Source organism: Microcebus murinus, chromosome 8 (assembly GCF_040939455.1).
Source record: "Microcebus murinus isolate Inina chromosome 8, M.murinus_Inina_mat1.0, whole genome shotgun sequence".
In the NCBI taxonomy this organism is placed as follows: domain Eukaryota; kingdom Metazoa; phylum Chordata; class Mammalia; order Primates; family Cheirogaleidae; genus Microcebus; species Microcebus murinus.
Genome location: NC_134111.1, coordinates 5,727,497 through 5,799,585, shown reverse-complemented (window position 1 = coordinate 5,799,585; position 72,089 = coordinate 5,727,497). Strand labels below are relative to the sequence as shown.

Here is a 72,089-nt window from a genome sequence, read left to right as displayed (position 1 = left end):
ATTTATGCATAGGTTAAGATGAATTCACTTCCACTATAGTTTTTAGTTAATCATTATCCACCTTGTTCTGAGGTCATCCACATGGCTCATTTTTAAGATTAAAATGACCAGAATGTAACTATTTAAACCATTGGCATACCGTGTTTTCATTAGCCATCTCCTTCCCAAACACTTTGTTGATATTTTGAGCTATGTTGTATTGTTTTTACATGACTGAACTCATATTTTAAAGTAATACAGATTTGTGCCTTATTTATAGTTGTACAAAATTTGTTTTAAAAAATTTTGAAAGATAATCACATGTCAAAACATGCCTTTGAAAGAATGAGGATGTACCTTTACAATTAAAACAAAGGAAGAAGTGTCAAAGTGAAATGTCACAGATACTAACTGTCAAACTTAGTACTTAAGGAAGTCAAACATTAAATACTGAATAACCCAATAATTAAGAAACATCGTATGTGTTCTGACTGCTCACCAACCAGCTGTTACCCCCCCCCCATAAACCTCCCCCTACTCCCTGAGGAACAACAATATTAAAATTAGGCCAATTAATAACTCTACAATGACCAGTAAGTGTCAATTGAAAGGAGGAGTTGCAAGTCTCTCAATTTAAGTCAAAAGCTAGAAATAATTAAGCTTAATGAGGAAGGCATGTCAAAAACAGACATAAACTGAAATCTCAGCTTCTTGTGCCAGTTAGTCAAGTTATGAATACAAAGAAAAATTTCTTGAAGCAATTAAAAGCACAACTCTAGTGAACACATAAATGATACGGAAGCAAAACAGCCTTTCTTCTGATGTAAAGAAAGTTTGTATGGTCTACATTGAAAAGCAAACCAACCATAATATTCTCCCAAGCCAAAGCCTAATCCAGAGCAAAGTCCTAACTCTTAGATTCTTTGAAGCCTGACAAAAGTGAGGAAACTTCAGAAAAAAGTTTGAAGCCAGCAGAGATTGGCTTATGAAATTTAAGGAAAGAAGCCATCACCATAACATAAAAGTGTGAAGTCGAGGAGCACGTGTTGATGTAGAAGCTGTAGCAAGTTATTCAGAAGATTTAGTTAAGATAACTTATGAGGGTTGCTACACTAAACAACAGATTTTCACCATCAATCAAATTAGCCTTATAGCAGAAGAAGTTGTCATCTAGGACATTCATAGCTAGAGAGGAGAAGTCAATGTCTGGCTTCAAAGTTTCAAAGAGCAGACTCTTTCTATGGACTAATGCAGCTAGTGACTTTAACCTGAAGGCAATGCTCATTTACCATGCCAAAAATCTTAGGTTCCTTAAGACTTTTACTGAATCTACTCCATCTATGCGTTAGAAATGGAACAATAAAATATGAATGAGAACACATAATTTATAGCAAGACTTACTGAATATTTTAAGCCAACTCATGAGACCTGTTGCTCTGACAAAAGGATTCCTTTAAAAATATTACTACTCATTGACAATTCATGTGGACACCCAAGAGCTCTGATGAAGATGTGGAAGAGATTAATGTTGTTTTCATGCCTTCTAATACAATATCCATTCTGCAGCTTATGGATTTAAAAATTGACTTTTAAGTTATATTATTTATGAAATAAATTGCTTAAGGCTGTAGGTACCATAGAGAGTGATTCCTCTGATGGATTTGGGCAAGGTAATTTGAAAATCTTTTGGAAAACATTCACTATTCTGAATCTCATTAAAAATATTCATTATGTATGGGAGGAAGTCAAAATATCAACATTATCAGGAATTTGGACAAAGATGATTTCAACCTTCATGGATAACTTTGAAGGGTTTAAGAAATTCAATAGAGGAAGTTCCAAAGATATGGTAGAAATAATAAGAAAACTAGAATTAGAGGTAGACCTTGTTGATGTGACTGAATTGCTACAATTTCATGGTAAAAGCTCATAGGATGAAGAAAGTAGTTTCTTTGGATGCAATTCACTTCCAGGGAATATGCTGTGAATATTTTTGAAATGACAACAAAGGATTTAGACTATTACATAAACCTAGTTGATAAATCAGCAGCAGAATTTGAGAAGATTGCCTGCAGTTTTGAAAAAAGTTCTACTGTGGATTAAATGCTATCAGACGGCATGCTATGGTACAGAGAAATCATTCATGAAAGGAAGAGTCAGTCAATGAGATAAACTTCATTGTCTCATTTTTAAAAATTGCCATATACAATGTTGATAATATAGGTCAGCAGACATTTACAAGTGATATTAAGTGTCTTAATATCTGATGTAATAAATATCTGATGCTACCTGATGCAAGAAAATAAATTTCCATACTGTCTCAACCTTCATTAACCATGACCCTGATCAGTCAGCAGCCATCAAAATTGAGGCAAGACCCTCTAGCAGTGAAAAGATTATGACTCATTGAATACTCAGATGATCATTAGAATTTTTAGCAAGAAAGTATTTTTAATTAAAATACATATATATGTAATGTTACTACACACTTAATTGATTACAGTATAGTATAAAAATAACTGTGTATGTACTTAGAAACCAAATTGTGTGACTTTATTGTGATATTTGCTTCATTGTAGTGGTCTGGAAACAAAACCCCAATATATCTGAGATATGCCTGTAAATAAGTTGGAATTTCATTAAAAAGAACAGTAATTGCTCATAGAACTTATAAGATAAAATATGCGTGTTTTCACAGAAACAAAAATGAGGGATGTATATATGTACATATGAGTGTATTTACATATATACATATGTAATTTTATTAATGTACTGATAGACTTATGAGAATTTGAAGTGATGGCCACACATATATGTTACTTTTGAATATAATAGATATTGAAAGAAATTTGGCAAAATATACAAAAAAATTAAAATTATGACATTCTTTAATTAACACTTTGAGATACTTTAACAGTAATTCAACATATGGGGGGTAATAATTTGCCATAAACCAGGGGATGGCCAACTACTACTGATCATGGGCCAAATCTGTCCTGCAGTATTTTTAAAATAAAATTTTATAGGAAGACTGGTTTTTTATGTATTGTTTATTGCAATTTTTGTGTTATAACTAAGGAGTTGAATGAGACAGAGGCAATATGACAAACAAAGTTGCTATCTGGCCTTTGGCCAAAACAGTTTTCAGACTTCCTCTTATGCCATTATTTGTTAGAGAAAAAGTGAGAACAACTACCTATTTAACAGCAATGCTATGGTATACTAGTTAAATATACTATACAATATTTTTGAGATATATAATGATGTTAAGGAAGAAAACCCCAAGAGTTCTAGAAGAAATGTTGGAAAAACTTTTATAGACATCAGCCTAGGGAAAGAATTGATGAAAACGACCCCCAAAACAATCAGAGCAACAGTAAAAATAAGTAAATGGGACTTGATCAAATTAAAAACCTTCTGCACAGCCAAAGAAAGTATCACTAGAGTGAATAGATAACATACAGAATGGAAGAAAATGTTTACATGTTATACATCCTACAAAGGGCTAATAACTAGAATCTATATAGAACTCAAGAAAATCAGTAAGAAAAAAATCAAATAATCCTATTAAAAAGTGGACAAAAGATATGAACAGAACCTTTTCAAAAGATAGACTAATGTCCAACAAACATGAAAAAATACTCAATATCTCTAATCAACAGGGAAATGCAAATCAAAACCACAATAAGATATTACTTAATTTCAATGAGAATGGCTTTAAAAAACAAGTCCCTATGATTAGAGATGTTGAGTATACTTTTATATGTAATCATTAGAGAAATGGAAATCAAAACCACAATGAGATACCACCTAACCCCAGTAAGAATGGCCTGTATCAAGAAATTCCAAAACAACAAATGCTGACAAGGATGTGGAGAGACAGGACCATTCTTACACTGCTGGTGGGACTGCACATTAGTGCAACCTTTGTGGAAAAGAATTTGGGGATACCTCAAACAGCTAGAAATAGAAATACCATTCAACTCAACAATGGCATTGTTGGGCATCTACCCAAAAGGGCTTAAGACATTCTATTACAAAGACATTTGCCCCTGAATGTTTATGGCAGCACAATTCACGATTGCACAGTCATGGAAACAACCCAAGTGCCCATCAATTCATGAGTGGATAATTAAAATTTGGTATATGTTCACAATGGAATATTACTCAATTCTAAGAAATGACAGCGTGCTAGCACCGCTTATACTATTCTGGATTAAACTTAAGCCCATTATCCAAAGTAAGGCGACACAAGATCAGGAAAATGTGCTCCAAAAGTATTCGTCATCAAATTGGTACTGACTGATTAAAACTATGGTGCTCAAATGGTGGTAGTGTTCACCAGGGATTGGGAGGGGGTAGACCCACATCTTAGGGATGTGGTGAACATTGTGAAGGGGAAGGGCATATCTCTAACCCTTCTTAGGGAGAGGCAAAGATATAAAATGTAACCAAAATGTCAAAAAAAAAAAAAAAAAAAGAAACATTTAGTGGGTGTCGGACAGGTGGGAGGGGGGAGGAGGAGATGAGTGTATACTTACCATAATGAGTGTGATGCGCACCACTAGGAGGATGGAAGCGCAAGAAGCTCTGACTTGGGGGGGGAGGGGAGGCAAGGGCAATATATGTAACCTTAACAATATTTGTACCCACATAGTATGATGAAATAAAAAAAAAAGCAAGTCCCAAAACAATAGATGTTGGTGTGCATGTGGAAAGATAGGAACACTCATACACTGCTGGTAGGACTGCAAAATAGGACTGCAACCACTATGGAAAGTAATACAGAAATATCTCAAAGAACTAAAGGTAGAACTACCATTTGATCCAGCAATCCCACTACTAGATATCTAGGCAATGGAAAAAAGTCACTGTATATTAAAGACATTTACACTTGAATGTTTACAACAGCACAATTCACAATTGTAAAGATGTGGAAGCAACCAAAGTGGCCATCAATACATGAGTGTATTAATAAAATGTGGTATATTTATACAATGGAGTACTATTCAGCCAATAAAAGCAATGCTGAACCTCTTGTATTATCTCAGATGGAGCTGGAGCCCATTCTTTGAAGTGAAGTATTACAAGAAGGGAGAAACAAGCACCTTAGGTACTCACTATGAAATTGGTACTAATTAATCAACAATATGTACACATATGGAAGTAAAATTCATCAGGTATTGGGCAGATGGGGGAGGAGAGGATGGGTTAAAGCACACCTAATGGGTGTGGGGTGTACTGTCTGGGGTGGCATGCTTGCAGCTATGACTCAGGTGATGCAAAAGCAATATATGTAACCTAAACATTTGTATCCCCATAAAATTTTGAAATTAAAAAGAAAAGAAAGAGAGATAGTGATGTTAAAATGAAATTTAGGTTAAAATAAAGGTTTTAGTATGAGAAATTGATGAGAATTTAATGGGAAATTATACTTGGTGTGTTAGTGTTTTCTTTGTTACTTTACATTCCTGCTACTTGTGTATATTAAAGTCATAAAATTCTTAAATGCCTGCTCAATGCTAGTCATGGGAAAAGATTCTGCAGTTCCAAAGGTAAAGGCAGACTTCTATATTTACAATAAGTGAAAAGTCAGGGAAATTTAGAAATAAATGCACAGTGACAATGGCAAAGAGATACTCCAAAAGAAGTTAAAACACTTATATTGAAATAAATTTTATTGACAGCCAATTTTGACAGTGTGTTGACTCAGGGAAGTTTAGATGGTCCTAAAATTTCCTTTGCGTTTCAACAGGATAACTTTTTTGTTTGTTTGTTTTTTAATTTTTTAATTAAAATATATTATGGGGGCACAAGTGTTTAGGTTACATATATTACCTTTGTTCCACCTGAGTCAGAACTTTAAGCATGTCCATCCCTAAGATGGTGCCCACCACACTATTAGGTATATATGCACTCATCCCCTCCTCCCCCTCCCATCTGCCCAACAACCAATGAATGTTATTGCTATATATGCACTTAAATGTTGATCAGTTAACACAAATTTGATGATGAATACAAGTGGTGCTTGTTTTTCCATTTTTGTCACACTTCATTTAGTAGAATGGGTTCCAGCTCTATCCAGGATAATACATGATGTGCTAGATCACCTTGGTTTCTGTGACTGAGTAGAACTCCATGATATATATATATATATATATATATATATATATATATATATATATATATATATATATCACATTTTATTAATCCATTCATGTACTGATGGGCACTTGGGTTGTTTCCACATCATTGCAATTATTAATTGTGCTGCTATAAACATTGTAGTCCAGATGCCTTTTTTATACAACATCTTTTGTTCTTTTGGGTAGATGCCCAGAAATGGGATTGCTGGATTAAATGGTAGTTCTACTTTTAGCTCCTTGAGGTATCTCCATGTTACTTTCCAGAGGTTATACTGGTTTGCAGTCCAACAAGCAGTGTAGGAGTGTTCCTATCCCTCCGCATACACACCAACATTTATTGTTTTGGGACTTTTGGACAAAAGCCATTCTCACTGAAGTTAAGTGATATCACATTGTGGTTTTGATTTGCATTTCCCTGATGATTAGAGATATTGAGCATTTTTTCATATGTTTATTGGCCATTAGTCTATCTTCCTTTGAAAAATTTCTGTTCATGTCCTTTGCCCACTCTTTGAAGGGATTGTTTGATGTTTTTCTTGCTGATTTTCCTGAATTCTATATAGATTCTAGTTATCAGCCCTTTATTGAATGTGTAGCATGTGAAAATTTTCTCCCATTCTATAGTTTGTCTACTTGCACTCTTGATAGTTTCCTTGATTGCGCAGAAGCTTTTTAATTTGATCAGGTCCCATTTACTTATTTTTGTTGTAGCCTTGATAGTCTTTGGGCTCTTCTTCATAAATTCTTTGCCTAAACTTAAGCCTATACAAGTTTTTTCAACATTTTCTTCTAGAATTCTTATAGTTTCATGCCTTAACTTTAAGTCTGTTATCCATTGTGAGTTGATATTGGTGAGTGGTGAAAGTGTGGATCCTATTTCAGTTTTCTTCATGTGGCTATCCAATTTTCCAAGCATTGTTTATTGAACAAGAATCCTATTCTCCAGTGTATGTCTTTGTCTGCTTTGTCAAAGATTAGATGGCTATATGAGGATGGTTTAATATCTTGGTTCTCAGTTCTGTTTCATTGGTCTATACCTCTGTTCATGTGCAATTACCATCTTGTTTTAATTATTATAACCTTGTAGTATAGCTGGAAGTTTGGTAAAGTGATGCCTTCCAATTTGTTCTTTTTGCTCAAGGTTGCTTTTCTATATAGGCGCTTCTCTGGTTCCATACGAAGCATAAAATTATTTTTCCTAGATCTGTGAAAAACGTTGTTGGTATTTTAATAGGTATTGCATTGAATCTGTAGATCACTTTGGGTAGTATAGACATTTTAACAGCGTTGATTCTGTCAACCCATGAGCATAGTATGATTTACCACCTATTTAGGTCCTCTTCTACTTCCTTTATTAGTATTTTGTAGTTCTCCCTGTAAAGGACTCTTACCTCTTTTGTTAAATATATCCCTAGGTATTTTATTTTCTTTGCTGCTATTGTGAAGGTTATTGAATCTTTGATTTGGTTCTCAGTTTGACTGTTGTTGGTGTATAGTAATGCTACTGATTTCTCTACATTGATTATGTAATCTAAGGTTTTGCTGAATATTTTTATCAATTCTGGTAGTCTCATGGTAGAATCTTAGTGGTTTTGTAGATATAAGATTTTATCATCAGCAATGAGGAATGTTTTAACCTCTTCTGCTCCCAATTGGATGCCCTTGATTTCGTTCTCTTGTCTGATTCGTTCTCTTGTCTGATTGTCTTGACCTGGGTAGGACTTTCAGCACTATGTAGAATAGAAGTGTTGATAGAGGGCAACCTTTTCTGGTTCCAGTTCTAAGTGGGAATGCTTTCAAATTTTCCCCATTCAGTATATTGTTGGCTGTGGGTCTGTCATATGGCTTTTATACTTTTAGGAAAGACCCATCTATGCCTATTTTGTTAAGCATTCTTATCTTAAAAGGGTGTTGAATTTTGTCAAATGCTTTTTCTGCATCTACTGAGAGGATCATATGGTCTTTGTTTTTACTTCTATTAATGTGGTATATTACATTATAGATTTGCATATGTTGAAGCATACCTGCATCTCTGGGATAAAGCCCACTTGGTCATGATGAATTATTTTTTTGATAAGTACATGAATTTGGTTTGCTAAGATTTTGTTCAGAATTTTTGCATCTATAATCATAAGGGATATTGGTCTGATTGGTCTGTAGTTTTCTTTTTTGTTGTGTCCCTTACTGGTTTTGGTGTCAGGGAGATGTTAGCTTCATGCAATGTGTTGAGGAGGATTCCTTCCTTCTTAATGTTGTGGAGTATTTTTTGCAGGATAGACTCCAGTTCTTCTTTATAGGTCTGGTAAAATTTGGTTGTAAAACCATCTAGTCTAGGACTTTTGTTTTTAGGATATTTTTTTTTTATTTTTGCTTCAATTTCAGTACTTGATATTCATTTGTTTAGGAATTCTATTTCTTTCTGATTGAGCCTAGGAAGGCTCAGTGTTTCTAAGAATTTGTCCACTTACTCCACATTTTGAAGTTTATATGCATAGAGGGTTTAATAGTATTCATAGATGATATTTTGTATTTCAGTGGCATCAGTTGTAGTTTCTCCTCTTTCATTCCTGATGAGCTTATTAGAGTTCTTTCTTTTCTGCTTCCTGTTAACTTAGCAAGAGGCATATCAATTTTGTTTATTTTTTCAAAGAACCATTTTTTTGTTTGATTAATGATCTGTATAATTTTTTGTCATCACTTTCACTTACTTAGTTACTCTCTGATCTTTGTTATTTCTTTTCTTCTGCTGGGTTTGGGCTCAGTTTGCTCATCCATTTCCAGTTCTTTGAGACAATTCATTAGATTGTTATTTGTGATCTTTATGCCTTTTGGACGTAGACATTTATGGTTATGAAGTTTCCTCTCATGCCTGCTTTAGCTATGTCCCACAGATTTTGATAACTTGTGTCTCTTTTATTATTTAGTTCAAAGAATCTTTTGATTTTTATCTTGATTTCCTCCTTAACACACTGATCATTCAACAGAAGGTTGTTTAGTTTCCATGACTTTGTGTCAAGATCAGAATTTCTGCTGGAGTTGATTTCTAATTTTATTCTACTGTAGTATGAGAAGGATTCATAGTAGAGTTTCTATTTTTAAAAATTTTTGAGACATATTTTGTGGCCTAGGATGTGGTGAATCTTAGAGAATGTCTCATGAGCTGATATATATATATATATATATATATATATATATATATATATATATATAGTCATTTTCAGGTAGAATGTTCTGTAAATGTCAATCAGGCCCATTGATTCCACAGTTCTGTTTAAATCCATTGTTTCTTTGTTCATTTTCTTTTTGGATCTGTCCTGTTCTTCAGAGGAGTGTTGATGTTTCTGGCTATTATGGTGTTGCTGTTTATAATTTTGTTTTGATCAAGTAGGGTTTGCTATATGAATCTGGGTGCATCTGAGTTAGGTGCATAAATATTTAAAATTGTCTTCTTGTTGAATTGTATCCTTCACCATTATATAATGACCCACTTTGTCTTTCATTACTTTTGTTGATTTGAAGACTAAGTTATCTGAAATCAGAACTGCCATACCAGCTTTCTTTTGGCTTCTGTGTGCTTGAAATATTAATTTCCACCCCTTTACCTCGAGTCCAGATGCATCTTTGTGGATTATATGTGTTTCCTAAAGACAGCAGATACTTGGTTTGTGTGTATTTATCCATTAGGTCAGTCTATGTTTCTTTAGTGGGCAGTTGAAGCCAGCCATTCATATTTATTGAGAGAATTGATAAGTGGGGAAGATTTCTGTTCATCCTGTTGAGTTGAACTTTGTTGCTTGTTTTCTCTCTTGAGCTATTGTAGTATGGCCTTTAACCTTTAGCTTTTGGATAATTTTACACTGGTGAGTGTTTATTTTCCTGATCCATGTGTAACACTGTTTTAAGTACTTCCTGGAGAACAGATCTTGTCTTGATGGATTCCCTCAATCTTTGCTTTTCTGGGAAGGATTTTTTTTTTCTCTTTTATATGGGAAACTTAGTTTTGCAGGTTATGATATTCAAGCCTGGTCATTATTCTATTTGATAAGAGTAAGAATAGGGCTCCAGTCTCTTATTGCTTGTAAGATCTCTGTTGAGTAGTCTGCCATTCTGATGGGTTTTCCTTTGCAGGTTATCTGCTTCTTTCAGCTTAGAACTTGTTGGAGGGCCTCTTTAGTGGTTATTTTGATTAGTTTGATCACTGTGTGTGCAGTGTCTCCCTATGTGTGATGAATCTTCCAGGAGTCTTTTGAGCTTCTTGTACCTGGATATCTAGATTTTTAGCAAGGCCTGGGAAATTTTTCTCTATTATATCCTTAAATAGCTTATCCAACCCTTGTGTATTTTCTTCATCCTCAGGGATGACTATGATTCTCATGTTAGACTTCTTCACATAATACCACATTTCTTGTAGGCTTTGCTCTTTTTTATTATTTCTCTGTTCTATTTCTTTGGCTGACTTATTTAATTGAAAGGTGTTATCTTCAATCCCTGAGATTCTTCTGATCTTTGATCTATCCTGTTCTTGAGGCCTTCTACTGTATTTTATAATTCCTTGATTAAATTCTTCGTTTTCAGAAGTTATGTTTGATTTTTCTTTAATATTTCAATTTCTTTAGTGAATTCATCTTCCACATCCTGGGTTTTTTTGGGGTGTGTGTGTGTATGTGTGTATGTGTTTGTGGTTTCTTTTTGTTGCTTATCGATATTTTCTGGCTTATCATTGAGTTTTCTTACTATCCATGTTTGAAATTCTTTTGTCACTCTACTGTTCTGAATTCAGTTGATGTACATTACTAGAGAGCTGATATTGTCCATTGGGTGTGTTTCTATTTGATTCTTCATACTTCCAGAGTTCTTTCGCTGATTCCTTCCCATCTGAATCAGCTGTCGCTTCTTACCTTTACATTTTTGTTTGCATGATGATATGCCCTATTTAGTCTCTCAGCCTGTAAATGGTGTTAATTGGTGAGATTTTACCACACCCTGTATGATGAGTCAGTAAACACAGTAAAAGGGTATGCAGAATGACCTCCCTGTCAATAGGTGGTGCTTGCAGGGAGGAGCAGGCTATAGTGTTTTTTTTGTTGTTGTTGTTGTTCTGTAACCAGCCTTTGTTCCTCTGGAGAGGCATTTTAGTGCCTCTGGTGTGGGTGGGGCCCTAGGACTTCCTTATTCTCCACCTCAGTGGGGGTAGGTGGGAGAGTGAAACTGGGTGGAGCTTATTTGGGTAAGCCTGCCATCATGTGCCACACATACTGTTAGCAGGGGTCAAAGGTCTGTTCTCATCTTCTAGGCAAACTTGCAATGGTGGTGCTGAAATGGGCTCACTCAGCCAAAAGTCTGCATGTGGGGGTAGGCTGTCTGAGACCTGCATCCTGGAGGAGGCCTCACTCCTTTCCACCCCCCCTCTTCTGGGGTTTCTCCCTGGCCTCTGCCAGCAGGCGGGACCGCAAACCAGTGTATTTCTCCTAGCTGTGATGCGGGTCAGGAGGTTTCTTGCTCAGGATCACAGCTTGAGCTGAGAGCACGACCCTCATATGGGAGGAGCATTACCACTCAAGCGTGCTGACTTTCCCTAGAAGGCACACACGCCTCAGTAGTCTCCTTCACACATATCCCTTCTCTATGCCTGGGCAATGTGATCTAGACCTGGGTCTACAGGATCTGGTCTGCAATCCTGTCCCCTGGGTCCCAGAGCTCAATCCCTGACCCTACTAGGGAGAAGAGTGCTGGTCTCAAGTCACTCATGGGGTGCCCAAGCTGGGTTGATGTCTCTCTGTCTCAGGATTTGCCCTGCTCTCCTTGAGTCACCAGGCCAGCAGAACCTGGGAGGGCTGGTGGATACAGAGCTCACAGTCAGAGTACCACTCAGTCCACTCTAGGGCCCCAAAAGGAAAGGTCCCATTCCCTGCAGATGCCTATGGTTGGTGGCTCAATTGTTTTTCTTGGCAGCTGTAGGTAGGGAAGGGGAAGGGGAATGGGAGAATGAAGCAATATGGTGCCTTTCCATTGGCTGGGGTCTATGGGTTGGGAGGAATCCCAAGGGAGCTGGGAGCCTGGTGTCCTGTCTGTGGGAGGCTCACCACTCACTGGCCACAGCCATCTCTGAGCTGGTGTTAGCAGCTCTCTCCAACTGCTCAGTAGCCCACCAACAGTCCAAGATGCAAGGTAAGGGAAATTTTTCCACTCCACCTACACTTGTCACTGGTCTCCAAGCCTCTAAGAGGCCTTTCTCCTTCTAGTTCTCCTCCATAACTTCTTCCTGTGGAGTATCCTATAGTTTCAGGCACCTTTCCTCTGACCCTCATCCATTCTATGTTTGCCTATTTTTTTTCTTTTCACTTTCTTCTAAAGTCTGTCTTTCTTGCAAAGATACTCTGGCTGGCAGTCTTTCTCATTCACCATCTTGCCCATTTCTCCTGAACAAGATGACTTTTGACCTTTATGTTTTGGCTCACCTCTTTGAAATCAGTCAATTTTTATATAAAGGCCATAACAAGATTCTGCTTATCTGCTTGCATCATCAAATGATTATCTGTGTTTAAGTGTCAGGAAGCGAAATGGAAAAAGTTGTGACAGAAAGAGCTCCAGACCACACTTTGAGAGTGATGGTTATGATTTGTATTCTAGAATCAGCTTGGGTTAAGTTTTGCTTTTTGGTACATAATATCTCTATTAATCACAACTCTAATCCAACCTGGTGGTTGGATGGCAGAAGCAGTCCAGCTGATGTCGCTATTGGAGTTTTTTTTTTTATTATTTTAGTAACTAAATTAATTTTGTTTTTACCTTCTGCACCTGTGTACACAAACAACCATGGGCAGGAAATTGAGTAGAAAAAAAATATCAAGAGTAAATAAAGCCATTAAAAACAATTTCACTCCCTTGTGAGATATATCTTTTGGCTGAAGTTACTAACTGTGGGCATTACATTTGTTCAATTTGAGCAATATTGTGTAGGCTGGTGCCCTAGGAAGCTTGGGGTGTAGTGTTTGTATAAGATTTCTCTCTTCAGAACACCTAAAATCTTAGAGACTTCCACTCTCGCTTCTCTCTGTTCTCACCATTAACCTGTTTTTCTCCTAGTCTGGAGCTGACATGCTCTGCTCCAGCCACCATGACATTCTCTATTTCTGAAACATGCAATCCTTGTCTCTTGGAAACTTTGCACTTTCTGACCTTTGGGCAGGTGACAACCCATCCCTAGATAATTATCTAGTTTATTCTTTTTCATTATTTGTGTTCTTTGGTCAAATATTCCTTTTTCAGTGAGGGAATGCTGATACCTGTATCTGAGCAATCTACCTTCACCTTCCACCTTACTGGCAGCATTTCTTATTGCATCATCTTTAATTTTAGCAGTTATGGCTATATAAAATTATCTTATTTTCTTTGTATTTATTCACATATTTTACTGACTCTTCATTCCTTCCAACTGTACTCTAAGTGCCTGGCATTTAATAAATTCCCAATTTCAATTTGTTCATTGAGGGAGGATCAAATAGATTATATATGCCAAGTTCCTTTTCTATAGGTGGTTTTTATTTTTTCTTTACTAAATGAAGAATCTATACATTTGGGGCATTTTGTCATCTCTTCTGGTTTTCAGAGTCATTTCTACAATGATAATTTCCACTTCTCTCTCTCTAACGCCAATCTTCTTATTTAGATCAAACTCAGCAACTTTTCCTTGTGATCCACTGCCAACATTACTGTATTATAACACTACCTGTAATCAGTGAATCTCCATGGCTTACTTGCATTTGCTGAGAAGGCAAAGGGGTCACCACCCTGCTTTCCCTTACATTCCCCATGCCATTGTTTTCACTTATGCTTCCTTTTCTTTTCCTACTTTTACTCTGGATGTATGTCCACTTAATACTTTGCTTGCCATTAAGCCACATCATCTTTATTATATTCCTCACATTGCAACCAGAGTTACTTTTCTACAGCATACCAATAACCATATAATGGCAGTACTTATTTTATAAAAGAGGCACTCTATGGTCTCTTTAAATAAAGATAATAAAAGTCAAGCACCTCTGTGGCATGTAAAGTCATTTTCAGAAGTTCCCCAACCTCAATTTCTAGTTCATTTCCTGTGCTGCCTTCTTTGCACAGTGCGTGCAGTGTGTCGTGCACAGCCCTCACTGCTAGCCAGACAGTGCTCTGGTCCCCTTGCATACTTGTTTGATGACAGCATAGTTTCTGGGGCTGACTCAGTTCAAATATAATACACTCTGATAAAACTTCCCTTATTTCTCATTTAATTTTGCCATTTCATCCTTTTCCACTAGTAAAGGTTTCTTTTGAGAAATAAATATCTTCTCATGTCAGTCAGAGACAATTCATTTTATACAGTAAATAAATCAAAGGGAAGATACCTCTCTCTAAACTGAGGGCTCCCAAGGCCAGAATATCCTAATAATTCTTGATTCTCTCTCATCATTGGACATTACACATCCTTCTGTTGAACATACAGAGCATTTTACATACCTCAGATATAGCTACCTTCATATTGTCTTACCTAAAAAATTTCCTTCTCATCTTGAAAGTTATAGGGAGGACATAGTACAATTTCTCATTTTGGTTTTATCTTGTGATATATATATATATATGTATATATATATATATATACATATATATATATATATAAACATTGACCACACAGTATGTGTCAGCCACTAAATGAAAATGTAATAAAATGATAAATATCTTGAACACAATAATACAAAACAATATTAATAAGCATTTATTTATAGCTTCTAAGAAGTATTTCACACATTATTATTTATTCTTCCTCCTCCAGTCTTTACCCTTCAAATCTTTGGACACTCTTCTTTTTTTCTTTAATTTGGGCCAGTTGGTAAATATTTTGACATAATAGGGTGCAGTATATGTTATGCTCAGACATTTCCAGACAGCCATAAAAGACCAGTGGCTTCTGTGCTGATCTGTTAGAACCCTGAACCACCAAGGAAGAAAGCTGCTCTTATCTGGAGAGACAAGTTTGGAAATGCCCACCTGAGCCTGCCTTTCCACCTGCAACCAATGAAGTAATAATAGATGGGATAGAAAAGCTGTCTTGGATGCTCCAACCTGGTCCAGCTGCCAGCTAAAAACCACCAGGTTTGTTCAGTTGATGTTGAAGAATCTTCAATCTGAGTCATACTCAAATTATCGCCCAATAGAATCATGAGCTATAACACTCATCAATTGTTTTTTAAGTCACTTAGATGTTAGGTAGTTTGTTTTGATCAGTTACCCAGAACCATTCTTATAGTAAACAGAGTAAATATTAAATTGAATAATTTTATAAGGTTATCAATCTGGCTGGTGGTCATTAGACTTGAAGCCTTGTCTTCTGTCTCCAAATTCTGTGCACTCTCTATACCTTTCAGCATCTACAATAAATATTTGTTCAAATTTGCCTAAATTATATAATAATTCATAGAAATAGAGGTATATTCTAGTCAAAATTTCTGGTAAAAATATACATACATTTGCCAGACATAGCAAATATAAGTGCAGGTAGTCCAGTTAACTTTCAATTTCAGATATATTTTTTTGTTTTTTTCATAATAAACATGTCTCATGCAATATTTTTCACTTATACTAAAACATGTTGTTTGTCTGATTCAAACTTGAATGAGTACCCTTCATTTTATGTGGCAAACCTAAATATAGAGAAAATACTTAGTATGGCTTTGGAAAGGTTTTTGAGCTCTGAAATTCAAAGATCTAATCTATAAAATGAGGACATTATTTGCCACATAAAAGTATTGAGAAGAAAAAGTGAGATGGTACTTGGAAGAATTCCTACCTTTATGTCTGCCGTAACTTAAATGCACAGGAAATGTTGGCTCAAGTTTAAATAGTCTCATTCCAATTGTTTATCTTGACTTCTTCTCTACATGTGAGAGCCTCAGCATCTTCTTTATTTTCTTTATTTTAATTTTATGACTATCACACTCAGAAATAAATAAGTACATTTTAGTAAGTGCTTGTTAGGGTCTGTACTGTGTTTGGGAAAATATATTTAATAATGTATATACACACATGAATATTCAATTTAATATGATATTATTTTAATGTTACATAATTTGAAACTTTTGAGCTAGTCTTGGTATTACCAATATCTTGACATGAGGAAACAGAGGTTAGGAGACCTGATAAGACCACACAGGCAGTCAATGCACTTTGGGCAAAGCACTGAAAGAGGAAGGGAGCCTTTTGAAATCTCTGTAGTACCCAAATAGATAATAAATGCCCATCTTCACACTGCTGCCTTCTATAAGGAAAAATCACTTTATTTTCTTTAAAGAACTCCTTTGAGTGCACAACCTTCACATTTCTAAAAGCAAAATAAATATTTTCAATTATTAATATATTTTATTCTCTGAGATGAGACATAGTGGTGAAAAGTCACATATTTATAAAATTCACCTAAAAGAATTTGTCTCATATATATAAAATGGGATGAAACATATAGTGCTATTTTTCAATAAAAAAAAAAAAAAAAAACAACCACTTAAACCAAATATGTTTCCTGGCCACATAGACTTTTGAACAATAAAACTACTTTGGGGATATAAATCAGGTCCTTCTTTGCTCATCTAGAATGACAACTAGCATATTTTACTTAATCAGGGGCTTTTGAAGGCCCATCTGCAAACATTTAATAAAAACAACAACAAAAATGTACAGTTCAAGTCAACAGTATATGAAATCAGAGCTTTAGGCTTGATAGGAACTGGAAACAGTGTTTAGCTGAGGCTATCATTTTATAGTTGATAACATTGGAGACCATAGATGTTGGACAAACCGAGTCATAATAGCTAATTACTTTTAAAGGAAGTCAACTTAACAAGTACTTATTGATAATGCTATGTACTTAACTCAGTGTGGTAGACATGTGGTTTATCAGATCTGTTGTTAAGAAGCTTGTAATCTACTCAGGTAGTCAGACCATACATGTAGTAATCTATTTTGCAAAATGAACATGGTAACATTTCATTATAAGCCTAACAGAAGAGTTTCACGTATTATTTATATACCAGTGCCTTCCAAATTCATAACTCCACAGCTGCATCTATGAGTTCTAGACCCATAAACCCTAAACTGAAATCTAAAATATCGATTTTAATGTGTTTCAGGTATTTCAATTTAAGTATGCTCAAAATTCATCTCATAATGTCATGTTTGCATTTAGTTTTTCCACTACAAGCACTTGTGAGATTTCTTTACCTTCATTTTTCATGGCCACTTAGGCACAAACGTAAGAAATTGGGTTTACATAAAATAGAATTTCCAGCCTGAGTTGTAGACTAATATTTTTTGTTAGTTTCTTAGCTTGAAGCCTGGGCTTACCTTGTAACTGAGCATTTTTAGAGCGGAAAACTCTGCCTTGCTCTTAGCATTTTAACATACTTTTCCCTCTTTTCAGTTCATACTAATGTCTTTTAGTATGAACCTCATAAGACCCATTAGAAGCAGATCAGCGACCCCAGAGAAGAGAGAAGTAGAGAAGAAAAGGGAAAGGATAATGAAAAAAGAATAAGGGCATTCTTACTCCATAGTATGCTAATTGTTTGCCTTTATGCAATTTGTTGAGTTTCATTTGTTTACTTTAACATTTGCTTCATTCCAATTTCTTCTTCCCAAACACTGTAAGCATAAACAGAGGCTTTTCATTGGAAAAATTAATCCTTTCAAATATGATACTTCCCTGTGCTGTCAATGTGATTGCAGTTTCTATGTATAGATGAAAATAATCACCCTGGTTTATCCCATGACTAAAAAAATTAAGCCTCCTGGCTGTTATTTCTTCAACAAAGTTATTATGTTTTAAAACTTCTGGGACAAACAGGTTTGAGATTCAGATACTTTCTCTGGAAACTCCCGATGGAGCTTCTTAGAGTCCTTCCTTTTCTCTTCTCATAAATTTAGTAAGAGGCCTGTCCATATTGTATATTTTTTCAAAGAACCAACTTTTTGTTTTATTAATCTTCCGTATATAATTTTGTTATTGATTTAACCTAGTTCTGGTCTGATGTTTGTTATTTTTTTCTTCTGCTGGGTTTGGGGTTGGATAGCTCCTCCTTCACCAGTTCTTTGAGATGATTCATTAGATTGTTTATTTGTGATTTTTTTGTCTTTTGGATATAGGCATATATGGATATAAATTTTCCTCTCAAAACTGCTTTAGCTGTGTCCAACAGATTTTGATAACTTGTGTCTCCTTTATCACTTAGTTCAAAGAATCTTTTGATATTAATCTTGATTTACTATTAACCCAATAATTCTTCAGCAGAAGGTTGTTTAGTTTCCATAACTTTGTGTAGACATGAGAGTTTCTGTTGGAGTTGATTTCTAATTTTATTTCACTGTACTCTGAAAACCATCCTCATTTAGCCATCTAATTCTTGACAAAGCAGACAAAAACACACACTGGGGAAAAGAATCCCTATTCAATAAATGGTGCTGGGAAAATTGCGTAGCCACATGTAGAAGACCAAAACACGATCCACACCTCTCACTTCTCACAAAAATCAACTCATGGTGGATAACAGACTTAAATCTAAGGCATTAAACTATAAGAATTCTAGAAGAAAATGTTGGAAAAACTCTTATAGACATCAGCCTAGGCAAGGAATTCATGAAGAAGACCCAAAAGTCAATCACAGAAACAACAAAAAATAAATAAATGGTACCTGATCAAATTAAAAAGCTTCTACACAGCTAAGGAAACTATCATGACAGCAAACAGAAAACCTACAGAATGGGAGAATATTTGCAAGCTACACCTCTGATAAAAAGCAGATAACTAGAATATACATGGGACTCAGGAAAATCACCAAGAAAAAATCAAACAATCTCATTAAAAAGTGGGCAAAAAATATGAACAGAAACTTTCAAAAGAAGACAAACAAATGGCCAGGAATCATATGAAAAATTGCTCAACACCTCTAATCACCAGGGAAATGCAAATCAAAACCACAATGAAATATCACTTAACTACAGTGAGAATGGCTTTTACCAAAAAGTTCCAAAATAATACATGTTTGCTTGGTTGCAGAGAGATAGGAACACTCATGCACTGCTGGTGGGACTGCAAACTAGTAAAACCTCTGTGGGAAGTAATATGGAGATACCTCAAAGTGCTAAAAGTAGAAATATCATTTGATCCAGCAATCTCATTACTGAGCATCTACTCAAAGGATAAAAAGACATTCCATTAAAAAAAGACACCTGCAGTCAAATGTTTATACTATCACAATTCACAACTGTAAAGATTGGAAACTACCCAAGTGCCCATCAATACATGGGTGGATTAATAAAATATTGTATATGCGTATCATGGAGTTCTACTCAGTCACAGAAACCAATGGTGATCTAGCACCTCTTGTATTATCCTGGATAGAGCTGAAACCCATCCTACTAAGTCAAATATCTCAAGAATGGAAAAATAAGCACCACATGTATTCACCCTCAAATTGGTATTAACTTGTCAACACTTATGCGCACATTTAGTAGTAACGTTCATCAGGTGTTGTACAGGTGGGAGGAGGGAAGAGGGTATGAGTATCTTTACATCTAATGGGTGTGGTGCCTACCATCTTGGGGATGGACATGCTTGAAGCTCTGACCTGTGTGAGGCAAAGGCAATATACGTAACCTGAACATTTGCACCCCATAATATGCTGAAATACAACATAAATAAATAAAAAAGAACTTATCAAGAAATTGAGATTTATCTTTGACTGTATAACCCTGACGATATTGTATTGGCTTTTAAATACATAGAAATAGAACTACATTATATAATAAATCATGAGTGGGTAATTGGAATTAGGGTTGTCTAAGATCCTGTATTTTCTGTAAGAAGGACAATTAAAATTGATAAAAATATGAGTCTATATAATGAAAAAAATGAGCTAATATATCAAATATAGAATTCTAAATTGGATTCCATTTATGTAGGTAGATTTTCTGGCAACAATTTAAGAATGCTAGAAATCAATAACAAGAGTGTAAAGGTTAATCTTAGAATATGTCCACATATTATAATTTATAAGTGAACCATAAACCAAAAAATTATATTAAAAATTATAATAATAATAAAAAACTGTCAAAGTTATAGCTATTATTTTATTCAGTGTAAAATATATAGCCTTACATGTATATGTTAAAAATAAACAAAAATATTAATGAAAATATCAATTCAAAAAATATTTATCATGCTAAATAAAAATAGTACATAATCTCAGAGAATACAGGAAGATATTATAAAGATGACAGAAAACTATATTTAGAGGGAATCTAAATGTGAATTCTCAATAGACTAACATAATTGATAAGTCTAAAACTTGGTTGATAAAAATGAGTGTGGGGAGACAGAGAAAAAACAGGAAAGGGAGTATAGGAAAAAGGAAGAAAGTGAGAAAGAGGGAAGAGAAAACAAGTATAATTCAATAAATATTAAGTATGAAAAACTCAATACCACTAAAGTTCCATGCAGAATTAAAATCATCATAAGAGAATATTTTGAAAAAAATCCATAACAAAACATATATATTTAAGAAATGTATAAATAATTGGAATAATATTGTTTATAAAAGTCGACACAAAAAGATAAGGAAATCTTGAATGATAATATAATGATTAAAGCTATTTAGTTAGTAATTAAATTCTTCTAATAAAGATTTTTCACAGGACATTATTAGCAGAAATATTATATTGTAAAGGGAGAAATTGCTCAAATCTTATTAATCATTCAGATAATAAAAAACAAAAATACATTCTTCCAATTATTTTATGAAGCTAAAAACCCTAATAATCATGACAAGGTCAATATAAAAAAAGAAAATTGCAGGCAAATATAAAATTATAGGTCCATCTCTTTCTACAAAATATATTTTCAATTCAAAGCAAAATATTAGCAAACCAAATACTTTAAAAATCAGACAGAGTGTAAAATCTGATCGTATATTTTCCCCAAGTTGACTTTATATCAGGAATTCACAATTGATTAAAATGTAATTTATAGATTGTTCTCTATTAACATTTTAAGAAATAACTTTATGAACATTAAAATAGATGTAGAAAATCCTCTGATGAAATTTATCATGTGTTTATGTATTTAAAAAGAAAAAATTTTCTTGGAAAATCAAGAACAAATAAAATCTTTATATGATAAAAGTACATAAAATATATGGTAAACATCCCACTTGTTGATGAAATAATGAAATTATTCCCTTTAGATTATACTAAAACAATGATATCTGCCATGATCACTTTAATTTGAATTGTATTAGAGACCATTGCCAATGCTATAGCCAAACAAATGAACTATATATGTAAGAATTTGAAACAAAAAATAAAATAATTATTAGTAGTAGATAATTTATGTTGATAAAACACAGAAGAATATGAAAACAAAATTTTTATTTTTTTAATTTCAAAATTATACAGTGATATGCACATTTTCATTACACAGTTTGCTTTTGTACAGTTTGAGTCAAAGTTATAAGTCTGTTCTTCAGCCAGTTAGTATGTGTGCATTGTATCTGTTATGTGTGAATTTACCCATCACCTTCTCCCCCCTCCCACCTACTTGATTTCACTTGAGTTTTATTTCCATATGTGCACATAAGTGTTGATCGATTAGTTCCAATTTGGTATTGAGTACATGCAGTGTTATTTGTCTATACTTCACTAAGAAGAATGGCCTCCAGCTCCATCCATGTTGTTAGAAAAGATAGTAGATCACCATTTTTCTTTTATGGAGGAGTAGTGTTCCATGTATACATATATCACATTTTATAAATCCTGTCACGTATTGATGGGCATTTGGGTTGATTTCACATCTTTGCAATTATGAATTGTCCTGCCATAAGTATTGGAGTTCAAGTGTCTTTTCTATAAAATGTCTTTTTTTTTTTTTTTTTGGAGGAGGGTAAATACCTAGTAGTGGGATTGCTGGATCAACTGATAGGTTTACTTTTCGTTCTTTGAGGTATCTCCATATTGCTTTCCACAGAGGTTATACTAGTTTGCAGTTCCACCAACAGTGTGTAAGTATACCTTTCTCTTCATATCCTTACCGGCATTTGTGGTTTGGGGATTTTTTGATAAAAGCCATTCTCACTGGAGCGTGGTAATATCTCATTGTGATTTTGATTTGCATTTCCTTAATGATTAGAGTCATTGAGCATTTTTTCATGTGTTTGTTGGCCATTAGTTTATCTTCTTTTGAAAAATTTCTGTTCATGTCTTTTGCCCACTTTTTAATGGGCTTGTTTAATTTTTTTTCATGCTGATTTGCTTAAGTTCTTTGTAGATTCTGGTTATCAGCCCTTTATTGGATGTATAGTATGCAAATATTTTCTCCCATTCTGTAGGTTGTCTGTTTGCTCTATTGATTGTGTCTTTGGCTGTGCAGAAACTTTTTAATTTGATCAGGTCCCATTTATTTAGTTTTGTTGTTGCTGAGATTGCTTTACTAGACTTCAAGCTATACTACAAGGCTATGGTAACCGATACAGCATGGTACTAGAAAAAAAACAGAGACAGATGTATGGATCAGAATAGAGAAAACAGATAAGAATTTATCATCATATTGTCATTTGATCTTTGACAAAGCAGACAAAAACATATTCTGAAGCAAAATAATCCCTATTCAATAAATGGTGCTGGGAAATTTTCATAGGCATATGTAGATGGCTGAAACAGGATCCACATCTCTCACCTCACAAAAATTAATTCACAATGTATAAAAAACTTAAACCTAAGGCATGAATCTGTAGGAATTCTAGAAGAAAATATTTGAAAAACTCTTATAAATATGGGCCTAGGCAAATAATTTATGAAGAAGACCCCAAAAGACAAAATTTTTAAATTGTTGAGTTTAGTAAGTTTTCCAGATTTAAAATAAAATACAAAAAATTAAATAAACATGATTTTTAAAGACAGCATTTACTATAGCATCAAAATATTGCTTAACCAAAATTAAATCTGAAAATAAGATATATATTGAATTAATCTACTTTTAAAAATTGACTTATGAATTAAAAACATTGCTGATAAAAAAAATCTAATATGTTTCCAGACCTTCCCCTTTCTCTCAACACATGATGGGTAAAACATTTAACTGAGGTCTAAAACTTTGTTGTAGTTAGTTACTATGGAACATTTAATTCCTCCCGATGACACAACATGATATCATTGTGGATTGGGAAGGACCCTAAATCTTGTCAGCATATTTAAAAAATAATCTCTGCTTTGTACAGTGTGCTAAACACTGTGCTTTAAATTTTTCATTACTGGCTGCAGCATTCATTATGTGCATGATTTAGTATAAAATTACTTAATTTCTCAGAATTCTTATCATTATTTAAAAAATTGTGTGTGATTGAGTGTAAATTCCAATTAAAGATAAGTTTACCATATAATTTATGACTCAAATGGCATCTCACATTAGAGAGTGAGAGCGAGTGTTATTTTAAAACACAGTGGTGTAATAGGCAAAATTAGGGATCCTAATTAGAGAAAACCTTTGAAAATGCCTTGTACTTGAGAAGATATTTGAGCTCCTACCCCACCCACCTACTCCACTGATGAAATAGCATAAACTCTGATTCATAGTTCTTATTTATTTATTTATTTATTTATTTATTTATTTATTTATTTATTGAGACAGAGTCTTACTCTGTTGCCTGGGCTACAGTGCCATGGCATCAGCCTAGCTCACAGCAACCTCAGACTCCTGGGCTCCAGTGATCCTCCTGCCTCAGCCTCCTGAGTAGCTGGGACTATAGGCATGTGCCACCATGCCCAGATAATTTTTTCTATGTATTTTTAGTTGTCCAGCTAATTTATTTCTATTTTTAGTAGAGATGGGGTCTCATTCTTGCTCAGGCTGGTTTTGAACTCCTGTCCTTGAGCGATCTGACCACCTCGGCCTCCCAGAGTGCTAGGATTACAGGCGTGAGCCACCGCGCCTGGCCCATAGTTTTCTTAATGATTCACAATATGTGAAACTATAGAATTTATCACCTTTGGGTTGCTTCCATGTTGCAAGAACCATCGGAAGTGACTTTCAAAGCTAATCTGTTCAAATCATCACTAATTTTATATAAATGAATTTATTAAACAATCACTTAGAAAAATCCTGTAGAAATGAAGACAAAAACAAAGGAACATGTTGTGGGCAAGTCAGCAAGAAAAGAGTGGAAGCTATACAGTCATGACAGTGCATGAGGTATTGATGGTTGTATACCTATGGAGGTTTGCAGGAGGCCTTGAGCCTTAGTGTGCTTGAGACTCAGAGTCTGTGTTCATGTTTCCACCTGACAAATTAACAAGGCTTGGCATGAAAGAAAGGGGATTTGGTAGGGCTGGGGAGCATTTCCAGGCAGCCATGACTACTGCTTTGCTAAGTGAGCTAGTTATGATTTCATATTCACATTTTCTCATTTTATGATAATGGGCCCACTGGTCCCAGCCCTCTCTTACCCAGATCTATTAAGAGGACTAATTAGATAGCACCCATAAAACTCCTTTTCTCCCTTAGAGAAGGTTTTTATATAAATCCTAGGCATTATTATTTGAATAATATTGAAACTCAATGCAGATTAAAGTACTTTTGAAGAACTACATAGACTACCATTTGCCACCTAAATGGACAAAAAACAAAAGCAATATTTTCTTATCTTTCATTCTTATCTCTTCTCGTATCCTAATTATGTAACACTGTAGGAAAGGCAAAACATAGCCTCACTCCCGAATATTAAATTCATTCCCTTGCTTGAATTCTAGCACCTGCCTTCATAGCAAAGACTTTGTGAAAATTAAATAGCTAAATTACTTGAGGTTGGTTAAGATCAGTAGTTTCTTCCTAAGGGGAAGAATTGTTAATCAGAGAAATGCCGTCTATTATCTTTTGTTATCTTATTCCCCTGTAAAAATTGTGTCCATCTTCAAAATCTTCTCCATCAAAGACTTTTGTATTTACCCCAGGCATCTCTGAGTTTTTTGTTTTTGTTTTTGTTTTTGTTTTCCTTTTCTGAACTCATACACAGTGAGTGAATTCCCTCAGATACCCCAGTAAAAGCAATGGAAAAAGCAATTTGGGTACATTTCCTGCTGTGTGGAGACATAGCCTGCCACCACACTCCTCCCTGTTCACCATAGTAGATACAAATCAGTGGATCATGGAGCCCATAGTCTTTTATTTTCTTCAAATAAAAGTGGCCATTGTAAATTATAATAAACAGTGATACTCACCTTATATTGTTTCAGAAATTATTTATGTTGAATGTTACTTTCTGAAGCCATTAACTACTACACATGCATATGCTCTTTCTAGACTAGATATTATTTATTTTGAACCCCAAATCTTGCTGGCATGTGTGTGTATTACCTATTTTCTGTATTATTTGATTACCAGCTGGATTGCAAGCCCCCTGAGGGACCATGATTTTCTACCCCAGCACATAGTATGTGATAATAATGAGTGAATGTAATAAACAAGATGCCTAGCTATGTAGTTGCTTTACAGAATTTTCTTAAAGTTTTAATAACCTAAATACTTTCTGAAAACTCAACTCTTCATGTAAAGCCCTTGTAATAATGGCAGGTAAAAATAAATAAGAAAATAGTACTTAATTATTAGAGGCACACCATTAGTCTTGTTAGTAGTTGTTTAACTGCATGCCATTTTTTTCTCATAGAAAATTTTATTTAACCATGTATAGAATTAAGGATCCCTGTAGCTTATAGCTTGGTAACTTAAGCTCTAAATTGTTATTGATTTTTAATTGATTTTTTATTTGCTGTAGTTAGCTCTCTATAAAATGATTTAGTAAGTATAACCATTTGCTAAATCTAAAATTTATTTGAAAATATCATTTGTATAATCTTATTAAAGTTAATAAAACAAACATTAGTAGGCCCTGTTATTTATTTATATGGGTCTCTAAACATCTGGAACTTGACATTATAGGACCTGGTCTACATAATTGCATAGCAAGACATGTAGCGGTAGCAGATCTATTACATGACTTCAGGGTGATTTGTACACTGACCAATGCCAGTTTGAAAGTGCAAAAAATTTGGAGAATGACTGTGTTGTTTGAATGAATACATAGGATAAAGACAATTAGACCACATATTTGTTGTCTTCACTACTAGTAATTTACTTTACATTATTTTTATTTCACCATATGAGGAGGGTACAAATGTTTAGGTTACATATATTGCCTTTGCCCTGACTGACTCAAAGCTTGAAGTGTGTCCATCCCCCAGATGGTGTACACCACACCCATTAGGTGTGAATATGCACATCCCTTCTTCTCCCTCCCACCTGCCCAACACCTGATAAATGTTACTACTATATGTGCAGGTTAAGTATTGATCAATTAATATCAATTTGCTGGTGAGTACATGTGGTGCTTGTTTTTCCATTCTTGGGATACTTCACTTAGTAGAATGGGCTCCAGCTTTATCCATGATAATACAAGAGGTGCTAGATCACCATTGGTTTTTATGGCTGAGTAGAACTCCATGGTATGTATATACCACATTTTATTAATCCACTCATGAATTCATGGGCACTTGGGTTGTTTCCACATTTTTGCAATTGTGAATTGGGCTGCTATAAACATTCTAGTGCAGATAGATGTCTTTGTTATAGAATGTCTTTTTTTTCCCTTTGAGTAAATGATCAGTAATAATGGAATTGCTGGATCAAATGGTAGTTCTACTTTTAGCACTTTGAGATATCTCCATAATGTTTTCCACAGAGGTCTTGCTAGTTTGCAGTCCCACCAGCAGTGCATGAGTGTTCCTATCTCTCTGCAACCAAGAAAACATGTATTGTTTAGGGACTTTTTGATAAAAGCCATTCTCATTGTAGTTAAGTGATATTTCATTGTGGTTTTGATTTGCATTTCCCTGGTGATTAGAGATGTTGAGCAATTTTTCGTATGATTCTTGGCCATTTGTCTGTCTTCTTTTGAAAATTTCTGTTCATATTTTTTGCCCACTTTTTAATGAGATTGTTTGATTTTTTTTCTTGGTGATTTTCCTGAGTTCCATGTAGATTCTAACTATCTGCCCTTTATCGGAGGTGTAGCATGCAAATATTTTCTCCCATTCTGTAGGTTGTCTGTTTGCTGTCATGATAGTTTCCTTGGCTGTATAGAAGCTTTTTAATTTGATCAGGTATCATTTATTTATTTTTTGTTGTTTCTGTGATTGACTTTTGGGTCTTCGTCATGAATTCCTTGCCTAGGCTGATGTCTATAAGAGTTTTTCCAACATTTTCTTCTAGAATTCTTATAGTTTCATGCCTGAAGTTTAAGTCTGTTATTCACAATGAGTTGATTTTTGTGAGAGCTCATTGAGAAGTGATCATCTTGTTTCAATCTTCTACATGTGCCTGTCCAATTTTTCCAGCACCATTTATTGAATAAGGATTATTTTCCCCAGTGTATTTTTTTGTCTGCTTTGACAAAGATTAGATAACCATATGAAGATGGTTTTATATCTGGGTTCTCAGTTCTGTTCCATTGGTCTATGTGTCTGTTCTTGTTCCAGTAATATGCTGTTTTAGTTACTATAGCCTTATAGTACTTTGAAGTCTGGTAAATTGATGCCTCCCAATTTGTTCTTTTTACTTAAGATTGCTTTTGCTATATGGGATCTTCTCTGATTCCATACAAAGAGTAGAATTATTTTATCTAGATCTGCAAAACTGATGTTGGTATTTTAATATGGATTTCTTTGAATTTGTGGAGAACTTTGGGTAGTATAAACATTTTAATAATGTTGATTCTGCCAATCCATGAGCATGGTGTGTTTTTTCCACATGTTTTACATCCTCTGCTATTTTCTTCCTCAGTGTTTTATAATTCTCCCTGTAGAGGTCTTTTGCCTCCTTAGTTAGATGTTTTCCTAGTTATTTTATTTTCTTTGTTGCTATTTTGAAGGGTATTGAGTCTTTGATTTGGTTCTCAGTTTGACTGTTGTTGGCATATAAGAATGCTACTGATTTACATTTTTAATCAATTTGTGTTTTAAAGTATAACAAAGACTTTAAGAATAATATAGCAAAATCTCCTGTCTTATTACCAGCTTTACAAATAAAATATTACCACTTAATTGTGGTACCTGATTCCCCTACTTGTTGTTTTTAATTGTTCTCTTTTCGATCACTAGTATTCTGCATTTGAATTTATTTTACCTATGTGTATATATATATATATCACAAAGATATACATTTTTAGCACCACATGGAAAATTACATGTTCTCTGTCTTGTTTTGCATGTTTATCTGAATGGTACATTACTGATGTATTTTTGCTATTTGTTTTTCCTCAAACTAATCCAACTGTATGATAGAGATTGAAAACAAAATGCATTTACCATAACATGTATTTACATACCAAATGCCAGATGCTGCACTAATATATTAGTACAAATAATCATCCCATGCTATTGGTGTTACAATGTATAATTTGTAGCAATAAGCATTAGTTTTCTGCCATTTAATTTTTGAAGTTATTAAAAAGCAAATGACTACAGTTATGATGGAGACCACTACACTAGTTCTACCTGTTACAACAGTGTGCTTCAGAGTAATACTTACTCGTACTCTCAGAAGATGCCATTCCAGTCAGTAAATTAAATAGTAAACTTATTTTTAATCTGAATTCACACTTATATTTGTCATCCGCAAGATCACCAGGACAGCTAAATAGTAGAAAGGTGAGCATTACTGGTGACATCAATTTGCAGACTGGGAAAAAATAGTCTCTGACATAGACCAAAGGTGCTCTCACTTCAAAAAAGAAAAGAGCAGGTTGGGTTTTATGCCTTACAAGGTCTGTACTATACAATAGTCATACATATCCAGCAGGTTTTGAGTGATAGCTATACATATTTAAGAAAAAGAGGGTCAAGTGCCTACCTAGTGAGTAAATACACATATAACATACATTTCATGTCCATTTTGTGCAGGGATTTTAGCATTAAGATGTGGTAGAATTTCGCTCTATGTCAAAAGGGAAAGTATAAGACACACAGACGGCTTTTGCACAATTCCTATGAGCTGGCCAAAACTGACATGAGGATAATAGTTGCTTATCAGGAAAGAACGTTTGCAAGGCAGGTCCTTTGTCCAGTCAGAGTTGTAGTGGTCAAGGTTGTAAATCAGAGTGAAGAAAGGTCCATTTACCTGATAGTTTCTATTGGAATTTAACAAGAATATGATTTTTGTGGTAGGAATTTGGGAAGTTGCCATGCCAGCCAAGCCCTGAACTCTTGGCCCATAGGTAACTTTTGTTTCCTTAACTTCAGATTCCATCTTAATTGCTAAAGGGGCATCTGTTTTGGACTCTCACATCACATACTCAACCACATGCACACACTAATTTTTAAAATGATGACAAGAATTCTGAGAAATTAAGTATTTAATATACTTTCTAAATCATACACATAATGATTGTGGAAACCAGTATTCAAAACTCAAGCACAATGTACATAGTGTAGATATTTTTAAAATAAATAACCAACAAGATTCATGGTCTTTCCTTATACACTATGATATCACACTGTGTGTTTAGAAGGGATCTGCAGTAACAAAGAACAACAAAGTTGTACATATCAATTACATGTCATACCCATCCTGTGTTGAGGGGAGGGGTAAGATCTGAAGTACTATAAGATTTTTTATTAGGAATATTTTAATTCATAAGTCAATATGTAAAAGATAGGTAAATTAAAATATATCCTTTTTTATATTTCTTTCTAATTATGCAATTTTTTGATGGTATAGCAAGTGTTGTCTTTAAAAATCATGTTTATTTGATTTTTTTTGTCTCTTTTTTAACCTGGAAAACTTGCTAAACTCTCCAGTCTAAATATTTTAATTTCATTTATTTTGGTTTTCATTCACTCAAATAATCTATTCATGATAGTAATTTTATTTTTTACTTTCCAATTTTTATACTATTAGTTCATTTATTTGACTACTACACTAGCTATGACCTCTAATACAATGGCAAAGTCATCATGGCAGGCAGTATTATCTCAGTATAATTTAAAGTAGTGATTTCACCATTTTATCAACAAGTAGGATGTTTACTGTATATTTTTATATACCCTTATCTTACACCATATAAAGATTCTTTTTGTTCTTGATTTTCAAAGAGTCTTTTGTCTTTTATTTTTTTATTTTTGAAACAGGGTCTTTCTCTGTTACCTGGGCTAGAGTGTAGTGGAGTCATCATAACTTACTATAACCTCACACTTCTGGGCTCAAGAGATCTTCCTGCCTCACGCTCTTAAATAGCTGGGACTACAGATGCACAACACCATGCCCGGCTAATTCTTTTATTTTTTGTAGAGATATGGCCTGATTCTTGCTTAGGCTGGTCTCAAACTCCTGGCTTCAAGCCGTCTTCCTGCCTTGACCTCCCAAAGTGCTAGGATTACAGGCTCAAGCCACCACATTTGGCTTCTTTTGTCTTTTTAAGTTCATGGATATATGGTGAATTTTATCAAATAATTTGCTGCATCTATTCTGATAGTCACATACTTTTTTTTCCATGTTGACATTTGTTACTTCAGTGCATCTCATTTCACTGATGTATAGTGTTCTATTGTACAAATAAATTACATTAATTTACCTGTTTCTCCAGCTCATGGGAATAGTGTTGTGGATGTGTGTGTGTGTGTGTGTGTGTGTTTATATGCATACATGTAGGTTTCCATATATTAACCTGCACACATAATGTATTGTTATGGAAATATGGGAATTGCTCTCAAAAAATAGAAACATGCAATGATAACTTTAAGTTTTTTCTTTATTCTCTACTGAGGTTCAGCAACTTTTTATTAGTTCATTGTTGATTAGAATTTCATTTTTTTGTAATTACCTATTTATAATCTTTCTCAGTTAGATTATCTTGTTCCTAATGTGTTGCAATTTAAACTTATTTTGGATACTAATCATCCATACAATATATTTATTGAAAATAACTTTTTATAGTGTTTTGTTTATTATGCAACTTTTGGTATTTTGGGTACACAGAAATTATAAATGTTAATTAGAAAAATTTTCAATTTTTTCATCTCATGCTTTTTGATTGTTATTAGGAAATTAAATAGGAAATGTCCAATTTCAAATTAAAAGTTTAGTTTATTATATCTCAAACAAGAAGCAGTAAAATTAATCAAAGTATATCTTAAACTGTCTACACAGTTTTGCAATCTTAACAATAGCTTGGCTATGCCAGCAGTGAAGAAGGCTGGAGATTGAATGACTTGTTGAGAATTGAATATTTTTTCTTGCAAGAAGTGGTCCAAAGCCTGGAAGAAATAGTAGTCAGTTGGTGCAAGGTGTAGTGAATACAGTGAATGACTGAGAATTTCCAAGTCCAGCTTTTGTAGTTTGAGCAGAGTTGTTTGTGTGACATGTATTCAAATGTTGTCTTGCAAGAAGATTGGTCTGTCTCTGTTGACCAGTCTCGGGTGCTTTATTGCAAACATCCTAATCATTTCATCCAATTGGCTGCAGTAGACATCCACTGTAATTGATTGACTGGTTTCATGAAGCTGTAATGGACAATAACAGCACTGGACCAACAAACAGACATCATTAGCTTTTTTTGATGAAGATTTGAACTGTGTTTTGGCATTTCTTTTTTGTCCAACTATTGTTCCTAATGCTTGTGATTGTCAAAAAGAGTCCTTTTTTCATCACATGTAACAATATGGTGTAGAAATGGTTTACCTTTATGTCATGACAGCAAAGAAAGGCAACCTTTGAGACCATTTCTCTTCTGATGCTCTTTTATTTTTATTTATTTATTTATTTATTTTGAGACAGAGTCTCGCTTTGTTGCCCAGGCTAGAGTGAGTGCCGTGGCGTCAGCCTAGCTCACAGCAACCTCAAACTCCTGGCTCAAGCGATCCTCCTGCCTCAGCCTCCCAAGTAGCTGGGACTACAGGCATTCGCCACCATGCCCGGCTAATTTTTTGTATATATATTAGTTGGCCAATTAATTTCCTTCTATTTTATAGTAGAGACGGGGTCTCGCTCTTGCTCAGGCTGGTTTCGAACTCCTGACCTCGAGCAATCCGCCCGCCTCGGCCTCCCAGAGAGCTAGGATTACAGGCGTGAGCCACCTCGCCCGGCCTGATGCTCTTTTAATTCATGCAGGGCCCATCTGTACCTTTACCTTGCCCATTTGTTTCAAATGATCCAATATTGTTAGAACAGTAACATCCAACCTTGCTGCTAATTCACATGTAGGTTGAGATGGATTCGTTTCCACTGCAGCTTTCAGCTCATCATTATCCACCTGGGACTCAGATCGTCCATGTGGTTCATTTTTAAAATTAAAATTACTAGAACAGGACTTCTAAAACCATAGATATACTGTGCTTCCAGTAGCCACATCCTTCCCAAACAGTTCATTGATATTTTGAGCAGTTGGTGCAGCATTGGTTCCATAACGGAACTTATATTCAAAAATAACATGCAGTTTTGACTTATCTATGGTTTCATAAAAATTGCCCCCCAAAAATTGAAAGATAATCACAATCCAAACCATGTGTTTGAAAGAATAAGGATGTACCTTCACAATAAAAACAGAACAAGAAGCATTAAAGTGAAATGTCAGAGATATCAACTGTCAAACCTAGTACTTAAGGAAATCTGACATTTCATAGTTAATAATCTTAATAATTTAATAATTCCTTCTCTCTATTAAGGTAATAAATTCTCATATGTTTTCAAAAAGTATTAAAGTTTTGCTTCTCATCCTGGTTTTTAATTTTATATTTAGTATGTTTGTGTACATTATATGAAAGATTAAATTTCTTTCCAGAGTTATTTATTGAATATTCCATATTTTCGCTCACTGATTTGTAAAGCCATTTTTAAATTGGGTAACAAATTTTCAAGAATGCATTTGTCCATCTTTCATCCCTCTATTATTTTTCATTCTTTTAATTTTGTCAAACAAAGTGTCAGATGCATACTATCTTCAGAATTATATCTTTTTCAAAATTTTCATAGATAATGTTCTTCTACATCTTTATGAGATATAATTTCCATATTATAAAATCATCCATTTAAAATGTACAATTCAGGCCTGGCACGGTGGCTCACGCCTATAATCCTAGCATTCTGGGAGGCCGAGGCAGGCGGATTGCTCGAGGTCAGGAGTTCGAAACCAGCCTGAGCAAGAGCGAGACCCCGTCTCTACTATAATAGGAAGAAATTAATTGGCTAACTAATATATATAGAAAAAATTAGCCGGGCATGGTGGCGCATGACTGTAGTCCCAGCTACTCAGGAGGCTGAGCCAGCAGGATTGCTTGAGCGCAGGAGTTTGAGGTTGCTGTGAGCTAGGCTGACGCCACGGCACTCACTCTAGCCTGGGCAACAAAGTAAGACTCTGTCTCAAAAATAAATAAATAAATAAAATGTACAATTCTGTGTTTTTCTTTTTAGTATAATCATAGAGTTGTACAATCATCATCACAATCTAAGTTTAGAACATTTTCATCACCCTGAAAGGAAATCCTGTATTGAGTAAAAGTCACTTTACATTCCTCGCTGCCCACACAGACATAGGCAAACGTTATCTATCTTCTCTCTCTGTGGGTTTGCCTATTTTGGGTATTTCATGTAAATGTTATTGTAAAATATGTGACATTTGGGGACTAGCCTATTTAGCATATTTCAAACTTCATCCATGTTATAGCATGCATCAATATTTCATTATTTTTTCCTGCCAAATAATATTCAATTTTATGGATATACTATATATTTTTTAGCCATTCATCAGTTGATAGACATTTGTGTTGTTCTCACTTGTTAGCTATTCTGCACAATGCTGCTCGCTGTTTTGGTTAATTTTGATCCTCTCTTTTTCGTATGCAAAATAGACACCACTTGTCAAGTTCTATGAAATACTCTGGAAGAATTTTTTATTAAATCTACTTTTACTACATAGATGCACTTTAGAAAAATTGACATATTTATAATGCTAGGTTTTTCATAAAGAAAAAGTGTATGTGTATATATGCTTTACTTGTATACATATATATTACATATATAAACACACATATGTACATACACATTTAAATTTTGTGTTCATTAGAGGCCATGCAAAAAATTTATTAGATTTATTTCTAGGGATTGTTCTTTTTATGGCTATTAAAAATATATGACTTGAAAATATATGTTCTATAAATTGATGAAAAGATGTTTAATTAATTTTTATATATTTATCCTATATTTTGTAAACCTACTGAACTCTGTACTGTGCATCTGTCTTTAAAAATCCTGTGTTTATATGTGGGAAATCATATTGTATTCAACTAATGACAGATGTGTTTTCTTAAACTTTCTTCCTGTTATTTGTTTGGTAGTCCTGCTGGTCTGTCCAGAGCCTCTATTTCTATATTGGTAGAAGCAGTAATGAGGCGCATACTTTTTCATTTCTAATTTTAAAATAACTATTTCTAATGTTCTACTATTAGGCATGATATATGATTTGCTGACAATCTTTATCACGTAATAGAAATTTTCTACTATTCCTAGTTTGCCAAGGATTTTAAAACAAATGGGTGCTGAAATAGATTAAAGACATTTTCTATATTTATTCAGAAAATTTTATGACTTCCACTTTATTCAAAATATGGTGAAAGATATCAATAGACTTTATGATGTAACACAAGTATTGCATACATGGGACCTTGGCTTTGATCTGTGATAACGCTTTGTATGTTAATGGATTTTTTCTACTGATAGTTTAGAAATTTTTACATCTATATTCATGAGTGAAAAAAATATAAATATAGGTTTTGAGATAATTTCCTCTGAGTTATCTTATGTTACTACAAAATTTAGAGTATTGGCATTTTTCTGATATTTAAAGCTGAACTGTAAAATAGTACAAACTTCTATGGGACATATTTTTATTACTTGTAATACTTGTAGGTATATCCATATTATTTATTTACCCTTGACCAAGTTTTGGTGGTTAGATGTTTTAAGGATATAGTCCTTTTTAATTTTCAAATGTATTGGTATAGTTTTGTGTTTATAACTGTCTTTTTTTAATATTTAGAATAATTAAAATTATGTCTTCTTTTAATATATAATATTATTTGTATTTGTGCGTGTTCATGCACATTCTGCTTCATCTGTAACTTTCTCTATTGCTCTTTCATCATACTTTTCAGAAGTATATGATTTTATTCAGCACTTTATTGTTTTATCACTCTCAGAGAAATATAGAAACATTTTGTCTTGTGATTTCCAGTTTTTGATTATTTTTTGAAAGTCAAGTTACTACATGAGGAGCTATCAGTGGAACCATCCACATCTAACCAATGTAGTAAATCAAAAGCGTGTTTTATCCCAGGAGAAATGTGATAGAATAGCATCACCATGAAATACTTAAATTCAAGTGTAGTGGTCCCCATTATAACTATACTTAGTTATGGTTATAACACCTCCAAAACTCTGATGACTGCAAACTAAAACTTATTATTAGGAGTTATATGTGGTAATATCAAAAGCATGGGATGAATATTTGTGCCAATTTATTATTATAGTATAGCATCGGGCATTAGGTATGGTATGATATGGTATGGCATTAGGTATGGTATGAACCACTGATACGGTAACTGCATTTTATTTTCAATCTCTAATACCAAAGAGTATCAAAAGCAGTTTGCATTTATATGTGAAGGGTGTCACTACACATTCATTATCTTGCCCCATGGTGATGTCAACTTTCTTTCTCTCTGTCATAATATCATTCACAAAACTGTGATAGGCAATTGATTATTGAAGGTATCGAAATAATCAATATAGCTATTTAATCTCCATACAATTAGTAAGAAATCAAATTTAAATTATAATTTAATATCATTTTAACCCATCCAATTGGTAAAAGTATAGGTAGACTTAGAGGCTGTTGATATTGTCACTGTCTTCCATTGCTTGTGGAGATAAAAATTGGCACAATGTTTTGGAGATTATAAAAATATTAAAGATGTAGACATAAAGAATTCTCTTTGAGGTAGAAATTCTTAGTATTTAATTATGTATAACAACATTTTAGAATGAAAAAAAGTGAAGATATAGGAAAATGCTAGTGAACTAAAGAGTTAAAAGTTCTCGACTCAGTTTACATTGAGTTTGAATGACAATAAAGTATAATGTAGCTTTGCAAATACAATATGTAAAAGTAAAAAACTAAAAAGACAAGCTTTGATGTGACCTAAATATGTGAATCAATTCTAAATAAATAAAAGGTCACATCCAGGATATAAGACTATATGTGCAGTTATTTTATTGCAAAATTGCTTAAGTGGAAAAAACAACATAAAACCTAAAAACCTTTTGAATATCCAATTATATAATATATATTTAACTAATAAAATTTACATCTATCTAAAGCTATCAGCTTGTATCACTAGGCAAAACAACGAAGCAGCAAGATTATTTAGTAATGCAACTCTATAATTGAAAATTAAAAACAAAAATCCTTGTTTTTATCTGTTTATATATGTGCATATGCTTGGACAAAGATGTCAAAGAATGTACTTCAAGTTGTTAATTGTTAGTTTGAAGAAAGGTAAAATTGTTGGAAATGGTTCTGCATCTATGTATTTAGAATTTCTATAAAAGTTTGAATTATTTTGATTGAAAAATAATTTGAATAATATTGGATTTGCATTTATGTTATTTAATTTGCACTCAAACTTGATGCAAACTGAGTCCAGATCTCTTACCTCTTAGCACACTAGCACTTTCCTATGTATTTATTTTATCCATCCTAAGATATTGTTATATATAATCAAATACTAATAAGAATTTCTACCTCAAAAAGAATACTTCATGACTATGTCTTTCATTTCTTAATAACTCCTATAACATTTGGGAATTAACGTTTGTTTAGTAGCCAATCATTTGTACACTCATCAGGATATACTTTATTTATCTGAAAACTATCTAGAACAGAATTTGAGTAGGGAGAAAAAGCCTCTAAAGATCCAGAAGACATACTTAGAACTCTTAGCCTCAATCCTGTGTATTTTACTCCTAAGATAATACTTTAACAGCTTTCTAATGCCTGTATACATAGGATTGGTTTGTGGCATCAATAAATTACAGACATGTGATGCATAATGATCTTTCAGGCAATGTCAGACTGCGTATATGACAGTGTTCCCATAAGATTGTAATAGAGCTGAAAAATTCCTATAGCCTAATTGACATCATAGACCTCATAATGTCCTAACAAAATGCATTAGGCACGTATTTTTCATGATGTTGGTATAAAGAAATCTACTGTGTTACCAGCCCTATAAAAGTATAGCACATATAATTATGTGCATACATAATATTGACAGTGATAATAAATGACTATGTTATTGGTTTATATATTTACTATACCATACATTTTAATCATTTTTTTCAGAGAGTTCCCGTTCTACTTATATAAAAAAAAGTAAAACAATCTCAAACAAGTTTTTGAAGAGATTTTCCAGAAGAAGGTATTAACATAGGAGATGCCAGCCCCATGTGTGTTATTGCCCTGAAGACTTTCCAGTGGAACAAGATGTGGAGGGAGAAGACGGTGATAATGATATTCTAGACCCTGCATAGGCCTAGACTTATGTGTATATTTGTGTTTTAGATTTTAACAAAAATTCAAAAAGAAAAAAAGGAAAAAAGTATAAATAGAAGAAACTTGTAGAATAAAGGCATGAATAAAGAAAATATTTAATATAGTTATGTATTTGTGATTTAAGCTAAGTATTCTCAAAAAAGAGTCAAAAACCTTTACAAACTTGAAAAGTTTATAAGGCAAAAATCTTACTGTAATCTAATAATAATTTATTATTGAAGAAGGAAAAATGTTTTTAATAAATTTAGTATATCTTAAGTGTGTACTGTTGATATAAAGTCTATAGTAATGTCCTAGGCCTTCACACTCACTCGCTCAGAGCAACTTCCAATCCTATGAGCTCCATTCATGGTGAGTATCCTATATAGCTATACCACTTTTTAATATCTTTTATATCATATATTTACTGTACCTTCTCTATGTTGAGACATATTTAGGTACACATATATTTACCATTTTGTTACAATTTCCTACAGTATTCAGTATAGTAACATGCAATACAGGTTTGTAGCCTAGGGGAATAGGCTACGCAATACAGCCTAGGTGTGTAGGAAGCTATGCGAGCTAGGTTTGTGTCAGTACACTCTGTGATGTTCACACAACTTTGAAATTGCCTAACTATGCATTTCTCACAGTGTATCCCCATCCTTAAGCTATGAATGACTATATGTTAGACTTAAGAAGAAAGAAAAATGAGCAGAGCATGATGTCTAGTTATAAACCAAAAATCATTTTTAATGAAGCAGAGACAACCGAACAAGAAACTAAAATAGACTGACTATTCCAAGAGCCAACACAGTCAACTTAGTAAATAATAATCCTTCACAGCATTCAAATGGTGTGCACACATGGCAAGGGTTATGTGGAAAGTTAGCCTGAGTCTCCAGTTTCTGCTCTCAATTCTCAGCCAACATGGAAAAGCACAGTGTAGTTCAATATTACATACACAGACACATACAGAGATGAGAGCAACCTGTGTAAGCCACAGTGACCAAGTGGCAATTAAACTTGATTATATATATACTTAAAAAATTTCCCTGATGCTGGCTAGAAGGCAATGGCAACTACCTGTGTTAAGAGAGATTAAAACACAATTAAGAGTGTAGTGGACATTGTGGAGGGGATGGCCATGCCTTTGGCCCTTGCTGGGGTGAGGTGAAGATGTGGGATGTGGCCAGGGTGTTTGTGCCCTCATGATGTCCTGAAAAAAAAAAAAAGAAACGCAATAAAAGCAACATGCAGAATGAGTACATGACTACTAAATGCAGACACAAAAACAACAAATCCAGAAAAGAGACAATAAAATACTTTTTAAAAGCAGAGTTAAAATATACTCACATATACATACACAAAAGGGGTAGGCTTAGAACTATTTTGTGATTAACCTCATAAGTGAGTTAAAATATATAGTCATCAAAATTTGGAAAAGAAAAATTCCAAATTATTTTAGAAATGACAGAATCTCAAAATAAGAAATTGTAATGTTATACACCACACTAACAGATTTTAAAAACAAGACTTTACCATCATCTTAGTAAGTAAAAAGAAAAAGTTTTTGATAAAATTAAACAAACATCCATCGTTAAAAAATGTTTGGAGACTATGAATAAGTAATAGGATTTCTTCTTGATAAAATGTATTTTCCAAAACTTTGCAATAATCATCATCTTAAGTTATGAGAATTTAAAATCATTTCCTAAAAAGTCAGAAATGTTACTAGAACCATTACTATCATTTTTCTACCCAACATTGTTCAAAAAGAACTGACCAATGTAATAACAAAGAAAGGAAGAAAAAGAGAAGGAAAAAAGAGAAGAAATGGCAGAGGAAGAAAAAAAAGCAAGCAAAAGCTATAAACACTGACATAATCAATCAATCACTTACGCTTATTGACAGGCAATATGTTTGTCCAAACACACACAAATATACTAAAAATAAAAGAAGTAAGAAAAGTTACCAAAAATTACTGTAAGAAGTCTAGCACATAGAAATCACTATTAGTCTCATGGTAGTGATCCAGGTTCCATTATCTTTGTGCATTCATATTCTGGGGTAGAATTCAAAGGAAGAGAATTCAAAATTTTAAATTGGCTTTCAAAATGATAATGAAAATATGTTAGTCAAAGTGGGAGACAGAACATCTTATTTTTAGTGGTTTATTTATGATAGTTTAATTTATAATTTTTAAAATATTTATTCATAGGCTATGTGGATCTTCGTTTGTATAAGTTTCTTGGGAACAATTGCTAGACTAAACCTATAGTATTTGAGAAATTTTTAAACTATAATAAGTATTTGAGAAATTCATATACCATTATAAAATTATGATAATTATTGAAATGATGAAAAGTCATGAAATTATTTTCATTTGCTGGTCACATTTGAGTTTGCTTAATACAATCTTAGAAATTCTAATATAATATGTCTAAATAAAATGATGAAGGTGGTACTCACTTTGGCAACACATATTTTAAAATTAGAATGATACAGAGAAGATTAGCATAGCCCCTGTGCAAGGACAACACACAGATTCATGAAGAATTCTAAATTTTTAACAGCAGGTAACTTACAAAGGAAAACCCATCAGGTTAATGTAGAATTCTCAATTGAGATCTTATAAACCAGAAGGGATTGGGGGCTCATCTTCAGTTTTCTTAAATATAAAATAATGGGCAGCCAAGAATTTTGTATCCTGCAAAACTAAGTATCTTATGTGAGGAAGAAATAAAGACTTTTTTCAGAAAAACAAACACTACGGGAATTTATCAAGACCTGCCCTGCAGGAAGTACTCAGATCTGCATTATACAAACATAAGCACAATAGAAACCCACCAGTGTAAAATCACACAAAAACTATAAATAAGAGCCCATATAAAATAATGGCCCATATAAAATAATAAGGTAAAACAAAGCAATAAGGTTCTACCCAACGGGGTGAACAGAAACGGACCCCTTATATCTATTCTTTCAGCAAATGTGAACAGCTTGAATTCCCCACTGAAGAGACATAGGTTGGCTGAATGGATAAAAAAATACAAGCCAAGTATTGGCTGTCTCCAGGAAAAACACAAGGACTCATTCAGACTCAAGGTGAAAGGATGGAAAGAATTATGCCATCCAAATGAAAATCAAAAGATAACAGGTGTAACTATTCTCAGATAACATAGACTTTAAAAAAACAATTTACTATTGTTTTTTTACAATAGAAGACAAAAATGATCATTACATAATGGTAAAGGGAGAAATTCATCAAAAAGACATAATAATCCTAAATATTTATTTACATAACACAGACACACCCAGATTCATAAAGTAATAAACAAAGCAATAAACAGCAACATCATCATTGCTGAGAACTTTAACACTTCATTGACAGAACTGGACAAATCCTCCAAGCAGAAAATAAATAAAGAAACATTAAACTTAAAGATAACTCTAGAGCAAATGGAGAACAGACATTTGTAGGCCATTCTACCATAAAACTACCAATATACATTGTCCTCTCAGCACATGGAATATTCTCTAAGGTTGATTGTATCTTAGGCCACAAAACATAACATGTCTTAAGAAACTCAAAAAATTAAAATCATGCCATGTATCTTCTCAGACCATAGTGGAATAAAATTAGAAATCAACTCCAACAGAAACACTTAATTCTACACAAAGTCATGGAAATTAAACAACCTACTGCTAAACAATCATTGGATCAAGGAAGAAATTAAGGTGGAAATCAAAATATTCCTTAAACCAAACGACAAAGGGGACACAAGTCATCAAAATCTGTGTGATTCAGCAAAAGCAGTCCTAGGGGAACATTCATATCCTTAAATTCCTACATCAGAAAGACAGAAAGACCACAAATCAACAACTAATGAATCACCTCAAGGGAATAAAAAAGGAAAAAGAAACCAATACCAAATCCAGCAGAAGAAAAGAAATAACTAAGGTCAGAGCACAACTAAAGGAAATAATTTTAAAAAAAAGAATAATACAATTGATTAAAAAACAAAAATTTGGTTCTTTAAAAAGATAAACAAAATTGATAGACCTCTTGCTATATAACCAGAAATAGGAAAGGGACAACACAAATAAACTTGATTAGAAATGAAAAAGGAGATATTATAGCTGATATCATAGATATACAAAATATAATCTGTGAATACTATAAAAATCTCTATGAACATAAACTCAAAAATGTTGAGGCAATGGACAGATTCCCGAAAACACCCAAGCTTCCTAGAATCATTCAGGAAGAAATAGTACTACTAAAGAGACCAATTATTAGCAATTAAATTGAGGAGGCAATAAAAATCTTCCAACAAAAAAATCCCTGGACCAGATGGTTTCACAGTCGAATTTATCAGACATACAAAGAAGAATTGGTATCCATACATCAGAAAATATTTCATAACATCACAAAGGAAGTAATCATCCCCAACTCATTCTATGAAGCCAGTATAATCTTGATACCAAAGTCAGGAAAGGAAACAACCACATAAAACTATAGACTGATACCCCTTATGAACATAGAATCAAAAATCTTCAGTAACATTCTAGCAAATAAAATGTAGCAGCACACCAAAAAAAAAAAAAAAAAAAAAATCCAACACAACAAAGTGGGCTTCATCCAGAGATGCAGGGATGCTTCAACATGCATAAATCCATAAATGTGATTCACCACATAAACAGAAGCAAAAGCAAAGATCATATGATCATCTCAATAGATGCAGAAGAAACATTCAACAAAATCTAACACCCTTTTATGATAAAAAAAAAATAGGCATAGATCAAACATACCTCAATATTATAAAAGCCATATACAATAAACACACAGCCCACATCATACTGAATGGGGAAAAGTTAAAAGCATCTTCACTCAGCACTGGAACAAAACAAGGATGTCCACTGTCAGCACTTCTATTCAACATTATGCTGGAAGTCCTAGCCACAGAAATTGGGCAAGAAAAGGAAATTAAAGGTATCTCAATGGGAAAAGAGGAGGTCAAACTATTGCTCTTTGCAGATGATAAAAATCCCAAAGATCCTACCAAGAGACTCCTGGAATTGACAAATAAATGCAACAAAGTCTCAGGCTATGGAATCAAAGTACACAAATCAGAAACATTCCTATATACCAACAAGCCAAACTAAGAATCAAATTAAAGACTTCATACATTCCACAATGGTTACAAAGAAAATAAAATGCCTAGGAATATATTTAATCAAGGAAGTGAAAGATCTCTTAAAAGAGAACTATAAATCACTGAGGAAGGAAATTGCAAATGATGTAAGCAAATGAAAAAACATATCCATGCTCATGGATCAGCAGAATCGTCATCATTAAAATAACTATACTACCTAAAGTGATTTACAGATTCAATGCAATCCCTGTTAAAACACCAATGTCATTTGTTACAAATCTAGAAAAAAATGATTCAAAACTTCATTTGGAACCAAAAGAGAGCACAAATAGCCCAAGCAACCTTAAGCAAAATGAACAAATCTGGAGGCATCACTTTATCCGACTTTAAGCTATACTATAAGGTGAGTAACCAAAACAACGTAGTACTGGCACAACAATGGAGACATAAACCAATGGAACAGAATAGAGAACGCAAATATAAAATCATCCACATATTTTCATCTGATCTTTGACAAAGTAGACAGCAATATACACTGGGGCAAAGAATCCTTATTCAATAAATGGTGCTGAAATAATTGGATAGCCACATTTAGAAGAATGAAACAGGATCCACTCCTCTCACAACTCCCTAAAATTAATTTAAGATGGATAACAGACTTACATCTAGGACAATAAACCATATGAATTCTAGAAGAAAATGTTGGAAAATCTCTTCTAGATATGAGCCTAGGCAAATAATTTATGAGGAAGACTCCAAGGGCAATCAAAGCAACAATAAAAGTAAATAAATGGGACTTGTTTAAATTAAAAAGCTTCTGCACAGCCAACGAAATAATCAACAGAGCAAATAGACAACCTACAGAAGGGGAGAAAGTATTTGCATGCTATTCATCCAATACAGGGCTAATAACAAGAATCTACAAAGAACTCAAGCAAAACTACAAGAAAAAAAATCAAAAAATCCCATTAAAAAGTGGGCGAAACACTTGAACTGAAGCTTTCAAAAGAAGACAGACTAATGCTAAATAAGCATATGAAAAAATACTCAAGGTCACTAATCTTCAGAGAAATGAAAATCAAAATCAGAAAGAGATAGCACCTAACCTTGGTGAGAATGGCTTTTATCAAAAAGTCCCCAAACAGTAGAAGCTGGCATGGATGCAGAGAGAAAGGAACACTTAATACACTGTTCATGGGACTGAAAACTAGTGCAACCTCTATGGAAAATACTATAGAGATTACTCAAAGAACTAAAAGTATATCTGCCATTTGATCCAGCAATCTCACTCCTGGGTATTTATCCAAAGGAAAAAGAGTAATTTTATCAAAAAGACACTTGCACTTGAATGCTTATAGCACCACAATTCACAATTGCAAAGATGTGGAATCAACCCAGTGTCTGTCAATTTTTGAGTGGATTAATATAATGTGGTATATGTACACCATGGAGTACTACCATAAAATAATTAATACCTTTTGAAATAATTTGAATGGAACTGGAGATCATCCTCTTAATTGAAATATTGGAATAATGGAAAAACAAAGATCAAATGTATTCACTATTAAATTGCAACTAACCAATCATCACTCATGTACACAGATGAAAGTACAACTCAATGGAAATCATGCAGATTGGAGGGGGAAGGAGATGATGGGGAAATCAGACCTTACAGGTAAAATGTACACTATCTGGGTAATGGACACACTTATAACTTTGACTCAAGTAGTACAAAAGCAATCCACATAACCAAAACATAATATTCTTGCATAGTATTCTAAAATAAAAAATAGAAAAAAAAACCAAAGTGATAAAACTGTTAGATTATTTAAAAAATAGATTTAATGTCTTCAACTCATAACAGCAATTCATAGTTCAATATAAACAATTGCTCCAACAATAAAACTGTAAATTTCTTAGAAAAATTAAAGTCTACATGATGAAAATATAACTATATTAGTCTTACTCAAATTTAAAATATAATTTCAATCCAAATGTCATAAGAATTTCAGTAAGCTTTTTATTTGGAGCTGGCATTTCAAAACAAAATACTCATGAGGACAAATAGCTATGAAAGAATGACAAATACTTTTTAAAGTTCTTTTCTTTTTCAAGATTCCAATACTTTTTAAAATATATCAATTTCTATCAAGCAGCAACACAAGTATTGTATTAAAACAGAAAGAGAGCAATGAGAAGGATAGAACTTAGGACTCTGAAGGAAGGTAATATTTTATTTCAGTGGGGAAATGATGGTTAATTTAATAAGTGATTATTGAAATTTTGATTATTTAGGTCAAAGCAAAATAAAAAGTTTGTGTTCTTATGTCATAACATCTGTAAAGATAAATGTAAAGTTGGATAAATATTGACATAATAAATAAGATGTTCAAAATTCTCAAGACAATTTTGGAAGCTACATAAACTTGGCAAGGTTGAGAGCAATTTATATAAGAAATCCAGAATTTATAGAAACAAATAACATTCAGCTATATAAAAATGCAAATGTAAAATAATGTATAGTTTTAAAAATGCCATACAAAGCAAAAAGACAAATATTATATTTGGAAAAAACTATTTGAACTTCATACTATAAAGAAAGTGTATGTGTATATTATTAATTATCAAAACAGTTTCCAAAATTTATGAGAAAAAGACTCACTGCATATAAACAAATTGGCAGAATTTATGAGCAGGTAATGCAAAAAAGCAAAAAAGCAAAAATTTTTTCTGTCAATTATCCCTGGAATAGATGCAAAGAGAGTTCTATTTTTACATACATTCCTCATGTTTTCATATATATCTCATGTAGTGGGGTATACAGTGGTTGAATTCTAAAGTATTATTTTGGAGAGGAATCTATCAATATCTATTAAAATTTAAAATGCAAATAGTCTTTGACCTAGTAATGTCACTTGTGGGAATCTCCTTTTAGAGAGTTAAGGATTTAAGGCATTAGAAAGTGTAGCTTTACGTACAAGAATGTTCAATATAGAATCATTTATAATGCTGCACAAAACAAGCAAGCTAGCAAACAAAACCAACAAGTTGGAAACAACTTTGATGTCTATCATTAAAGGAAGGAATTTGGTAAATTTGTATTTTGAAATAGTGGTTATTTAAAAGGTTATATTGTCTTCTTTAATAGATATGGGGGGAAATTGAGTGAGAAAAATCAAGGAATGGAGAAATAAACAAAAACATATTCCTCTCCATGTAAACTTACATTTTCATGTTTATTAAATACAGAGAAAGACATTAATGTAAAGGTGTCCAGACAGATTATTAATGCTATTTATTTTGAAGGTAGAAAGTAAGAATGAGGCCCCTATATAGTTAGTAGAAATCTGAATTCATACTGTTTTTAGAAAGTATTTTAAGATGGCATTTTTAGAGCAATTGGGAGCTATATACATCTTTATTTCTATAGTGAGAATTTATCTAAATTAAATAAATAAAAACCAAAAATGTTTATGCATATTGTTTATTACAGGATAATATATAATAAAAAATTAAGAAAACCTGACAAGAAACGTAACTTAAACATGCAGCTTTGGAGGAATAACTAAGCATCCTACAATGTTGCCATCATCTCATGATTCTACGACACTATTAAATTTAATAATACAATGACTATGAAGTGACATGGAGAAATATTTGTTAAAATTGAAAGGTCAAAATCAAGAAGAGTGTGGAATTATATTTACATCATGATAAAAATAAAAATCAATTTAAGAAACCATACTCAGCGATTGGGAGATTATGTAGAAGAATAAAAACAATTTTTGGAGGGAGGACTGGCTACATTTTCACTAATTAATTTTTCTTTTATTTTGACTTTGACTACCTAAACCTTTTAGAATAGCAATCAATTGAAATACTCAACAATTTTTTTTTGATTGCCTACTTCGAATCCTACATTTTGCTGAATATATAGTGGTGAAAATGGCACATAGTGGCTCTGGCATCATAGGGATAATGAGAGAGAGCCTAGTGTCAAACAAATAATTACACAGAGAAGTACACACTTACACTTGGGGTAAATGCTATTCAGGAAAACACAGGGCCCTGTGAAAATGTTGAGGGGTTGGGGTACATCCTCAAGGAAGTGAAAAATCCTGAAGGACCAGCCAGATTACCCAGGTGTTAGGCTAGGGTTGAGGGTGATGGGTGATGGTGACAGTAACAATGAACAGGTTTCAAGCCGGTTGTATCAAGCCTCAGCAAGGTGGACTAGAGTTTGTGAATATGGGTGATAATTTCCCTGCCTTCTTTGTCCTTTATTAGACAAATTGTAGGTGTCAGGCACACAGTTTTTCAGGTAATCCCCATGAAACCAGGCCCCCCATTGCCCACAGTGGCAAAATATTGGTACTTGTCTCTTTCTTGCCTTGTTTGCTCATGCTCTCATAGCGTTGCCTGGGATCACTGCCCAGATGAACTATTGCACCCAAATCTTTGCCTCTAAGTCATTTTGAAGGGCAATCCAGGCTAGGACTTTTCTGTCCTGGAATTAAATAGTACATAGCAAATGTGGAATATCCAGCATTATGCCTGATGTGTTACATGTATCTTATCATTCCTCTGGGCTCTTAGTGTCTTCTAAGTTTGGGAATGCGACTCCATCTGCTAATCGTAGAGGCTAGGTAACCATTCTTAGAATCATTTGTCTTAACTCATAGGGAATTTGCAATAAACAAAGAAAATGATTAACAATTAATGTTCAATTCTGCTTCTTCTGTAGTAAAAGATCACCCAAATGGTAGCTAGAAATGTAACTATCAAGTATAGACACAACTTTTCCCAGCTTCCTCTCAGCTACATGTACCATATGATTAACAATAAGATATGTAGGCAGTTGGTATTGTGTTTCCCCGAAAATAAGACCTACCCAAAAATAAGCCCTAGCAGGATTTCTAAGCATTTGCACAATATAAGCCCTACCCCGAAAATAAGACCTAGTGATGGGTGTGGCTACCCAGCGTATCTGCAAAACCCATGTATTTTGTCACGGAGTGGTAAAGAAGATGAGCAGCCCTTCTCATCTGCCCCATGAGAGCTCTATTGCTTGACATGAGAGATTGGGGCCAATGGTTATAAAGGAAATAGAGTCATAAGAAATTCAGGATGGAATTCGGGGTTTGGAGAGTTATGACGATGTTCCAGAAGAAGACGACTTAACTATATTTGAATAAATGTGGATTGTTGTACCGTATTTAAAAAAAAATAACACATCCCCTGAAAATAAGTCCTAGGGAGTCTTCTTGAGGAAAAATAAACATAAGATCCTGTCTTATTTTCGGGGAAACATAATAGGTAGCTTCTTGTATTGTTCAATGGGAAGAGGTGTACCCTTTCTCTTTCTGCTTGTCTTCTCTCTGGGAGGAGTGTGGATGCAGGATGAGGTGTTGTAGATTGTACAGATAAGAGCAACCCTGTAGGGATATTGAAGTATCATGACAGTAGGGACTGGCTCACTGGTGAGTAGAACTGCCATTCCAGCCTTGGGCTGCCATGCTTAGATCTTTAAGCCTCTGATATTTCGAGTCTCAATGAAACAGCTGACTCATAAACATAACTAATATTCACCAAAAGCTGAAGGTACATACATTTAGAATGTCCAAACTAACATCTGTAAGCCCCCCTAGGTATAAAGAACAGATGGGTAAAGCCACATGAAAGAGCAAAATGATAGCAATATGTGTCTTTGTAGATTTTTAAAAAATAAAGTATGAAACATTGTATGGGTATTTGACTTTTTACTACATTTAGATTAAAGAGCCCAGAGTTTCAAACTAAGATTTCATCATAGTCCCAGTTTTTGTTGATTTTTTATTAATGCTTTATTCCAAATGATATATTTGTGAAGTAAAAATATTTTGTCTATAGATTCCATTTCTGGTAGTATGTAGACTAGACTTCTGAGGAAATTTCCAAATCAAAAAACAAAAGCATTTGTTGTTTTGGGCCTTTTTGATAAAGGCCATTCTCATTAGAGTTAGGCGATATCTCACTTTGATTTTGATTTGCATTTCCCTAATGATTAGAGATGTTGAGCATTTTTTTATGTTTGTGGGCCATTATTCTGTCTTCTTTTAAAAAGTTTCTGTTCATGTTCTTTGCCCACTTTTTGGTGGAGTTGTTTGACTTTTTCTTATTAATCTTCTTAAGTTCTATATAGATTCTTGTTATCAGCCCTTTATCAGATGTGTAGCATGCAAATATTTTCACCCATTCTGTAGGTTATCTATTTGCTCTAATGCTAGTGTCCTTGGCTGTGCACAAGCTTTTTAATTTGATCAGTTCCCATTTATTTGTTTGTGTAGCTGCTGCTATTGCTTTGGGGTCTTCTTCATAAATTCTTTGCCTAGGCTGATGTCTATAAGAGTTTTCCTTACATTTTCTTCTAGAATTCTTTTGGTTTCATGTCTTAGGTTTAAGACTGTTGTCCATCATGAATTGATTTTTATGAGAGGTGAGAGGTGGGGATCCAGTTTTAATCTTCTGCATGTGGCTATGATTTTCATCTTAATTTCATTATTGACCTAATAATGACCTAAGAATTCAGTATTTCCCTTGGAATTGATTTGCAGTTTTATTCCACTGTGGTCTGAGAAAATACATGGTATGATTCCTATTTTTTGAATTTGATGAGACATGTTTTGTGGCCTAAGATATGATCAATCTTGGAGAATGTTCCATGTGCTGATGAAAAAAGTGTATACTCAGTAGTTTTGAAGTATACTGTTTTGTCAGTGCCTGTTAGGCCCATTTGTTCTAGAGTCCCATTGATGTCCTGTGTTTCTTTATTGATTTCCTGCTTGAACAATCTGTCCAGCTCTCTATGAGGGGTGTTGAAGACCCCAGCAACTGAGATGATGCTGTTTATCTCTTTGCTTGGATCTAGTAGAACTTGCTTTATGAATCTGGATGCTTCTGTGTTAGGTACATAGATATTTAGGATTGTTATGTCTTCTTATTGAATTGCTCTCTTTACCATTATATAATGACCATTTTTGTCTTTCTTTACCATTATTGATTTAAAGTCAATTTTATATGACATGAGAATGGCTACACCTGAAAATATGAAATGCTTCATGAATTTATGTGTCATTCTTGTGCAGGGGCCATCCTAATCTTCCCTGTATTGTTCCAATTTTATTATATGTACTGCTGAAATGAGCACCGTATTTTGTTAATGTAGTAAATATTTGTCAAAGATGAATTATATGTCTGGCAACATCATAGGAATTTTCCAAGTACTCAGAAATGATGTTGAATAAATAGACCCTCAGTATATTATGTAGCTAATGTTTGTCATTGAATCTTCTTAACTTATTTTAACTAGGGAAACTTTGTTAATTTTTTATATGAATACAGAAATGTTATAAAGTGGTAGGGAATTTGACCTACAGTGTACAGCTTTCATACTACATTTTTCTCTACTACACTTGATCTTAGCCAAAAGTCCAAGAAACAATTATATAATAAAATATTCTATTATGACAAAAATATAATCATTTGAATTTTAGAAAATGTAACCAATGAACTAAAACTCAAAACAGGAAAAATCACTCATTTTCCAAAACCTAGAAACAATTTTTGTTGATATTTCAAGTATTTTTCTAGTCTTCTTACGTGCATATTGTGATTTCATGGTTATAAACATAATATAAAATCAATCTTTTATGCTTCAGTTTCAATACCTCCATCCGGTATTTTTTAGAAGGCATATCTTTATAAAATGCAGAACTCTGCCAGGCATAGTAAAATGTATGTAGGTATTTTAAAAATCGGTATAAAAGGATTGGAGGTATTTTTATGTACCCTATATGTTTTGAACATTTATAATGGAATGGGTTTCCACCTCTTTTTCCTGGTTTGGTTTCTTACCTATTTAATTGAAGGGAATGGACTGGTTAACTCATAAGGTCTCTGCCAGCCTGCACATTTTAGAACCTCCAGGGCTGCTAGTGTTTGTCCCAGTACATTGATAAACAGAATCCTATTCGACACTCAGTGCCTGTATGATCTTAGAACTTGGAAAATTTTAGCTTGCAATACATTTTTAAAGGATTACTAACCTTGGGGCTTGTCTATGTTTTAGGGAGCACTCTATCAGGACTAATATAAACATTTTAACATTAATGAAAATGGACAATGAAAAGAAATGTTGAACAACATTTTGTTGATTTCTAAGGTAGGGAATAAGAGCAAAATGAACACAAGGAAAATAAACTGTCACCTGATTAGAAAAGGTGACAGTTTTTAAATAACAAGGAAAAATATAGTGTAATAGCTTACCATAAAAATTAGGCTAAGATTTCTTTTGATGGTAGCTTTCTACATTCACCAAATAAAAATCAATTACTTTGAGGTCTATTCCCTTCCCCCAAATATTCTCTTAGCCTCTGTTGTTATATTCAAAATGCTGAATATACAAAGAAAGGGAAAAAAAGCCACAATTCACATAATACACCAAACTAATTTCATTTTGAGGGTGAACTGAATTGGAAAAATCTCATTTTCTTAAGAAAACTTTGTATCTCATAAAGTCTTTATGTGCTTTGCAGGAACATGCCTTTGCCCTACGGAGATGCCTGTGCCTTGTCTCGGGAGGTTGTGATGGAAAAACGAAGAAGAAGAAAGAAGAAAAGAACCTTTCTTTCCACAAACAAAGTGCATTTTAATTCAATCATTTCCTCATTATTTCTGGGTTGATCAATTATTTTTCCCCAAGCAAACCCTCACTTACCTGCTTTTCTCTTGCTTCTGCCTGTGCGAATCACAGCCTGCTTTTAATTACACAAGGCCCCCTCTCACCTGATAATAACGGAGTGAAAATAGAAAGTGCATTAAGCAGCTACAGAGGGATTTTATATGCACTGTAATGCTTTCAATATGAATTCTTCATGATGAAAGAAGGATTTATATTTTTCATATTGTATAGGAAGTTGTTCTTTGTTATAAGATGTCACTTGCAATCCATAGTGGCATTTGACGAAAGGTATAAAAATGTCATATTTTACCATTGACAGATCCAGTTAGTTCTCCCTTGTCATGGGATAAGGGGCTTTTTCATGAATATATAAGACAGCTCAAGATGTTCTTTCAATTGGGTTTTCTTTCCTTGAGTTATTAAATTTTCAGGATGTTCATTATGCACCATAGCCTGAATAATATAAGATTAGTGGGAAACCTTTGTGGGAGATTTTATTATCATTATTAATATTAATCATGTGTGCTTCACTCATTTTTCCACATTGCAAACTCAAATGTCAATATAATAAGTAAACCACACACCCCCATCGGTAAGGACAAAAAAGCACTTCAGAGTGAAAACAAGAACATTTTTTCATCTTAGTTTTTCAAACAGTAAGAGAGGCAATGGGAGTCCATCTTTCCAATTTCTTATGCTAAAGAGAACAATTTGGAAGGTGGGAAAACTAAAGTGCCAGAAGTTAAAAAAGTTCCCAATATAAAGCATGTTGGAAGTAGAAAAAATGGAACTGAAACCCAAGACTTCTTTATTCCCTAGACGAGGCACCTCCCACTACTCATTGCCTTGAGAAAGTTGTGTAAAAGTCATTGCTGTCTCCACTGCTCAATTACAATGGAGTTCTGGAAAGCCAGTAATCACATTCAAACTTCCTTTTACTCAGAATTCAAACCCTGAGTATGTTGTGTAATTGAAAGTATCAACTGTCTCCCTTGTATAGAATCAAAATCATTCCTCGCAGTTGGAGCACACTCTTGAGTTTATCAATGTTCTCACATATATTTTACAGCAGCATCCGCAAAGTGCATGCACGAATAAGTGAATGAAAGCTCTGATCCAATTCTGAGTCACATGCCAATAGTGTAGCCCTATGGCATGCTGTAACAGAGACCCCTCGGCATGGCATGCCAGGGCTTCCTTGGTCTGGCCCCAGCTCGTTTTTCTGACCTCTCCTGCACACTTCCCCTTTCCGCACGACTACGCAGCCACAGTGCACTGCTGTCTGGACTACGAAGCCATGCGTTTGCTCACGCTACGCTTTTGTTCATTCTGCCATGTCTTCTAAGAGCATTTTTTGTCATAACTCTTTATGAAAAATTTTCCTCTATTTTGCCATTCGTACCTTAGTTCTCAGCTTAGATTTCAGCTTCTTCAGGAAGTCACCTCTGACATTCCTCAAACATGATTGTGACTCTCTCAATAGCTATTATCACCTTATTTTGTAACTACTATCTAGAATTTCTGTAAGCTGCTTGAAAACAGAAATATTATTTATGTATTCCTTTATTCCAAACACGCAGCAGAGTTTTGTGTGCCTATAGGTATGCAATAAAGATTATTGGAATAAATAAAAATTAAATTATTCACTCTAATACAATTACAATTAGGGATAAAGATAATAAAGTCAGCCAAACATTTTGTCTCTACATCTCCCTCATTTTGTGAAGTTAGTGTGGTGGAAAACCTAGTCTTTGGAGCAGAACAGAGATGTTGACATTCACTCTCATCGTGGTGTAACCAACAGAGACTCTTTCCTAATCAGCAAAATGGAGATTATAAAAACACTACGACAGAGTTAGTGGAAAACTGAAATGGAACAATGCATGTGATTTTTCTGGCCCAGAAAATGCTCCGTATGTATTAGCTATTATAATTCACCTTTTTTTTTTTTTTTTTGCCTGTCCCTTCAGTGTTGACCCCCTTCAGGTTTACACCACAGGTCCCTTCCTCTCTCAGCAGCACCCCAACCTGGGTCATTTTATGCATCCCATGCCTGCAGTGACCATCCTTTTGGTCATGGCTCCCAGATCCTTTTCTGAATCCTGTTCCCCTCTCGATGCCTCTACCTGGATGTCCCAAAAGAACTTTAAACCTTTCAAATTGGTATAACCAAGAGGCTGAGAGTCTCTTCATCACCCTCAGTGTAAACATTCACATGTGTTCTTATAAAAAAAAATCAATGTATTTATTAATAGGGTGCTGTCTGTGACTGGTAGGAGTGTGTTGTGATAAATGAAATATGTACTGTGTGTTCAATTGTGTGCCAAAAATTTTGAAAAGGCATCTTAATCTTAATACCTTTTTATTAGGCTGTTATGGGAATTAAATTGAGTTAATGCATGTAAAGTAATTAAAACTATGATTGACACATTGTGAGCAATGAATAGGCTTTAGATTTTATTATGATATCCCAAACTGAACTAATTCTATGCTTTGTCAAACTTACTATTTATCGTGTGATTCCTACCTTAGATTTTGGCTCTTCTAGCTTCTCTGCTTCTTAGTCCATACATTAGTAATTCATCATCAAAGCTTCCCTCCTCCTTAACCCCAACCTCATCCAGTCGGTCTCAGAGGCAGGCCAGGTCTACTTCCTAAGTATGTTTCTCTTAATGTTTTATATGTTTAATTTCCACTGTTATATTTTCCTCATCAACACTCCCATCCCTAAGTTCAGGCTACATTGCAGTCATAATTTTTAAAGTTTTTAAAAAATTTAATCCACACATGTTAAAAAAATTAGTCAAACAGAAAAGTGAGAAAAAGTGTTTCTCCCACTCTAAGTCTCCAGTTCCCCTTTTCAGAGGCAGCTACTAGAATTTTGCCTGAGCATTGCACTACATAATCCCCTTCCCTTTCTCCCTCTCTCTCGCACACACACATTCATGCACACACACGCACATACAGACAGTATAAACCTTTTGTTTTTTATACCCAGTAAACACATCTTTTTTACACTTAAAATATCGTAGTTGCAAGCTCCTCACTCTTTCTAGGTCTGTGGAGCATTCCCTCGTATTGAATTCCTACTTCTGGGCAATTAGGTTGCTTCACTCTTTATCTTCTACAAACAAATACTTTGTAGAACATTATTTCATAAAATATTGATGCACTGGTGAAAGAAAATATATAAGATAACTTTCTGGAACTGGAACTTTAGTATCAAGGACATATGCAATTAAAATTTTGGTTAACATTTTTAAGTTATCCTCCATATATTATTACATTGCAATGATTTATTCTGTTGCAGTTCATGAAATACTCATTCTCCCAATGCATCAAAATTTGTATTTTAAAATATTTATTTTTTAACAATCCAGTGGGTAAAAAGTATTATATATTATTGCATTTAAAATTATTTTGCATTTTTGATATTATGCATGATTGCACATTTAGTCATAGATTTATATAATTTAAATTTATTTTTATTCGGTTATTGAATTTTTATCAATTTAATTAAGTTCTTTATATCTTAAATGAATTTACACTTTCTTATCACATGTACTGTAATTTTCCACTGGTTTATAAGATATCTTTCAGCTTTGTTCATGTAATTTTTTTATGTGGAACCCTTACATTTTTATTAATATTTTCAAATGTATCTGTCTTTCCTTTTCTGGATTCTGTATTTTTCTTATTAGAAAGTCTCTCTCTACTCTAATTAATTTTCATACAAAATTTCCCTATTTTAAATTGTAATGTCTTTATGATTACTTTTAAAAATTTAAAGCATTGATCCCTCTGTAATTTACTTCGTTGTGAGAATAAAGTTTGAAATATGCTCTGAAAAGTTGATTTCCCTCTAATTATTCTTCTTTTGCAAAAATATCCTGTCTATTGTTGTATGTTTATTTTTCATATAGGCTTTTGAATGAACTTGCCCATACTCTCCTTCTTGCAATAAATCTTGTTAATATATTTTTTCAAATCCAATGGAATTCCCCAAATAATTGTTGAATAATTATGATATTTAAAGATTAAGTCTTTCTAACTAAGAAAATAAATTATTTTCACAGTCAAGACTTATTTAAACTCCTCAATAATTTTCCTGTTTTATTGTAATTGAAAATGGAATTTTTTACTATAATTTATGGTTGCTCTTATTTGCATATAAGGGTGTTATCAGATCAATTATTTTATAACTAAATGAGTTACAAATTATCTTAGACCTTTTAATAATCATTTGGCCAATTCAGTTCTATTCCTTCATCATCTTTTGTCAGCTTCAGACCTGAGAACCCATGGTAAAGGGAACGGGATAAATCCAAACAGCAGACTTCCACTGTAGCTAAAAATTGGTGCACAGGTAAGGGACAGTGCCACTCCTTTCAGTCAAAAATACCATTTAAGGAATAATTCAAATTGGTAGAACAGGTATTATGATACAGACCTACAACTACGGATTTATTTTCATTTGTTGCATTTAAACTCATGGTAAAATAGCATGGATCTACTATACCCAGTCAATCTTTTCAAACAATTCCACTTCCTCCTTTCATGATCTAATCCCTTGTGAGTGTCATACACCCTTCTGAACTCCTCCCTGGATTTTCCTCCAATATGCCATCATCTAGACCACACCTTGCTCTGCTCCAAATCAGTATGTAATTCATTTTCATGTTCATTTTCTTATTATAAAATCCTTACCATAAGCAGAGAGCTCTATTGGCACTGCAACAAGAAGGAAAGCCTGCACAATTTACCCTTAATTTAAATACAAAATTTATTTTTTCAAAATGATTCTTCAAGATAGATCCTCTCCTGAAGCTGAAAGAATGTAAATTTTCTACAGTTGCCAAGGATCCTTCTCCGTATTTTTTTGTCTTGTTTTATTTCCAATTTGTACACTTATTTATTAGAATCTCTTAGTTTATGTATTTTAATTAACATTGCTAACGACTCTTCCAACACACTATACAGTTGCACTGATCATTATAGTCCAATCAATGCTTTCAGTTCATAGACTTACAATTTCTTAGACTATCATTATATAACATTATATTCACTTTTTAAAAATAAAGACATCTTTTTCTTTAATTTTTAAACATAAAAATGTAAGCTTGTTGCATATTATTGCATTTTTTCTTTGAGTGTTTGTCTAATACTTATTTTCTCATTGTTTTTCTTTGGAAGTTTCTGGCAACTTCACCAGGATCATCTAAATATTTGTTGAAATTCAGCATTTTTCTCTCTGGGGCGCAGTACTCTCTTTCTAACTCTTAATGTATATTTTCCTTTATTTAAAGAAAGTGCCACTATTATGTATTTGAGTATCTTTTATCCTTGCATCTATATTATTTTTTTCTGGGATAACTCATTTAAAAAATATTATATGTTTTCTCATCTCTTCCCTTGCCACTACTTAAGCCATTCTCTACACTGAACCAAGAATAATCTTTCTAAAATATAAACACGGATGTCACAGACTTGTAACAGGGGCAGCTCAATTTGAATGAAATAAAATAGATGTATTTGGAAGCTAAGAAAGAAAAGGTGATTTAAAAAGACTCTAAAAGCCCTTGAATTCTGGGTCAAAATGTTCTGAATTTGTGTAATGGTGATAGCAACCACTAGGAGGTGTTAAATGGGGCACATGCTCAAAGCAGGACTGCAGGAAGAACAACTTAGTGGTAGTGGAGAGGAGGGACCAAGAGCCAGAGACTCAAAGAGGGAGAAGTGGTCAGATTGTGTAAAGATGAGGTGAATTAAATAAAATTTTGGAAGAGTTAAATCAATAACGAAAGCTTCCAGTTGTAGACTTCTATTGAAAAATTGAGACCAAGAGTTCCCATGGAACCACACAAATCTAACTTGAATAAATGTCCCATTATTTATTTATTTACCTAATTTACATAATATGAAGGCTCCATTTTCTATTGAAAAAAACTGAAAGAGAAATATATTTTTTTACTCTGTTTTGCCTGACATATTATTTAGAAATTGGTAACCAAAAGAAAATTATTCACCTCATTAAGGATGTATTCTTTGCAACCGCAAATGTTGAGATAAAAAGCAGACTGAGATGAAAGAAGAGAAGAACATGCAGTTAAGTTGAACAAAATTTCCCTTTTCATTTTCATGACAGTCCTAGACACTGACTCTAAATTATTTAACTTTAATTTTCTAAAGCATTTATTTCTTCTCTTCCTCCTAGGTGAACTATGTTTTTTAATGTCTAGCTGAATTCAGTATGACATTTTTTTGAAGACTTCATAGAGATAGGAGCTTGAGAACCTGTGTTTGGGTCCCGGCTTCCTCCTTCTATCTCTATGACTAAGCTTAATTCGTTTGGAAAATTGCTGAAACAAAACATCTAAAATAAAGATTAATAATGTGCCATAATTTTAATACACGTTGAATGTTTTGGCCACTTAAATGAAATTTAGCAAGACTTAATCCAATAAATGTAATAAAATAAACACACATTTATTAATAGCTTAACAGCTAAAAGGGATATTAATTAAAATAAAAGTCACACACATTACCACCATGGCCACATGTGTCACGCCCTCTGACCCAAGTAAAACACAGCAGTTCTAGCCGGGAGGCTGTGAGGATCAGCTTACCTTTTTACTGCGATCCTGGATCTCCAGGATTGATTTTCAGCATGAATGCCAACTTATACTTACAAGTGCACGCTAGCAGTATTCACAAGAATATAAAATATGAATGTGCATGTCAACTAATTCATTTAATCTCAGTAATATAACTGTCAACAGAGCCAGAGTTTTGTGTCAACCTTATCAAAAGTTTTTCTTCCTAAAGGCATATTATTTAGGAAACTAAATATGTGAAGACACTACATAAAAATGAATTAAGGACCAGAATTACTGATATGTCTCACTTATTTAAAGGCATTTAAATTTTAGTTTGCCAGAAAAACGTGGATGCACAAAGTAATTGGCTATCTGATAATTCCTATAGAGATCAATATGCAATATGAAGTGCACTGCAATATGTAGTGATTTGGCATTTCTCAGAGCCTTGAATTTTCATTTCTAGCACCAACAAATAGATACAATTAGATAATGATCTAATAGCATAGCACAGCCACATAGTGGTTGAACATATATGCTTTGATGTCAGCAGGCATTAGTTTGAATTCTAGATCTAGAATTTGTTAACTGGAATATTTTGGACAAATATTTTAACCTCTCTGAGCTTATTTACAAAGTGAAAAAGAATTACAAATCTGTACCTTAGCATATTGTCAGGTTTAAATGAAGTAGAGCTCTTGTTTTTTCAGCAGAGTGGCACTCATTAAGTGGCCAATATAATTATTGACCACATGGTTATCCATGATGCCAGATCAACTGGTAAACATGCGTACACTAGGCCATGTGATCTGAGAGAAGATGGACAGCTTATCCCAGATGAGTAAGGCATGCATCTCTATTTAAGGGGCTCATTCTCATAGACTCAGAGATCTGGAAGTTGAAAAATGACACAACTTCACTAAACTGAGCTTTGGGTTAAAGGACTGGTTTTTGGCTTTATGCTCACGTTATGTGTATTCAGTGTGTAAATCCAAGCTTTCTTCTATTCCTTAAGGAGCTGACTGAAGGCCTCAGCGCAGTGGGCAGCGTGTCAGTCTCAGAATCTGAAGAAGGAGGTGTGAAGCGAGTTAATGACATTCTCTGAGCATAAAGCATCCTGTTGTGGATCAGGATGGTTCCAAGATGAGTGAAACAAAGTGTGCTGTGAACACACATCTTAATTAGACATTATAACAATACACTGTGATACTGAAATGACAAGAGTAAGTGCAGTTTTGGGGGGAACAAAGGAACCAGTGGAAAACTCTTGTGAGAGGAAATAATGCAAACTTATTTTTCTAGTTTAATGGAGCTGAAAGAGCACTCATTGAGGAAACACTGGCAGATGCACTGTGTGAGAAGATAAGGAGACCTGAAAGTTCATGCTGATTAGTGTCCTGTTTCCTGACCTTTTGTGTGGAGTGTGTCGCTAAGAGGACAAATCCTCAAGGCCCTGGGATAGCAAATGGAAAAGTTTAGTAATTATAATAAGACAATGAAGAGCCTCTGTGAACCATCATCAGGGTGATGATATGGTTAGAGTAGCAATCTACAAAAACAAAACCAACAAAAAGTAACTCCCAACTTATTTTGAAAGGCATCACAGACAAGAGTTATGTTGAAGATTGGGAGGATATTAAGGGTGGGTGAGAAAGATTAGCAGAGCCATGGGATACAGAGAGCACCAGCGGAGAGTGTCTAAACATCATGCAACTGGTCGTCTTAGGAAGTTTTTCTCATTGTGACCGTAAAGGTTTTTTTTTTTTTCCCTTCTAGCTCCTATACTGTAACATTTATTTTTAATAGAAAGAAACAGGAAATAAGAATTAGAAAACATGTATTCCAGACCTCAGCCCCTTATTGGCACCCTTGAGAAAGTCACTATGTCAGTCAAATAGGAATGATAATACATCCCACCTACTTGTACAAAAAAATCACACCTTACTCCACCAAAAAGACAGTTTAAAAATTCTAAACATTTAAAATGGCAGTGAACAATTAAAAGAGTTAATTACTATCAACAAAAACACTAATGAATCAACTGAAATTATAATATTCCCAAAATGCTGTATCTTTAATATTCCTGAAGTAGCAACAATCTGCCTATGCTTCATGATTTTCAAGTATCTTTACAGATGTATGTAGTTTGAATGATTTATGGATAGAAATAAGTTTTGGACTGAAATTACAGACTGAAACCAGGCAACCTCCATTGACTCCTAACCATACCCTATGAAGCTACTTAGTATTTGTATGATCCTGGGTAATTCCTCTCACTCTTCTAAGCCTTGGGACACTGGTTTTCTCATCTGTAAAATAATGAAATTTCTTACCTGTACAATTGGGAGGATTGAATGGGATACTATTTAACCAAGGGTCTAGTATATACCTGTTGATCAAAAAACATAAATGGGATGCTTATTATAATTAGTTCTATGTTATTTAATTATCAAATATCAAGTAAAGACTGTTTTATTACCATAAGTTTTAGATAAAAGAAGTGAGGCTCAGAAAGGCCAAACGATTTGTTCAAAGTTGTACAGCAGTGGTGAGACTGGAAACCATTGCTCTGGTTCTACATCCAGAGCTCCCCTGCTCTCTCAGCCACACTCAGGCAGTGGGCTCCGTGCCTCCTAGTAGAACGCCTCCCATTACAAAGTACCATGTGATCTAAAAACAAAGCACAGACACTAGTGCAGGAAAAAAATGCCATGCCCAGATTTAGAGATAGAAATACATTTTGGATTATTTGTGCAAAAATTACTTAAATTCTAAGATCATTCAAGTAAAAAAATCAAATCAATCTCACAAGTGTATGTATGAAAATTTTCTCTCACATGCCTTTAGTAGAAATAAAATGTGCATGATAATTCTCTGTTTTCAATTCCCAATGTGATCTTGGTATTGCTTGTGAGATTGAGCTGGAAATGATATAGACAGTAACACAATAAGAAATCTCATTCATCACTTAGACAGATGTTTCACTTTCTTTGTCTGTGTGTAAATTTCTGATGATGGAGTAAGCTATCTCTCTCTCTTTTCAGCCTTAAATCCAACACTACAACTGAACTTAAGTTCTTACTTTTTGTAATCAAGTTTCAGGGAGCCAAATAGCTATTTGTATATTCTAGAAGAGGCAAAGTTTACAACTAGGTAATGCAACTCTATTGTAGCCAAAAGTAAATGGGCATAGCACTAGAGTGGACTGATTATTTGCACATATATTGCTAGCCATCTAGTACCTATTTATTAACATATAAAGCATGGTAATATTAATATATAGATGTATGTGAGTGCATATATATGCATATTTTAGCAACATTAAATATTTGATTTCTCTAGAGCAGTGCAATCCAGTAGAATTTTCAGGCACAATGAAAATGTTTTATATCTTTATTCTCCAATCTGGTAGATAGTTCCTTCCTATCCATATGAGGCTGTAGAGCATTGAAATGTGGCTAATGTGGCAAGGAAACATTTTTAAGCTTAGTTAATTCAACTAATTTAAATAGCTACAAGTGCCTAGTAGATACCATATTAACTGGTACATTTCTAGAGAAACCACTTACTCATCTGAGCTCAAATTAAACTTTCTCTTTCTATGGAGTTGATATTCTTCCTATAGAGTTTTAAATTCTTATAAATAGTGAATGTTGTAATGCAAAAAACAGTGGATTTATGCATAATTACCAGTGAATATGCTAATGTGTAAGAAGGATCATTTGAAGTTGGGGGTAATATTAATATCTGAGGTGCTAATTATTGTTCTCTTTCATTGCTTATCCCTAACGCTTCAATGAAGAAATAGTCAAAGAAAAAAATAAGTTCAGAATTAGCAGGTGTTTGATCCCTTATGGATAACTCATAAAGCTTTTGCAAAATTTTTAACTCTTTGTGAATTTTTAAAGATATATAGTTTCACCCCATTAAGTGACATGCAGGAATGATAGTGGGCCTGGGATTCTCAGACAATTGCTAATACCCCTATCAGTACTCTGAGGTGTTTATTAGATAATATTTGTTATTTAGGTTTTCCTTTGCTTTCATATCTTTTGAAGGTTGATCAAATTGCCAAATAGTCACTGATGATGTCAGTTTAATTATGCAGGTTATGGCTATGTCTAAATAGTATAACAATAGTAGTATTAATAACATTCTCAAAGTTCATTATTGATATGCATTTTAATACCTAAATATCCACTTCCAAATGTAGGTGAACATTCTAAATGCACTCAAAATAAAACTTTTTATTTTTCTTTTATTTACTGGCATTGCACCACTCAGTTGAACTATAACATATAATTATTATTGCAAGAGTAAAATCCACTGCAATATTTTATTGTTATAAAAGCTGCTAATTTTATACTCAGAAAGTTATTGGTACATTTCCTTTAGTGTAGGAGGTTGAATAGTCCCCACCTTAAATGCCTGTGCTCCTGAAATCTCAGAATGTGATCTTATTTGAAAATCAGATCTTTGCAAATGCAATTAAAGAATCAATATGAAATCAAACTGAGTCGGATGGGTCCTAAATTCATTGAGAGTGTTCTAAAAATAAATTTAAAAAGGACACCCAGTAACACAGAAAAAAGTAATGTGAAAGTGGAGTTAGAGATTGAGGTGTGTCTACAAGCTAAGGAATGCAGATTTTTGGTAATAGAAAAAAAATAGGAGAGAAGAATGAGCTATCTCCTCCAGGCTCTGTAAGAAGAAAATAATATTACTAATAGTTTGATTTTGATTTTGGTCTCCAGAACTGTGAGAAAATAAATTTATGTTGTTTTAAACCATCAAGTCTGTGGTGATTTATTTGTGGCATGCCTAGGAAACTAAGACATATTTTGGTACTGGTAATGAGGTCCTTTTGTAACAAATACTTAAAAATGTGAACATTTTAATATAACTGTGGACATTTTTAAGTAATTGCATGACTTTGGAATTACATGGAACAGAGGCTGGAAAAATTTTTAGAAGGATGATAGAAAAAAATCTAGATTGTCTTGATTAGTCTGTTGGTTGAAAAATGGATATTAAAGATGATTTTTATGAGTTCTGAAAAGGAAGTGAAGAGGATGGTGAAGAAAGTGTCTACCATTTTAGCAAATAAATATATTATCAGAAACAGAATGTTGGTAGAAATATAAGCTTAAATGTGATTCTGCTGAGGTCTCAGAAGGCAATGAGGAACATATTTTTGGACCCTGGAAGAAAGACAATCTTTATTATAAAGTGACAGAAAACATGACTATATTGCCTTTTACTATTGGATAGAAAGCAGAACTTGTCAGTGATTAATTTTGATATTTAGATGATGAGATTTCAAGCAGTGTTGGAGGCAGAGTCTGATTTATCCTTGCTACTTATTTTGAAATGTGAAAGGAAAGAGATAAATTGAAGAGGGAGCTATTAAGCAAAAATAAAAGAGTAACAGTGCTTGGTAAAACTTGGTAAAACTGGTAACAGTGCTTGGAAAATTCTTATCCTATGACGATTGCAAAAGATGTTAAAGCCTGCCCTTGTAAAATGGCCAAGAGTGTGGCTGGACAACATTTAGCTGCAGAACTGAGTAGTGTGAATGAGAGACACCTGCCAGCAGAAGCCCAGATAACAACTGTGGTTATTATCTAAGAAGGACCTGAGGAGAAACTTCTCGTTGACTGGAATAGATCCTTTGGCACATATGGGTGACCCACAAGATTATTGATAATGTTATATTAGCAGAAACACTGTCAGCTTAGACTGAACGTGATGGAAACTATGAAAAATGAAAAAAAGCTCTTTGAGTCCCAAAATTGTACAAGCAGGAAGTAGACTGGTAGTGCCACCCTTCAGGCAAAAAGAGAAATGGCTCCAAGAGTAGAGCCATCATGTAGAACCAGAGGCCAGATAAGAAAAGACAAAGACACTTCTGATGGGTTGGGCTCAGAGCACAGAAATGATCGGCACAGATGGTGGTTCTCAGATACCAAAACCCAATGAAATTTGCATTGCTAGATCTCAAATTTGCTTGGAAATGGTGACCCATTAATTTCTCCTAATTTCTACCTATGGGAATAGAGATGTGTCTATCCTGTAATGAACCACCATTGTATTTTGTAAGAAAATAAACTATTTTCTAATGTCACAGGTGCACGAATGGAGAGGAATTTTGCCCCAGGATGAATCATCCTCAGAGTCCCATTCATATCTGATTTAGGTTGGGGCTGCAGGTTGAGACTTTCCGAGTTGTTTATGTTTAGACGAAGTTTTTGATTTAAAGTTCGTATTAGCATGGGTTAAAACTTTTGGGTATGTTGGGATGGGGTGAATGTGTTTTGGACATGAGATAGACATGCGTTGCCTGGGGCATAGAGTTGACTGTAATGAGCTGAGTAGTTTAGCCCCAAAATTTACATCTACTGAGAAACTTGAGTGTGACATTATTTGCACATTGGATCTTTGCAGAGGCAAGTAAAGTAAGGATCAAGATGAGATCATACTATGTTAGAGTGGACCTTAAATCCACTGACAGTGTTCTTGTAAGTGAGAGAAGACAAAGGGATAATGTGAAGATAGAGGCAAAGATTTCCCTCCACAAGCCAGAGGATGACAAGGATCGCCAATAACCAAGAGAAACTCAGAAAGAGTCATGGGAACATCTCTCCCTCTCCGCCTACCCAGCTGACAGCTTGACTTTTAACTTCTGGCTTCCTTGACTTTTAACTTCTGGCTTTTAAAACTGTGAGTCAATTAAAGTTTTGTTGTTGTAAGTCACCACGTTTGTAATTAGGTACTGTGGCAGCCCCAGGAAACAAATACATAAAGTAAATTAAGAAAATAGATTAATTTGAATATTACAAAAGTGTACAATGTCTAATTCTCATTGAGATGTGTTATATAATCTTTGAGAAAAATACTTAATCGTGTAAATAACAATCCAAGGCAGAAAAATGGAAATTTGATATATTATACTTGAATTTTTTTATAGAATGGAACTGTGTGTGAGTTAGCATTTGTGGAATTAAAGAGAAAACAATTTTAAAATATTTTGAACTGTTAGTTATTTAATTCTACACAGGCTATGAGTGTTTCAAGAAAATATTTTTATTTGAAAATTCATACATTATGAGAATGAATAAAAAGTAAACTTCGATTTTACTTCTGCAATTTTACAATTCAATTCTCATGAGATTTTGTCAAAATCTCATAAGAATAAAAAATTTAGGTTAAACAATATCCATGAGTAATCATATTAAACTTATAAAATGTGAATAGTAAAATTAATCAAAAGATATCATAAAGTAATGTGCTTTTCCAAGAAATATCTTCTCTACAGACTTCAGTTGAAACTTCATAGTTACTGATTGCTATAGCTTATCCATGGAAAAGTGGCTGTTACTGTACATAAATGAAAACTTTAGCAATGTGACTACAAAATTTATAAAAATAAAATTATAATAGCAATGAATGTTTAAAACTATAGATTAATTCTTTTAACCCATTAGATCATTCCATGAAATTAATGCTTATGTTCAACATTAGTTTTAGTCAAATTCAAAGTCTTCAATATTGAAGAAACATATGTTTACTGAATTCTAATATAGGTGATTATGAATTTTCAAGACAATTTAAACATTTTATTTAAATATTTTTTTAAAACTATACATCTCTCTAGCATCTTCAACCAAAGAGTTGATATAGATTTTATTTTAAGTATGCATTATTCTGCCACTTTTAACAAAAATATTAACTACTAAATAACAAAAATTAAATAATATTATTTAATTTTCAATGACAATTACTTACATTGCATTTGCTTTTTCATTATTAAGTGTAGTAATGAAACTAGGTCAGAGGTATTAAATGGAATACTGGAGTAAATGAATTCTTATCCTAAAAATAGTCAAGAATTTGCCTTAAAAAAAGTAAGCAAAATTCCCTAGTGTTAGCAGGTTTTTTGCTTACTTGATTCTTTATACTATAGGTAAAGCAAGGGATACAGGTGGGATTCCATATCCTGTTCTGTGATATCTGTATTCATTTTTAGACTGACCTTAAATTTATCTCCAGAAACCATGGTTGGGGTTTCTTGTTCAACATTTGCAAAACCTAAACCATTTTAGTGATATTCCCACCACCAAAACAAACAAGTAATAATAATAATGATGTGTTCTAAAGTAAAATTGATATTTCTGCATCTAGAATGAGAAAACTAATGGCAACTTTTAAGCTGTAAGTATCTCTTTGAAAAAATAAAAAGGACCCAAGTTCTCAGGATAACCAATTTCATGAAAACAGTTTGACAGTTGTATGCTAAGACAGTAGATAAAGTCTTTTTGCAATTTGGAGAATATTTGCGGGGACTCTACTGCATGACCAACAACGTGCAAAGTCATTTTCTAGCCTGTGTGTGTTGGATCAGAAGAATAAAACAGCATTGCCTGAGGGGCGTGCTTCTGGAGGGTTTGATGGAGTTTCTCAGAAACTTTCAGGTTATCCAAGGGGAAGCCATTTTCAATTTGAGTTTAAGAAAGAAGAGATTCTTCCTTTCAAAGTATTCCTTTAAAAATCTGTGCAATTGCCACAACAGGCAGAGAATTTTAACTTGTGAAGAGATATAAAGTTTCACATCAGAGGGGAACAGAGGTAGAGGGGTAGAGGGTAGAGCCACAGATAGTAGTTAAGAATATGTCAAAGGGAAACCAAAGCTTTGTAGTAATCACTGGGCAAAGTTTGGGGTTTCAAGTCTGTACACTGAGTAAGCAAAAGCATATATCAAAACACAAGAGGATCAGTGGTTAAAACTACATACATAAAACCCATATGTGCCTTAAATATTTTACTTTTACCAAAAGTATATCAATGGTAATTAATGTGTTAACCTTAATCATAGGGCCACGGCTTTTTCTTTAACAAACATCCTTGATTGAGTTACCACGTTTCTGTTCTGCATCATCGAATCCACAACACTGATCCAGCTTCTGGTAATTCCAATTTTGTTTTATTTAAAATCAGGGCCTAACACTGAAGCAAAGAATGTAGAATTTCCTTTCTTAAATGATTCTGCCTATTATTCTTATTTCATCCATACTTCATTATACACCTTTCCATTAACTTTTTGTAAAACATATACCATGTTTTATAGGAAAGAATCATTTTTATATTCATGTTAATTGGTTTATGTAATAATTAATTTATTTGATTTTATTAACACATAAAATTGGAATAAACAGATCCTACAATTTGGATGTGGTTTGTTTGTCCCCATCAAATCTCCTATTGAAATTTGATCCCCAGTGTGGCTTGTTGGGAGGTGAGGCCCAGTGGGAGGTGTTTGGGCCATGAGGGCTGACCCCTCATGAATGGCTGAAGGTAGTTCTTGTGACAGTGAGTGAGTTCTCACTCTTGGGTTGAGACTGGGTTGGCTGTAGGGGGATGGATTAGCTCCTATGAAAGTGGGTTGTTTTAAACCCAGAAGTTCCTTCTGTTTGGTCCCTCTTTGCTCTTGTCTGCTTCCCCTTTGACCTTCTCTGCCATGTGTTGATGTGGCACAAATGACCTCACTGGAAGCCAGGCAGATGCTGGGACCATGTTTCCTATACTGCCTGTAGCACTGTGAGCCAAATAACTCTCTTTTCTTTGGAAATTACCCAGTCTCAGCTATTCTTTTATAGCAACATAAAACATACTAAGATAATAGGCTTGGGAACAAACTAAAATGACTTTTGATAAACACACAACACAATTAGTGAAAGCAAAAATTCAAGAGTACTCAATACTCTATGCCATGGGCTTATATCAGTGAATTTTGCAGAAATAATGAAAGCAATAAATATTTTAGGCCAGTGGGTAAAATGAATATTATTCAAGAGCACTTATATCACACTGATTACTGGAAATAACTGGTATCACAGCTAATGATTGAATAGTTCCCAGCCATGGACAATTGTATCTGCACAGGTCCCTGCCATAGGCTCTTGAATGGGAACCTGCAGCCCCACAAGATTCTCAGTTTCTCAGCTAAGAGAAATCTTCCTTTCTTTTTAAATGTTCTTAAAAAGAGTAGGAAACCTTACATTGTGGATTATTAAAAAAAATCAATTATCTCCTCCCCCCTCAAAATGGCTCAGATACTGGCTTAAAATGAGCACAAATAAGGAAAATAATACACAACTATAATGTTACATGGAAACTACCATGAAATCTATCGTCTTCTCAACAACTTAAATATGTCCACTCTAACCAAATGATTTCATAAATTTCATGCATTTCCACTTAAGAGAATATTTTATTTGGAAATTGACAAGTTAATCCTAAAATTCATATAAAAGAACTAAAGCTAACAGTAACCAAACTGAATTTAAAGAAATTGAGAGATGCCCTACCAGATTCCAAGACTCATAAAGCCATATGAATTAAAACCACATGATATTAAAATTGGGATAAATGAATTATCCAGTAGAACAGAATAAAGCAGAAAAACAGCCCTTATATGGAATCCTCATATAATGAATGAAGTGGCACTCCTCTTAATCCGTGCAAAAATAATTCAGTAAATTATGGTGATGCAAAAGGCAATACATAGAAACATTCTTAATCCCAAATATTCCTGCCCTCCTCCACTCCATGCCTCAACTCATGAACATGTAAAGAGATGCACCTGCACACACACACATACACACACATGCACACCAATTCAAAGTGAATGAAAAGTCCAAAGGAAGAAAACAAAACTTTTACCTTTTTCAAAAGAAAACATAGGAACAAATGTTTATGTTCTGGTGTGGCAAATTATTAATATTCTAAAAAAGTATAATAAAACCCCACACTTATAAGTTTGAATCCATTAAAATTTAAAACATCAGATCAATTAAGGTCACTATAAAGAAAAATTAAATGACAAAACCACAGTCCAAGAGAGGATATTTGCAATGTGTATTACTTTTAGGGGTTTGGTATACAAAATATATTAATATAAAGAACTCATGACTATCAGGCAAAACCAGCAATGCAATAGAAAAATTGGCAATGATTTGAAAGAGGCAATTCAGAAAGGAGGAAGCTAAAATAGCCAATAAGCATTTGAAAAGATGCTTAACCTCGGTAGCAATCTGGTAAATACCTAATAAAGCCATAATGAGATGCCTTTCCATATCCATTATATTGGCTTAAGAAGTCTAACACTAGCAGTGAGAAAATAGAGCAATAGAAACTATCGTGGGAATATAAATTTATGCATCCACTTTGTAGAGCAATTTAACAATATGAAGTAAAATTGGATATATATGTGTACATGTATATATATCCCCTTTGAACCAAATATTTCTCCTCTGGATATAAACCATAGAGATTTTCTTGTTCACATGCCCAAGGAGGTATATAAAGAATGTTCCTAGAAGTTTGGGCATCATAGAGAAAAGCTGACAAAATTTAAGTACTCATTCAGAAAAGAATGAAAAAATATAGCATGATATGTTTTCAGATGTGGAATATTGTAAAGTAATTATCACTAATGAAATGGAATATTGGGCTTCAACATGGATAATCTTAAAATATATTAATTCTAAGAAAATAAAAGCTGGTTAGTTGATGATAGAAGATACCATTTATTTAAATTTTTTAACCATTCAAAACATGTATAATTTAATCATTGCTTAGAAAATACAAATTTAGTAAAATATTTTTAAATGCATAGGAATAATAACCACCCAATTTTATATATGAGTTACTTTGAGGAAATTGAAATGTGAATGGGCTCAGGGGAAGTTCATAGGAGGATTCAGAAATTTCTCCAATTTTTTTTCTTTAATTCCAAATTTCAATTTTAAAATGTAAAAATAAAGCAATAAATCTACCCCTCATTTTCAGAGTCCAATGTCTCAACGAAAATGCAGGCATCTTAATAATTTCTTGGATATCCTTCCCAACGTGTGTATCTATGCAAATTTGGAGCAGGACATTGAAATGGAAGCTTTGTCAGTATGTCAGCACCTCCTACATCCCTTGTCACTTCTCCTTAGCCTCCTTTGTCGGTTTTTCAAGCCACCACAATGTTCACCTAACCAGCTATAGGGTACAACCTCTACCTCCTTTCTTAGGTAACCACTGCACCTTCTTGCTTCTGGGCTCTCTGTCTTTTTTTGTGGCTGCCTTTTCTTGGAAATCTCAACTGATGCCCTGGAATTAACCCCTGTGATGAAAATTTTGACCAACTGAGGACAGAGGGTCCTGAGAAGCATCTTACATGATTTACTATCCAACCAGTAGCACTTAGCAGGGGTGAAGTCCATTATTCATTTGTCTGTTAATTCTCTCCTCTTCTTTCCTTTTCTCTGCCATCTCTCCACTCTAGCTCCCTAAAGCACTTACCAATACAATAAAGGCACATATGTCTGTGTTTCTAGCTCTCTTTTCTAGGGAACCCAGGCTAAGACAGAGAAATCATAAGATGGATTTGACGTTTCATAGGGAAATAGCCATACGCAAACTATACAAGGAAACATCTCCCAAGAACAGATCTTCAGCCGTTGCCCCATCCACCAGATCCAGAACATGCAACCTGCTTAGAGTGTGGATAGGATTTGTGAAGAGATTTCTTTGGTGAAAGCTGCTCTCTTGTTCTCCTACGAGTAGAGAATTTGGGGGTGATTATATCTTCTAACCTTAGGGCTAGAGACTTCAGAGTTAAACATGGCCCCTGGGAGAGCTTGTCTTGGGCTTTTCTGTGGGTTTTTGACATGGTAGCTTAAATCTAACTCTTCTCCAGAGAAATGTAAAAGATCAGAGAGTCACTGATTGCCCTGGCATTAATGATGGAGCTAGGAGAGCTCTTCAGCATTGGAATCTGGTTGTATTCTGAGCTTTTCTGTTAGGCTAGAGGTGCAGGAGTCTTGCCAGGGTGCAAGGGCACGCTATGAGAAAGACCGAAAACAGAGACGTCAAGAGCATGTAAGCAACTGGCACGGAGTCCTCCTAGGCTGTGTCGAAACATTCCCCTAGAGGGGCATAGATATGGCAGCAGTGAAAACCTTTACGTTAAGGATTCAACAGGGAAAGAAACCAAATGCAACCTTGGGAGAGAAATGCCGATACCAGGGTGGAGGAGAGTAGCCCAGCAGTGGACCTTTCAAAAAAATCTTCCCTAGAGAAAGTCATTTTTGAAACTCCCCATGTCCAAAGAGCATGGAACTGGTATACTAAGGTTCCAGCTCAAGGAAGAGTGTCCTGTTCCTTCACTCTGCTCCCCCATTCCCCACCCACCAACCCGGAGATGGCCAGAGAGCCACTCGAATGTGAGTGGTGGTGGTGCAGTGGGGTTTTATGCACATGGGCAAATGCAGAGTTCTTATTAATATTGTATATTGGGCAGTCTCAACTCTGAAAGAGGCTTGACTTGCACTTTGATTTACCGAGGAGTGAGATTACTTAGCTAGGAATGAGAAAAAGAAACAAAATGTCGTGGGCCCTGAGGAAACTTTTATCCCAGGGCAATGGGAAGGATTACTCTCACTAGGTGGATTGGGAGTAGAAAATTGGGAGAATTAAAATTGTTGGTACCACAAGGTAAACACACACACACACACACACACACACACACACACACACACACACACACACATTTACACATACAAATGAGAGAACACTTTTCTCTTTAGTACTTTCATTTGAATATATATGTGGAATTAGTGCCTCAATGTTAGCACACTTAGGTCTGTCTCATCCTTAACTCTTGTATAATATGTAACAAATATATTATTCAGTAAGCCATAGCCATTATAGAAAATATTAAACAGAATGAATTAAAA

General features: G+C 33.9%; 2 non-coding genes across 2 annotated transcripts; one reads left to right on the top strand and one right to left on the bottom strand.

Moving 5' to 3' along the window:
* Nucleotides 1-40,292: 40,292 nt before the first annotated feature.
* LOC142872829 (U6 spliceosomal RNA) lies at nucleotides 40,293-40,402 on the top strand. Its single transcript, XR_012920915.1, has one exon. It is a non-coding gene; the product is annotated as a U6 spliceosomal RNA (small nuclear RNA).
* A 9,667-nt stretch (nucleotides 40,403-50,069) lies between these two features.
* Nucleotides 50,070-50,176, bottom strand: LOC142872821 (U6 spliceosomal RNA). The gene has a single exon (XR_012920907.1). It is a non-coding gene; the product is annotated as a U6 spliceosomal RNA (small nuclear RNA).
* Between the last annotated feature and the right edge of the window lie 21,913 nt (nucleotides 50,177-72,089).